The sequence below is a fragment of the Symsagittifera roscoffensis genome, chromosome 2 (assembly GCF_963678635.1).
Source record: "Symsagittifera roscoffensis chromosome 2, txSymRosc1.1, whole genome shotgun sequence".
In the NCBI taxonomy this organism is placed as follows: Eukaryota; Metazoa; Xenacoelomorpha; order Acoela; family Convolutidae; genus Symsagittifera; species Symsagittifera roscoffensis.
The window spans coordinates 62,624,521-62,696,609 of record NC_087063.1 but is presented as its reverse complement, the minus strand read 5'-3'; the positions used below and the strand labels follow the sequence as shown (position 1 = coordinate 62,696,609).

The 72,089-nt window shown below is 36.5% G+C and overlaps 3 protein-coding genes across 11 annotated transcripts; 1 reads left to right on the top strand and 2 right to left on the bottom strand.

Moving 5' to 3' along the window:
• Nucleotides 1-28,762: 28,762 nt before the first annotated feature.
• Nucleotides 28,763-30,458, top strand: LOC134840245 (uncharacterized). Its single transcript, XM_063855991.1, has 3 exons — nucleotides 28,763-28,914; nucleotides 29,208-29,501; nucleotides 29,986-30,458. The coding sequence occupies exons 2-3, from the start codon at nucleotides 29,300-29,302 to the stop codon at nucleotides 30,210-30,212; spliced, it is 429 nt and encodes a 142-aa protein (XP_063712061.1). The 5' UTR covers nucleotides 28,763-28,914; nucleotides 29,208-29,299; the 3' UTR covers nucleotides 30,213-30,458.
• Nucleotides 30,459-34,437: 3,979 nt separating this feature from the next.
• Nucleotides 34,438-56,245, bottom strand: LOC134840243 (NPC intracellular cholesterol transporter 2-like). Of its 9 annotated transcripts, none has more exons than XM_063855986.1 (6): nucleotides 56,080-56,245; nucleotides 55,222-55,365; nucleotides 36,290-36,387; nucleotides 36,028-36,147; nucleotides 35,141-35,322; nucleotides 34,438-34,661 (listed from the first exon to the last, which is right to left on the bottom strand). In XM_063855986.1, exons 2-6 carry the CDS (start codon nucleotides 55,254-55,256, stop codon nucleotides 34,572-34,574), a joined length of 525 nt encoding a protein of 174 aa, XP_063712056.1. In that variant the 5' UTR covers nucleotides 55,257-55,365; nucleotides 56,080-56,245; the 3' UTR covers nucleotides 34,438-34,571. The 9 variants fall into 9 exon arrangements, with proteins under 9 accessions (XP_063712056.1, XP_063712059.1, XP_063712057.1 ...); XM_063855989.1 differs by having other exon boundaries at nucleotides 55,222-55,333; XM_063855987.1 differs by having other exon boundaries at nucleotides 55,222-55,391; nucleotides 56,090-56,245.
• A 1,978-nt stretch (nucleotides 56,246-58,223) lies between these two features.
• LOC134839422 (uncharacterized) lies at nucleotides 58,224-62,530 on the bottom strand. Its single transcript, XM_063854962.1, has 2 exons — nucleotides 60,120-62,530; nucleotides 58,224-59,911 (listed from the first exon to the last, which is right to left on the bottom strand). The coding sequence occupies exons 1-2, from the start codon at nucleotides 62,365-62,367 to the stop codon at nucleotides 58,353-58,355; spliced, it is 3,807 nt and encodes a 1,268-aa protein (XP_063711032.1). The 5' UTR covers nucleotides 62,368-62,530; the 3' UTR covers nucleotides 58,224-58,352.
• Between the last annotated feature and the right edge of the window lie 9,559 nt (nucleotides 62,531-72,089).

The following is a 72,089-nucleotide window of genomic DNA, read 5'->3' as shown; positions in this document are numbered from 1 at the left end:
TCAGAGTTCAAAGAGAGGAATCACTCAAGCTGTTTTTCAAGAGAGGACATAATGAGGTATCAAAGTAACTTTTTGTATGAAGTTCAATGAGATGAAAAAACTATCGGATCTGAAATCGGTCACAATTACATTGAATTGGATCAAAGTTCGAGCAAACAGTCCCATGTGATGATCTCATTGAATGGGTAGAGACTTCAAAAAAATGATCCAATGAGGTTTTAATCATTGATTTTTTTCTTGTTTTCAAAAGGAGAGCATCCAACAAAATTTTCAAGAGGTACAATTTGAGATATCAAACCAACTTTTATACAAGTTTCAGTGTAAAGAGACAATCACGGGAACTGAATTCGAAAGAAGTTTAAAAAGGCCGAAGTGGCTTTAGGCTTAATACAGATTCTTAAGTGATGGAAGCAGTGCTTGGTAAAAAACTTCAAATATAGATGAAAAGAGAGCTTTATTTCAAGAGAGGACATCATGAGGTATCAAGGTACCTTTTCTATGATGTTCAATAAGATGAAAGAACCAGCGGATCTGAAATCGATGATAATTTTATTGAATTGAATCAAAATTCGAGCATACAGTCCAAAGTTATGATATCATTGGTTGGGTACAACCTTCAAATAATGTGATGAAATGAGATTTTAATCTTTGATTTTTTTCAAGTTTTTGAAAAAAACATTCAAGAAATTTTTCAATAGTGGACAAACTGAATAATCAGACAAATTTTTATACAAGTTTCAATGTAAGGAGACAATCACCGGAACTAAATTCGAAAGAAGTTTAAAAGGCCGAAGTGGCTTTAGGCTTAATACAGACTCGTAAGTGATGAAATCATTGCTTGGTAAAAGACTCCAAATTTGTAGATGAAAAGAGAATCTAATTCATGGAATTGTTTCAGAGTTCAGAGAAAGGAACCACTCAAGCTGTTTTTCAAGAGAGGACATAATGAGGTATGAAAGTACCTTTTCTATGAAGTTCAAGGAGATGAAAGAACTATCGGATCTGAAATCGATCATAATTTTTTTGAATTGAATCTAAATTCGAGCAAACAGTCCCATATGATGATCTCATTGAATGGGTAGAGACTTCAAAAAAATGATCGAATGAGGTTTTAATCATTGATTTTTTTCAAGATTTTAAAGGAGAGCATTCGAGAAAAATTTCAAGAGGTAGAATTTGAGATATCAAACTAACTTTTACAATTTTCAATGTAAAGAGACAATCACCGGAACTGAATTCGAAAGAAGTTTAAAAGCCCGAAGTGGCTTTACGCTTAATACAGACTCGTAAGTTTTGAAAGCATTGCTTGGTAAAAGACTCCAACTTTGTTGATGAGAGATCCAAGAAAGGGATCCTTCAAGCTGTTTTTCAAGAGAGGACATAATGAGGTATCAAAGTACCTTTTGTATATAGTTCAATGAGATGAGAGAGGGATCGGATCTAAAATCGATTATAATTTATTTGAGTTTGATATATTTTTGAGCATACAGTCCCAAGTGATGAAATCGATCACAATTACATTGAATTGAATCAAAATTCGAGCAAACAGTCCCATGTGATGATCTCATTGAATGGGTAGAGACATCAAATAAAGTGATCAAATGAGATTTTAATCATTGATTTTTTTTCAAGATTGTAAAAGGAGAGCATTCAAGAGGTACAATTTGAGATATCAAACTAACTTTTATACAATTTTAAATGTATAGAGACAATCACTGGAACTGAATTCGAAAGAAGTTTAAAAGGCCGAAGTGGCTTTAGGCTTAATACAGACTCGTAAGGTTGGAAGCATTGTTTGGTAAAAGACTCCAAATTTGTAGATGAGAAGAGATCTAATTCTTTGAATTATTTCAGAGTTCAAAGAGAGGAATCGCGCAAGCTGTTTTTCAAGAGAGGACATAATGAGGTATCAAAGTACGTTTTTGTATTAAGTCCAATGAAATGAAAAAACTATCGGATCTGAAATCGATCACAATTACATTGAATTGAATCAAAATTCGAGCAAACAGTCCCATGCGATGATCTCATTGAATGGGTATAAACTTCAAATAAAGTGATCAAATGAGGTTTTATTCATTGATTTTTATCAAGATTTTAAAAGAAGAGCTTTCAAGAAAATTTTCGAGAGGTACAGTTTGAGATATCAAACCAAATTTTATACAGGTTTCAATGTAATGAGACAACCGCCGGAACTGAATTCGAAAGAATTTTAAAAAGGCCGAAGTGGCTTTAGGCTTAATACAGATTCGTAAGTGATGAAAGTATGGCTTGGTAAAAGACTCCAAATTTGTAGATGAAAAGAGATCTAATTCTTTGAATTATTTCAGAGTTCGAAGAGAGGAATCACTCAAGCTGTTTTTCAAGAGAGGACACAATGAGGTTTCAAATTACCTTTTTGTATTATGTTCAATGAGATGAAAAAACTATCGGATTGAAATCGATCACAATTACATTGAATTGAATCAAAATTTGAGCAAACAGTCCCATGTGACGATCTCATTGAATGGGTCGAGACTTCAAATAAAGTGATCAAATGAGGTTTTAATCATTGAATTTTTTCAAAATTTTAAAAGGAGAGCATTCGACAAAATTTCCAAGAGGTACAATTTGAGATATCAAACCAACTTTTATACAGGTTTCAGTGTAAAGAGACAATCACCAGAACTGTATTCGAGAGAAGTTTAAAAAGGCCGAAGTGGCTTTAAGCTTAATACAGATTCGTAAGTGATGGAAGCCTTGCTTGGTAAAAGACTCCAAATTTGTAGATGAAAAGAGATGTAATTCTTTGAATTATTTCAGAGTTCAAAGAGAGGAATTACTCAAGCTGTTTTTCAAGAGAGGTCATAATGAGGTATCAAAGTACCTTTTTGTATTAAGTTCAATGAGATGAAAAAACTATCGGATCTGAAATCGATCACAATTACATTGAATTGAATCAAAATTCGAGCAAACAGTCCCATGTGATGATCTCATTGAATGGGTATAAACTTCAAATAAAGTGATCAAATGAGGTTTTAATCATTGATTTTTTTAAAGATTTTAATTGAAGAGCATAAAAGAAGAGCATTCAAGAAAATTTTCAAGAGGTACAGTTTGAGATATCAAACCAACTTTTATACAGGTTTCAATGTAATGAGTCAACCGCCGGAACTGAATTCGAAAGAAGTTTAAAAAGGCAGAAGTGGCTTTAATCTTAATACAGATTCGTTAGTGATGGGACCATTGCTTGGTAATAGACTCCAAATTTGTAGATGAAAATATATCTAATTCTTTGAATTATTTCAGAGTTCAAAGAGAGGAATCACTCAAGCTGTCTTTCAAGAGAGGACATAATGAGGGTAACAATGTACCTTTTTGTATTATGTTCAATGAGATGAAAAAACTATCGGATCTGAAATCGATCACAATTACATTGAATTGAATCAAAATTCGAGCAAACAGTCCCATGTGATGATCTCATTGAATGGGTATAAACTTCAAATAAAGTGATCAAATGAGGTTTTAATCATTGAATTTTTTCAAAATTTTAAAAGGAGAGCATTCGACAAAATTTCCAAGAGGTACAATTTGAGATATCAAACCAACTTTTATACAGGTTTCAGTGTAAAGAGACAATCACCAGAACTGTATTCGAGAGAAGTTTAAAAAGGCCGAAGTGGCTTTAAGCTTAATACAGATTCGTAAGTGATGGAAGCCTTGCTTGGTAAAAGACTCCAAATTTGTAGATGAAAAGAGATGTAATTCTTTGAATTATTTCAGAGTTCAAAGAGAGGAATTACTCAAGCTGTTTTTCAAGAGAGGTCATAATGAGGTATCAAAGTACCTTTTTGTATTAAGTTCAATGAGATGAAAAAACTATCGGATCTGAAATCGATCACAATTACATTGAATTGAATCAAAATTCGAGCAAACAGTCCCATGTGATGATCTCATTGAATGGGTATAAACTTCAAATAAAGTGATCAAATGAGGTTTTAATCATTGATTTTTTTAAAGATTTTAATTGAAGAGCATAAAAGAAGAGCATTCAAGAAAATTTTCAAGAGGTACAGTTTGAGATATCAAACCAACTTTTATACAGGTTTCAATGTAATGAGTCAACCGCCGGAACTGAATTCGAAAGAAGTTTAAAAAGGCCGAAGTGGCTTTAATCTTAATACAGATTCGTTAGTGATGGGACCATTGCTTGGTAATAGACTCCAAATTTGTAGATGAAAATAGATCTAATTCTTTGAATTATTTCAGAGTTCAAAGAGAGGAATCACTCAAGCTGTCTTTCAAGAGAGGACATAATGAGGGTAACAATGTACCTTTTTGTATTATGTTCAATGAGATGAAAAAACTATCGGATCTGAAATCGATCACAATTACATTGAATTGAATCAAAATTCGAGCAAACAGTTGCATGTGATGATCTCATTGAATGGGTAGAGACTTCAAAATAAAGTGATCAAATGACGTTTTAATCATTAATTTTTTTCAAGATTTTAAAACGAGAGCATTCAACAAAATTTTCAAGAGGTACAACTTGAGACATCAAACCAACTTTTATACAGGTTTCAATGTAAAGAGACAATCACCAGAATTGAATTCGAGAGAAGTTTAAAAAGGCCGAAGTGGCTTTAAGCTTAATACAGATTCGTAAGTGATGGGATCATTGCTTGGTAAATGACTCCAAATTTGTAGATGAAAAGAGATGTAATTCTTTGAATTATTTCAGAGTTCAAAGAGAGGAATTACTCAAGCTGTTTTTCAAGAGAGGTCATAATGAGGTATCAAAGTACCTTTTTGTATTAAGTTCAATGAGATGAAAAAACTCTCGGATCTGAAATCGATCACAATTACATTGAATTGAATCAAAATTCGAGCAAACAGTCCCATGTGATGATCTCATTGAATGGGTATGAACTTCAAATAAAGTGATCAAATGAGGTTTTAATCATTGATTTTTTTAAAGATTTTAAAAGAAAAGCATAAAAGAGCATTCAAGAAAATTTTCAAGAGGTACAGTTTCAGATATCACACCAACTTTTATACAGGTTTCAATGTAATGAGTCAACCGCCGGAACTGAGTTCGAAAGAAGTTTAAAAAGGCCGAAGTGGCTTTAAGCTTAATACAGATTCGTTAGTGATAGGAGCATTGCTTGGTAATAGACTCCAAATTTGTAGATGAAAAGAGATGTAATTCTTTGAATTATATCAGAGTTCAAAGAGAGGAATTACTCAAGCTATTTTTCAAGAGAGGTCATAATGAGGTATCAAAGTACCTTTTTGTATTAAGTTCAATGAGATGAAAAAACCATCGGATCTGAAATCGATCTCAATTACATTGAATTGAATCAAAATTCGAGCAAACAGTCCCATGTGATGATCTCATTGAATGGGTATAAACTTCAAATAAAGTGATCAAATGAGGTTTTAATCATTGATTTTTTTAAAGATTTTAAAAGAAGAGCATAAAAAAAGAGCATTCAAGAAAATTTTCAAGAGGTATAGTTTCAGATATCAAACCAACTTTTATACAGGTTTCAATGTAATGAGTCAACCGCCGGAACTGAGTTCGAAAGAAGTTTAAAAAGGCCGAAGTGGCTATAAGCTTAATACAGATTCGTTAGTGATTGGAGCCTTGCTTGGTAATAGACTCCAAATTTGTAGATGAAAATAGATCTAATTCTTTGAATTATTTCAGAGTTCAAAGAGAGGAATCACTCAAGCTGTTTTTCAAGAGAGGACATAATGAGGTAACAAAGTACCTTTTTGTATTATGTTCAATGAGATGAGAAAACTATCGGATCTGAAATCGATCACAATTACATTGAATTGAATTAAAATTCGAGCAAACAGTTGCATGTGATGATCTCATTGAATGGGTAGAGACTTCAAAATAAAGTGATCAAATGACGTTTTAATCATTGATTTTTTTCAAGATTTTAAAACGAGAGCATTCAACAAAATTTTCAAGAGGTACAACTTGAGATATCAAACTAATTTTTATACAGGTTTCAGTGTAAAGAGACAATCAACGGAACTGAATTCGAGAGAAATTTAAAAAGGCCGAAGTGAGTTTAAGCTTATTACAGATTCGTAAGTGATGGCAGCATTGCTTGGTAGAAGACTCCAAATTTGTAGATGAAAAGAGATGTAATTCTTTGAATTATTTCAGAGTTCAAAGAGAGGAATCACTCAAGTTGTTTTTCAAGAGAGGACACAATGAGGTATCAAAGTACCTTTTTGTATTATGTTCAAAGAGATGAAAAAACTATCGGACCTGAAATCGATCACAACTACATTGAATTGAATCAAAATTGGAGCAAACAGTCCCATGTGATGATCTCATTGAATGGGTAGAGATATCAAATAAAGTGATCAAATGAGATTTTAATCATTGATTTTTTCAAGATTTTAAAAGGAGAGCATTCAAGAAAAGTTTCAAGAGGTACAATTTGAGATATCAAACTAACTTTTATACAATTTTCAGGTATAGAGACAATCACTGGAACTGAATTCGAAAGAAGTTTAAAAGGCCGAAGTGGCTTTAGGCTTAATAGAGACTCGTAAGTGATGGAAGCATTGTTTGATAAAAGACTCCAAATTTGTAGATGAAGAGATCTAATTCGTTGAATTATTTCAGAGTTCAAAGAGAGGAATCACTCAAGCTGTTTTTCAAGAGAGGACATAATGAGGTATCAAAGTACCTTTTTGTATTATGTTCAATGAGATGAAAAAACTATCGGATCTGAAATCGATCACAATTACATTGAATTGAATCAAATTTCGAGCAAACAGTCACATTTGATGATCTCATTGAATGGGAAGAGACTTCAAATAAAGTGATCAAATGAGGTTTTAATCATTGATTTTTTTCAAGATTTTAAAAGGAGAGCATTCAACAAAATTTTCAAGAGGTACAATTTGAGATATCAAACCAACTTTTATACAGGTTTCAGTGTAAAGAGACAATCACCAGAACTGAATTCGAGAGAAGTTTAAAAAGGCCGAAGTGGCTTTAAGCTTAATACAGATTGGTAAGTGATGGGAACATTGATTGGTAAAAGACTCCAAATTTGTAGATGAAAAGAGATGTAATTCTTTGAATTATTTCAGAGTTCAAAGAGAGGAATCACTCAAGCTGTTTTTCAAGAGAGGACATAAGGATGAATCAACTCCTTTTTGTATTAAGTTTAATGAGATGAAAAAACTATCGGATCTGAAATCGATCACAATTACATTGAATTGAATCAAATTTCGAGCAAACAGTCACATTTGATGATCTCATTGAATGGGTAGAGACTTCAAATAAAGTGATCAAATGAGGTTTTAATCATTGATTTTTTTCAAGATTTTAAAAGGAGAGCATTCAACAAAATTTTCAAGAGGCACAATTTGAGATATCAAACCAACTTTTATACAACAGGTTTCAGTGTAAAGAGACGATCACCAGAACTGAATTCGAGAGAAGTTTGAAAAGGCCGAAGTGGCTTTAAGCTTAATACAGATTCGTAAGTGATGGAAGCATTGCTTGGTAAAAGACTCCAAATTTGTAGATGAAAAGAGATGTAATTCTTGGAATTATTTCAGAGTTCAAAGAGAGGAATCACTCAAGCTGTTTTTCAAGAGAGGACATAATGAGGTATCAAAGTACCTTTTTGTATTAAGTTCAGTGAGATGAAAAAACTATCGGATCTGAAATCGATCACAATTACATTGAATTGAATCAAAATTCGAGCAAACAGTCCCATGTGATGATCTTATTGAATGGGTATAAACTTCAAATAAAGTGATCAAATGAGGTTTTAATCATTGATTTTTTTAAAGATTTTAAAAGAAGAGGATTCAAGAAAATTTTCAAGAGGTACAGTTTTGAGATATCAAACCAACTTTTCTACAGGTTTCAATGTAATGAGTCAACTGCCGGAACTGAATTCGAAAGAAGTTCAAAAAGGCCGAAGTGGCTTTGAGCTTATGCAGATTCGTTAGTGATGGGAGCATTGCTTGGTAATAGACTCCAACTTTGTAGATGAAAAAAGATCTAATTCTTTGAATTATTTCAGAGTTCAAAGAGAGGAATCACTCAAGCTGTTTTTCAAGAGAGGACACAATGAGGTATCAAAGTAACTTTTTGTATTATGTTCAATGAGATGAAAAAACTATCGGATCTGAAATCGATCACAATTACATTGAATTGAATCAAAAATCGAGCAAACAGTCCCATGTGATGATCTCATTGAATGTGTAGAGACTTCAAATAAAGTGATCAAATGAGGTTTTAATCATTGATTTTTTTCAAGATTTTAAAAGGAGAGCATTCAACAAAATTTTCAAGAGGTACAATTTGAGATATCAAACCAACTTTTATACAGGTTTCAGTGTAAAGAGACAATCACCAGAACTGAATTCGAGAGAAGTTTAAAAAGGCCGAAGTGGCTTTAAGCTTAATACAGATTCGTAAGTGATGGGAGCCTTGCTTGGTAAAAGACTCCAAATTTGTAGATAAAAAGAGATGTAATTCTTTGAATTATTTCAGAGTTCAAAGAGAGGAATTACTCAAGCTGTTTTTCAAGAGAGGTCATAATGAGGTATCAAAGTAACTTTTTGTATTATGTTCAATGAGATGAAAAAACTATCGGATCTGAAATCGATCACAATTACATTGAATTGAATCAAAATTCGAGCAAACAGTCCCATGTGATGATCTCATTGAATGTGTAGAGACTTCAAATAAAGTGATCAAATGAGGTTTTAATCATTGATTTTTTTCAAGATTTTAAAAGGAGAGCATTCAACAAAATTTTCAAGAGGTACAATTTGAGATATCAAACCAACTTTTATACAGGTTTCAGTGTAAAGAAACCATCACCAGAACTGAATTCAAGAGAAGTTTAAAAAGGCCGAAGTGGCTTTAAGCTTAATACAGATTCGTAAGTGATGAAAGCATTGCTTGGTAAAAGACTCCAAATTTGTAGATGAAAAGAGATGGCTTGAATGATAGTTAAGATAGTTATTAGAGTGAAAAAAGTTTAGTGACACGAAAGACTAGAAAGTTCGGAAAAGAAAAAGAGATGATCAAAAAAATTACTAAGAAGATAAAAAAAAGATCAGAAGATACCTTAGGAAGATAGATAAGACAGACAAAACAAAAAAACTCTAGTAACATGATAGAAAGAGACTAAACAGGACTAAAAGATAAATTGAAAAGTTAATTAAAAAGAGAAATTAAAAAATTAGATGCCAAAAATTAGATTAAAAAGATGAACGGAAAAGATAGATTGAAACGATTAATTGAAAAAAAATGATGAAAAATTTAAGTGAAATTTAAATTGAAAATTGACAGACAAAAAGATAAATTATTTCAATTAAAAAAATTGTTGAAAAGAAATAAAATAAAAGATGTTTTAAAAATTAGACTATAAAGATGTTTTGAAAATTAGATTATAGATTGTTCAAAATCAGGCAAAAAATTACTTAATACGATAAACTCATGAGATTGAAAAAAATATAGCTAGAAACTTGAAAAAAACGTAAAAAAGATTATTTGAAATCTTTTAAAAAGATAGATTGGAGACAGATGAAAATATAGTTTAAAAAATAGATGAAAAGAATAGATCATAAAAAATTAGTTGAAAAAATTCAAGATACATAGAAAGACAAACAAAGAGTTAGGTAAAATAGGGAGACCCATAAATTAGATAAAAAAGACCGAAGAAAAATTAGTTAAAAGGAGAGATAGATAGTTAATGAGATAGAGTAGATGAACACATGTATAGATTTAAATGCTGCAAAAATCGATTCTTCTAGCTATCTCTTCGTTCCTAAGCTTACAATTTTCTTTCGAACATCTTTGAGAAAAGAAAAACAATTCCATGAAAATACCAAGTTGAATTAAAATATAAAAGTTTTAGACAACTTGATGATCTTAAGTTAAATTACATAGAAACAGAAAGATTAGCGACTCAAAGATTAAAGACTAATCCGATATCTCCTTCTCCTCTCTATCATCTTTCGTGGACTTTTTAGCTTTTTTGGACTTCTTGGGCTGAGATCTTGTTGATATAGTGACCTTGTGCTTTTTAGTCCTTTCTTTTTCGACACTTCGACTACTGATGGACACTTCGACTACTGATGGTTTCGTCTCGGCGTCCATCCCTCTGACTTGAATTGGTGTGCTCGATAAAGCCTTTTGCGCCACTGGATTCATAGTAACTGCCTCCAGCTCTTTGTGTTTTACCTGTGGAGTCACTGTCACCGCCTCTAGCTCTTTGTCTTCGAGTGGTGCGCTCGAAGAAGACTGTGCCTCTGGATTTTTTGTCGCTGCCTCTGGGTCTGCTACTTTAAAGGGTGCGCTCAAGGAAGCCTGTTGTGCCACTGTCACTGCCTCACGCGTTGATGTTACTTGCAGCATTCTTGGTGCAATGGACCCTTCCTCAGAGGAATCATCTTCTTTCAACACCAGCTTCACCGAATTAACAGGTTTCTTCTTACTTTTACTACTGTTCTCTAGAAAAAGAATAGTACTATTCGAACCCGTAATATTGAAAAATCCAAGCAGGGATATGATTGATTAAACTTACTCGATGTCCCAGCAAAAGCTCCACTTGATGAGGCGCGGGGATGACTTCTGTTGTGTCTCCGTGGCATGAGACGTCCAGAAGGCAAATCGTCATCGGACTCCTCGAGGTCCACCAGGCATTGCAATCCCAAACAGTCCATGTGATGATCTCACTGAATGGGTAGAGACTTCAAATAAAGTGATCAAATGAGGTTTTAATCATTGATTTTTTTCAAGTTTTTAAAAGGAGAGCATTCAACAAAATTTTCAAGAGGTACAATTTGAGATATCAAACCACTTTTTATACAGGTTTCAGTGTAAAGAGACAATCACCAAAACTGAATTCGAGAGAAGTTTAAAAAGGCCGAAGTGGCTTAAAGCTTAATACAGATTCGTAAGTGATGGGAGCATTGCTTGGTAAAAGACTCCAAATTTGTAGATGAAAAGAGATGTAATTCTTTGAATTATTTCAGAGTTCAAAGAGAGGAATCACTCAAGCTGTTTTTCAAGAGAGGACATAATGAGGTATAAAAGTACCTTTTTGTATTAAGTTCAATGAGATGAAAAAATTATCGGATCTGAATTCGATCACAATTACATTGAATTGAATCAAAATTCGAGCAAACAGTCCCATGTGATGATCTCATTGAATGTGTAGAGAATTCAAATAAAATGATCAAATGAGGTTTTAATCATTGATTTTTTTCAAGATTTTAAAAGGAGAGCATTCAACAAAATTTTCAAGAGGTACAATTTGAGATATCAAACCAACTTTTATACAGGTTTCAGTGTAAAGAGACCATCACCAGAACTGAATTCAAGAGAAGTTTAAAAAGGCCGAAGCGGCTTTAAGCTTAAAACAGATTCGTAAGTGATGAAAGCATTGCTTGGTAAAAGACTCCAAATTTGTAGATGAAAAGAGATGGCTTGAATGATAGTTAAGATGGTTATTGGAGTGAAAAAAGTTTGGTGAAACGAAAGACTAAAAAGTTCGAAAAAGATAGAGGAGATCAAAAAATTTTTAAGAAGATAAAAGGAGATCAAAAAGATACCTTAAGAAGATAGATAAGACAGACAAAACAAAAAAAAAACTCTAGTAACATGATAGAAAGAGACTAAACAGGACTAAAAGATAAATTGCAAAGTTAATTAAAAAGAGAAATTTAAAAATAAGATGCCAAAAATAAGATTGAAAAGATGAACGGAAAAGATAGATTGAAACGATTAATTGAAAAAAAAAAGATGAAAAAGTTAGGTGAAATTTAAATTGAAAATTGACAGAGAAAAAGATCAATTAATTCAATTAAAAAATTGTTGAAAAGAAATAAAATAAAAGATGTTTTAAAAATTAGACTATAAAGATGTTTTGAAAATTAGATTATAGATTGTTCAAAATCAGGCAAAAAATTACGTTAGATGATAAACTTCAGATTGAAAAAAAATATAGCAAGAAACGTAAAAAAAAGACTATTTGAAATCTTTTAAAAAGATAGATTGGAGACAGATGAAAACATAGCTAAAAATAGATGAAAAGAATAGATCATAAAAAATTAGTTGAAAAATTCAAGATACATAGAAAGACAAACAAAGAGTTAGGTAAAATAGGGAGACCCATAAATTAGATAAAAAAGACCGAAGAAAAACTAGTTAAAAGGAGAGATAGATAGTTAATGAGATAGAGTAGATGAACACATGTATAGATTAAAATGCTGCAAAAATCGTTTCTTTTAGCTATCTCTTCGTTCCTAAGCTTACAATTTTCTTTCAAACATCTTTGAGAAAAGAAAAACAATTCCATGAAAACACCAAGTTGAATTAAAATATAAAAGTTTTTGACAACTTGATGATCTTAAGTTAAATTACATAGAAACAGAAAGATTAGCGACTCAAAGATTAAAGACTAATCCGATATCTCTCCCTCCTCTCTATATCTTTCGTGGACTTTTTCGCCTTTTTGGACTTCTTGGGCTGAGATCTTGTTGATATAGTGACCTTGTGCTTTTTAGCCCTTTCTTTTTCGACACTTCGAATACTGATGGACACTTCGACTACTGATGGTTTCGTCTCGGCGTCCATCCCTCTGACTTGAATTGGTGTGCTCGATAAAGCCTTTTGCGCCACTGGATTCATAGTAACTGCCTCCAGCTCTTTGTGTTTTACCTGTGGAGTCACTGTCACCGCCTCTAGCTCTTTGTCTTCGAGTGGTGCGCTCGAAGAAGACTGTGCCTCTGGTTTTTCTGTCGCTGCCTCTGGGTCTGCTTCTTTAAAGGGTGCGCTCGAGGAAGCCTGTTGTGCCACTGTCACTGACTCACGCTTTGATGTTACTTGCAGCATTCTTGGTGCAATGGACCCTTCCTCAGAGGAATCCGCTTCTTTCAACACCAGCTTCACCGATTTAACAGGTTTCTTCTTACTTTTACTACTGTTCTCTAGAAAAAGAATAGTACTATTCGAACCCGTAATATTGAAAAATCCAAGCAGGGATATAATTGATTAAACTTACTCGATGTCCCAGCAAAAGCTCCACTTGATGAGGCGCGGGGATGACTTCTGTTGTGTCTCCGTGGCATGAGACGTCCAGAAGGCAAATCGTCATCGGACTCCTCGAGGTCCACCAGGCATTGCAATCCCGGGTTACTCGGGTTGATGTTATAAATGATGAGATTTAATGCAGCAGAATTGAATTTTAGAAGTGGTCTTTTCACCCTGTTTAAAGTTTTTTAACTGTTTTTTTATGTCTTGCATAGAGGAATTTTTCCTCACTTTACGTGAGAGCCGGGCAAACTTTTCGGCATCTGAGATGTCCGGATCGTTTTTGAGGGAGTCTATACTGTCCTGGAGAGAGGTATCCAGGCGATTTATTGCGTAATTTAAATCATTATTTGCGCCAACAAAAATGTTTTTAAAACTGTCTTAGAGGCCACTTACGGTGCCTACAACTGATGACATTTTCTAGAGAATCACAAATTGAAGAGACTTAACGCTGGACAAAAGTTCGAGACGAATGATCAGGATCAAAGGTCAGGGACGGGTGGGTTTAGTCTGATAGTTTGCTTAAATTGGTAGTCAAGGTTTTTTCGAATTCGCGTTATTATCAGCATTAACTGAAGACAACAGGTCACACTCAGGGTCAGCAACAGAAACCTCCAATTGAAAATATCACATATTTACCAATGACCTCGTTTGAATTGATTTGCTCAACCATCCTTCCCTCCCTTGGTCTACCCAACCATACCCTACCCTAGCATACCTTAACCTACCCCACCGTATCCCCTAGGGTAGGGTAGGGTAAGGTCGGGTCGGGTCGGGTCGGGTAGGGTAGGGTAGGGTAAGGTAGGGTAGGGTAGGGTAGGGTAGGGTAGGTTAGGGTTGGGGAGAAAAACAGCGCTATACACAAAAATCAGAATCAATATTGAATGCCGCAGAAACAACGCGCACAAAACTATTTACGTTGAAAAAGCATTCTGGGTCCAAAACACAAACAGTTGACCTTCACTTAATGAAAAAGCTGTCTGCACTGAAAAACAGAAATGACCAGTGACCTCGCTCTCCAGTAAAAAAAAAACGGAGCTGTGCGTGGGTGGGTCAGGGTCGGGTGCGCTAGGATAGGGTAGTGTGTGTACATTAGTCAGCCAACTAACCAGTTTTCAACTAATTAATAGGCACTCAGACAGACAAACCGATTAAAATTAAGCCAAAAAATCATTAATCTCCGATAACCTTGAGGGCATGGCCTCGGTAATAATTAAGTTCAAAAAGTATGAAAAAAGAAAAAAAAACATGCCTAGGCTACCTTGCCCTCCCCTCCTCTAAAGAAGCGCAGGGCAGCGTTGGTTAGGGTGCCATAACGTGCTTCTAGTTGAGCGGAGGGGGGGGGGGGGCAGTTCATGAGTCGTGGCAAAATCAAATGGGGCAGTGGGAGAAATTAGGGACTGGCCGCGGCAGGCTGTTCTTGCATTATAGCTATATTCTTGAAATAAAAAATGCAATTGCGTTTGCAGTGTTTTTGCTCTCTACTTACTGCAGTAAGTGGTCTTTTTCGCTCCGAGTGTAGATTTTGAAGCCTTGAACTAATTCCAGAGAATGATGCCTTGAAGCCTTAAACTAATTCCAGAGAATGATGCCGTGAAGCCTTGAACTAATTCTAGAGAATGATATCAAATTTGAATGCTTATAGAAGCTATGTTTGGGTCAGGGTTAGGGGGGGGGGGGGGGAGGGGGAGGGGTAATATAATGCGTGTGTGGGGGGGTGGGGGTTGTGTTATTATGTAAGGAGAATCGCCCCCTTGACCCCTAATTGCAATTCACAAATAACAAAATAACATAGCGATTATTCAAGTGTAGCTATAATGCGCTGCCTATAAAGAAAAGAACCAATATGCAATAGCGCAGTAAAATTACGCACACAAAACAATACGTTGAATATTTATCAGCGAGATTTGGAATGATTTTTGTAAAAGATTCATTTGGCCTAAATTTGAATTTGTTCATTTTGCATAATTTGGAAAATCTAAAAATTTTCTTAAGCATTGCAACATACGATATGGCTTGAACATGCAAAAATAATACGTTGAAAACGCTTAAACATGGCGAGATAGTGAAGCCCGCATTTAAATATATAATAGATTAAAAAGTTCGAAATTACCAACCCTATAATTGGGTGCAGTCAGAGTACACTAAAAGTTTGCAGATGTTGTTTCCAATATATGCGGTTTTTCATGAGCTGTCGAAATTTTTCGATGCACCGGAGGTGCGTTAAACGCTAGTTTCTTTTTAATTGCTTGTAATCGATCTTTTATTTAATTGGCGTTTCATGTGACACATGTTTAAGAAGTCCCTATGTTGACATGTATAAGAGAACTCTATGTTTGCATGTTTAAACTTTTTTAACGTATTATTTTTTGCATATTCAACGAAAGTGTTTTTGCACGTTTTAGCTGTATCGTATATTAAAACGCTGAAGAAATTTCATTTGGCACATGTTTAAGAAGTCTCATGTTGGTCTGTTAAAAGCCCAAAGTTTTGCAAGAGCTGAAAAGCTTACTCAAGTCAGCGGTTCAAAATTTGTTGGAGCTGGAATGCTGTAACTCTTACATTTTTTCTTTATTCGCAATGTAATACTATCAAAGTTTTTGTTTCACAATTTACTTAATAAATATTGAATTTGTCAACCCTATAGTGGGGTGCTATCAGCGTACACTCAAGGGCTGCAAATTTAGCGTCCAAGTATAAAGGCTGAAATTATTTTGGTATTCGAGATGTGGCATTTTTAAATCATTTTTTCATTTTTTGCAAAAAAAAATTTGATTTAAAAAAACTTATCGAACTTGAGTTTCTCAACTTGAGGAAAACTTATTTAGGTTTTGGTAGATCTAGCTCTTTTGATAATTTTAATATCATTTTCTCAATTTAGTGCTTTCGTCTCATTGTATGCATATTAGCTTGCCATGTTATTTCTGTAATTTATGGTAATTGATAGAAAGCTCGCCTTCGACTTAAACCAAGAAATGTGTTGGTTTTGAAAAATAATAAACTGAGAGTAATATTTGGTTTCAGATACAAATTCTGCCCGCTTAGTTACTGGTTGGTTTGTTAAGTGTACAGCTATTTTATTTTGATGCTTTCGTATTGTAGCCTGAGTGAATTTAGTTAGCCATCGTTTTGCTTTTTGTTCCGATCATTGAAAATGGGGAGGAACTTTGTATTCGGGTGTGTTTTTTTTCACGCAAAATCAGGTACCACTAATAATCATCGGACTGGGTTAAGTGATATATCATATCAAAGGCTTCACAGTTGTGATTCGAACCACATTAAAAAATTTCTCACCGTGTCGCGAAAAACCGATTTGAAATTTTTGATTTTTCGTCTTATTTCGAGCGAATAAAGCGAGGGAGCAGTCAAGCTTTAACTGCTCAAAAGCTTACAGTAGCTCAATTTAAAACGTTATAACGTTTATTTATATGAATATTTTTGTAACTCGAGTAACCTTAGTTTAGTTTGAGTATTTCGCGCCTTTTTGGAATTAAAATTTTCAAAGTTTCAAAAAACTGCATAACATATTTACTAAGACTATCGAATATACCTAATCTCAAGTTTTTTTTGTTCAGCTCTTTTTATCACACCACGCCGAAAACAAAACGACAGTTTTTTGGAAAAAAAACGTATTTTTAAGGCTATGGTCGGAACATTCTGTGCCACTTGCCGGCTATCCTTGTTTTGCTTTTTGTTAAACACATAAAAAGTTTACAAAAATGTTCATTATGCTTGTCAGAGTAAGTGTCTCGTAGTCGTGAACTGTTTTCCGGTAAAAAAAACTTTTCTTACAGATCTGTTAGAAATTGAAGTTGCTTTATTACTGAACCTTCTCAGCTTAGACACTCTTTATTACTTAGTCTAGAGGTAACGCTGTAGCCTTTGCAGCCCGAGGTCTGAAGTTCAAGTACCGGCTGGCTACCGTTTTTCAGTATCTATGAAATTGATTTTAAAAATTTCATCGTAATGCAAGTGTTTTTGGTTTACTCCTGTGATTTTCTAGCCCTAACTTTGTATATTTTCCTTTTTTGTTTGTTTTTCGCCTAAAAAACAACGGCCTTAATAGTTTAAGCTTATACACAAAAATCAGAATTAATATTGAATGCCGCAGAAACAACGCGCACAAAACTATTTACTTTGAAAAAGCATTCTGGGTCCAAAACACAAACAGTTGACCTTCACTTAATGAAAAAGCTGTCCGCACTCAAAAACAGAAATGACCAGTGACCTCGCTCTCCAGTAAAAAAACGGAGCTGTGGGTGGGTGGGTCAGGGTCGGGTGCGCTAGGATAGGGTAGTGTGTGTACATTAGTCAGCCAACTAACCAGTTTTCAACTAATTAATAGGCTTCAGACAGACAAACCGATAAAAATTAAGCCAAAAAATCGTTAATCTCCGATAACCTTGAGGGCATGGCCTCGGTAATAATTAAGTTCAAAAAGTATGAAAAAAGAAAAAAAACATGCCTAGGCTACCTTGCCCTCCCCTCCTCTAAAGAAGGGCAGGGCAGCGTTGGTTAGGGTGCCATAACGTGCTTCTAGTTGAGCGGAGGGGGGGGGGCAGTTCTTGAGTCGTGGCAAAATCAAATGGGGCAGTGGGAGAAATTAGGGACTGGCCTCGGCAGGCATTTCTTGCATTATAGCTATATTCTTGAAATAAAAAATTCAGTTGCGTTTGCAGTGTTATTGCTCTCTACTTATTGCAGTAAGTGGTCTTATTCGCTCCGAGTGTAGATTTTGAAGCCTTGAACTAATTCCAGAGAATGATGCCTTGAAGCCTTGAACTAATTCCAGAGAATGATGCCTTGAAGCCTTGAACTAATTCCAGAGAATGATGTCAAATTTGAATGCTTAATAGAAGTTATGTTTGGGCTAGGGGGAGGGGGAGGGGTAATATAATGCGTGTGTGTGTGTGGGGGGGGGGGGGGGTTGGAGGGGGTGGGGGTTGTGTTAATATATAAGGAGAATCGCCCCCTTGACCCCCTAACTTCAATTCACAAATAACAAAATAACATAGCGATTATTCAAGTGTAGCTATAATGCGCTGCACAAAGAAAAGAACCAATATGCAATAGCGCAGTAAAACTGCGCACACAAAACAATACGTTGAATATTTATCAGCGAGATTTGGAATGATTTTTGGAAAAGATTCATTTGGCCTAAATTTGAATTTGTTCATTTTGCATAATTTGGAAAATCTAAAAATTTTCTTAAGCATTGCAACATACGATATGGCTTAAACATGCAAAAATAATACGTTGAAAACGCTTAAACATGGCGAGATAGTGAAGCCCGCATTTAAATATATAATAGATTAAAAAGTTCGAAATTACCAACCCTATAATTGGGTGCAGTCAGAGTACACTAAAAGTTTGCAGATGTTGTTTCCAATATATGCGGTTTTTCATGAGCTGTCGAAATTTTTCGAAGCACCGGAGGTGCATTAAACGCTAGTTTCTTTTTAATTGCTTGTAATCGATCTTTTATTTAATTGGCGTTTCATGTGACACATGTTTAAGAAGTCCCTATGTTGACATGTATAAGAGAACTCTATGTTTGCATGTTTGAACTTTTTCAACGTATTATTTTTTGCATATTCAACGAAAGTGTTTTTGCACGTTTTAGCTGTATCGTATATTAAAACGCTGAAGAAGTTTCATTTGGCACATGTTTAAGAAGTCTCATGTTGGTCTGTTAAAAGGCCAAAGTTTTGCAAGAGCTGAAAAGCTTACTCAAGTCAGCGGTTCAAAATTTGTTGGAGCTGGAATGCTGTAACTCTTACATTTTTCCTTTATTCGCAATGTAATACTATCAAAGTTTTTGTTTCACAATTTACTTAATAAATATTGAATTTGTCAACCCTATAGTGGGGTGCTATCAGCGTACACTCAAGGGCTGCAAATTTAGCGTCCAAGTATAAAGGCTCAAATTATTTTGGTATTCGAGATGTGGCATTTTTAAATCATTTTTTCATTTTTTGCAAAAAAAAAATTTGATTTAAAAAAACTTATCGAACTTGAGTTTCTCAACTTGAGGAAAACTTATTTAGGTTTTGGTAGATCTAGCTCTTTTGATAATTTTAATATCATTTTCTCAATTTAGTGCTTTCGTCTCATTGTATGCATATTAGCTTGCCATGTTATTTCTGTAATTTATGGTAATTGATAGAAAGCTCGCCTTCGACTTAAACCAAGAAATGTGTTGGTTTTCGAAAAAAAATAAACTGAGAGTAATATTTGGTTTCAGATACAAATTCTGACCGCTTAGTTACTGGTTGGTTTGTTAAGTGTACAGCTATTTTATTTTGATGCTTTCGTATTGTAGCCTGAGTGAATTTAGTTAGCCATCGTTTTGCTTTTTGTTCCGATCATTGAAAATGGGGAGGAACTTTGTATTCGGGTGTGTTTTTTTTCACGCAAAATCAGGTACCACTAATAATCATCGGACTGGGTTAAGTGATATATCATATCAAAGGCTTCACAGTTGTGATTCGAACCACATTAAAAAATTTCTCACCGTGTCGCGAAAAACCGATTTGAAATTTTTGATTTTTCGTCTTATTTCGAGCGAATAAAGCGAGGGAGCAGTCAAGCTTTAACTGCTCAAAAGCTTACAGTAGCTCAATTTAAAACGTTATAACGTTTATTTATATGAATATTTTTGTAACTCGAGTAACCTTAGTTTAGTTTGAGTATTTCGCGCCTTTTTGGAATTAAAATTTTCAAAGTTTCAAAAAACTGCGTAACATATTTACTAAGACTATCGAATATACCTAATCTCAAGTTTTTTTGGTTCAGCTCCTTTTATCACACCACGCCGAAAACAAAACGACAGTATTTTGGAAAAAAAACGTATTTTTTAAGGCTATGGTCGGAACATTCTGTGCCACTTGCCGGCTATCCTTGTTTTGCTTTTTGTTAAACACAAAAAACCATATATACCATAAAAAGTTTACAAAAATGTTCATTATGCGTGTCAGAGTAAGTGTCTCGTAATCGTGAACTCTTTTCCGGTAAAAAACTTTTCTTACAGATCTGTTAGAAATTGAAGTTGCTTTATTACTGAACCTTCTCAGCTTAGACACTCTTTATTACTTAGTCTAGAGGTAACGCTGTAATCTTTACAGCCTGAGGTCTGAAGTTCAAGTACCGGCTGGCTATTGTTTTTCAGTATCTATGAAATTGATTTTAAAAATTTCATCGTAATGCAAGTGTTTTTCTGTTTACTCCTGTGATTTTAATATTTTCTAGCCCTAACTTTGTATATTTTCCTTTTTTGTTTGTTTTTCGCCTAAAAAACAACGGCCTAAATAGTTTAAGCTTATGTTATATCGGCTTAGATACGTTTTCTAGGGTCGCATGAAAGCAAAAATGATTGTTGTTGTTTTTTAAAAATTGCAGGTCGGTTGTTGCAAAAGTTCGCAGTTTTGAAATTTTATGTCAACACTTTCTTCGGGCTTTTTTTCGTTTTCTGCCTTATGGGCTTTTATTTGCGGGGTTTCGGCTTGTAATGGCATCTCAGTAAAAATTATTTGACTCTCAGTAAAAAATTTCAACGCTCCTTGTTTCGTTTGTTGACTGTTTTCTTAATTAAACCTTTTTCAAAAGAATTATAAATTTTCTTTTCGATTTAGTTATTTTGGCCCCCGTTTCTATTCGTTAGCTTGCAATTATGCGCTTGTTTTGTATCGCAACTATGCAAAGATCCGCTTCGCCTCTGTGTTGTACTTATTGCTGCTCTCGATTCCAAAGTTTTTCTAAACAATTTCAAAAATACTTCTTTTTTTTATTCTGTGTTTTCCAGCGTCATTTCAAATTTGGAAATAAGTGTCTGGCTTAAACACTAATTGTAATACTAATTGTAATAGGAACAATCAACTTTTTGGCAAACCTATAATACTTAAACTGGAATTTCTCAACAAAATTGCCGAAGATAAAAAACTGGTTGTTCAATTTCTGTTATTTCCCTTGCTTCGTTCAACGTAGTTCTGACTCTTATATAGGTTGTGATGACTTTTTCTTTTTTTTAAAAGAAGCTCAAAAGTTTTTTAGGCTCAAATTTAGTTTTATTCACGGTTTGATTTAGGATTTTTTTTTCAAGTTCAGTTAATTTCCGTTGTTAAAAGGAAGGCAAACTCCACTATCGAATAGCGAAACTGTAAAGGTCACGAAAAATTTGATTTCTATCTAGTGTCTTAAATGGAATTTAATTTTCAGATTTCCCAGCGAAATGAAAAAAAATTACCTGTTGATCCAGTTTTCATAAATTGGGTTAATTTTATCAAAAATGTGTTATTCATAAATTGTTCTCGAAATTTGAAGAGCTTTAAGACCATCTATTTTTTTGTCGAAACTCCAAAAGAGAGATTTAAAAAAAATTAGATTTTTTTGTTTACTTGCTTTCATTGACTCTTTTACAACTGTCTGTTGGCCATGTTCGTAGATTGTGTCTGAATACTGGATTTTGATAAGCGCAGTGCATTTTGTTTTGGAAGTTTCATTCAGCAAGTTTTTCAATTTTTGAAGTTATATGAATTCTTTCTAAAAATTATAATCAAAATGTTGAGTTGTTTCGATTGTCATATTAATATTTTATATTTAAATTTTATTCAGTCTTCTCTTTTCTTCTCTGCTTGCAATTGATTTCGCCTCTGATAAATTGTTGAATCCGCTCGCGTTGGGCTTTCTAGAGTTTTAACTGTCGATTATCGTACTATCCGAATTGACTTTTCTAGAAACATTTTGATTTTATCATTTTCATCGGAGTTATTTATCGCAATTGGTGCAATCTCCTATTCGCATCTGAGTTAATAATGCATATAATTGCAAATTTTTTCGCCATCAAGATGATCAACTTCTGACCTAAAATCAATATTAATTTTAGGCCAACAAATCCTATAATTTTTCTAAAAGCGTCTTATGCGCCAATGTATACTTATTGCGAGAGTGGGTGCCCACCAAAACCTTCAAAAGGATTTAAGCGGACACTCAGCGATAAAAACTTAGATTCGCCCTATGAGTAACAATAAAAGTGATTTTTTTTATTGGTACTTTAGAGCGCAAAATCTTTCGAATCTTTAAGAGATAAACAAAAAAAGTTAAGGTAATAAGCTTTTTTCCGCCCTATTAAAGTATTTAAAAACTAAATTGTCGGAAAACGTGGGAAAGGTTTCAATTCCTTCAAGCGCAGGCAAGTTGAACTAAACTATATTATCTTAAAGAAATCGCAGCATACGAATTTACCGCGGATATTTCTAAGTGCCAATGTTTTCACGTATGATTTTGAATAGAACATATAAGTGAGATTAAAGAAGTATTCGAAATATTCAAATAATTTTGCCCAGATGGTTGAACTGACATATCAAAAAAGCCTTCTCATCAGTATCTTTTGAAAATGAAAAGTGTCTTCGGTTGTCAAAAACTGTTGAAAATTATTGTTATTTTAAAGCAAAATGAAGAATCGAAAATATTGGCTTATGATGGTTAAAGTTTAAAAAATTGTTATGAACCAATTTTTGCTACTTTTTCACATAGGAAAATATGTTTTGTTAAGAGTTTTCTGTGCTCTGAGTTTTCTGTGCTCTGAGCAGCAAGTAGCAATTCTTGCAGTATAAGTTTTTGAATCTTCCCTTTTAAACCACTGTAGTTTTGTGATAAAAATTTTTTTGCATAGTAATGAGGACATCAAATAATTTGGTTTGAAAAATTCAAGGTTTGTTCAAAACCAGCTTGTTGTCATACATTTTTTTGGCTTCAAATTAGTATTTCTGTGTGTTTGGAGAGAAATCAATTTGCTATTAAGAAAATCAAACCAACACTTGATTGTTTCAAATTTTTCTTGTTTTAAAATGAAGCTTCAATAATTTTGATGAAGTTCGATTTAGTGTTTCAGGACACAAGTTTTTCCTTTCCTTTATATTCAAACTGCGCTTTTAGGAAAGACATTAATCGATCAACAGGTCTGGTTGTATTTGCTGATTATTAAAGTTATTGTTTTCACAAATTTTAAGTTTGAATAGTTCATTTTTTTTTTACAATAGTTCGATCTAAACTGTTTTTTCTTTTCAAAAAGAATCAACGTTATTAATCAAATGCGAGAACTGTGATTTCAATTTGTTTTACCCAAAGGAACGCTTGTGTTTTACTATGAATTGGTTTTGTCTGCCTGACTTGCACAAATTTAAGTTCAGTTTTGGTATCTGTGTACAGCCTACTCTTGTGATAATGAAGGGTGTTGCAACCGGATAGACTTTTTTCCTATTTAAAACGTTGAAAGGGTTCAGCACGTGAGATGTTTGTTACGTGCTGACATGCCCAATTTCATGAAAATCTATCTATCTATCTGTTATATATTTAAATGCGGGCTTCACTATCTCGCCATGTTTAAGCTTTTTCAACATATTTTTTTTGAATGTTAAACAAAAGTATTTTGGCACGTTTAAGCTATATCGTATATTGCAATGGTCAAGGTTTTTTTTCGATGTTCCCGTTTAAATTCAGTGTTTATTTCATCAAGTTTAAAAATAGCAAACCAATAGTGGGATGATGTCAGGGTTTTCCCAGGTTTTGCAATTCTGGCCTCCATATATGAATAACTAAATCCTTTTAGTTAACGAGGTTCGGTAATTTTCGAGATTTTTCAAAATATTCTAGAGAATTTAAGTTCAAAAAATTTCTCAATTTTTGAAATTCTCACCAATTAGTTAAATGCTGTCAGGGTACTCTCAGGAGTGGCGAATCTTGCCTCTGAATATGACTGCTCAAATCTTTGTAGTTTTCGAGATATGACGTTTTTAGGATTTTTTCCGAGAACTTAGATATAGAAAATTTTTTCCGAGAACTAAGATAAAAAAAAATTTCACAAAATTTGAAGTTTACATCTCTCTAGTGAGGCTCTCTCAGGGCACTCTAAGGAGTTGCGATTTTGCCTCCCAATATGACAGCTCAAAACGTTTTAGTTTTCCAGATATGACGTTTTTTGTCATTTATTCAAAAAAAAAATACCGAAAACTTAAATTAAACCTCTTTATTCAAGATCTGAAATTCCTAACCTGTAGTTGGGGGCTGTCAGAGTAATCTCAGGAGTAGCAAATTTGGCTTCCAATTAAGAATGTCCAACTTTTTCACTCTACGAGATACGACGATTTTTGTGATTTTTTCAGAAATTTTCAGAAAACTCAAATTACAAAATATTCACAAAATTGAAATTCCCAAGCATGTAGTTGAGTGCTGTCAGAGTACTATCAAGTATTGCTTATATTGCCTTCAAATAAGACTGCTCAAATCGTGGTAGTTTTTGAGGTGTGACATTTTTTCTGGTTTTCAAAAAATATTTTAGTTAAGTTTGAAGTTTCTTAAAATTTGAATTTCCCAACATTGTAGTTGGGTACTGTAAGAGTACTCTCAGGAGATGCAAATCTTGGGTCTAAATGCGACTTCTCAATTGTTTTCAATTTCTAAGATGTGACGTTTCTTAGATAATTTTGAATTTTTGCAAGGAACATATATAAAACTTCACAAATTTTTATAGTTTTTCAAAATTTGCATTAAAAAATTTGAATAAGAAACTTTGGAAAATTTGTAATTACGAACCCTGTATTTTGGTGCTGTTAGAGTACACTCAAAGGATGCAGATCTTGTTTCCAATATGTACGGTTTTTGTGAGTTTTTAAAAAATTCGAAGCACCGGAGGTATGTTACACGCTAGTTTAAATTAAGTTACCAGCTGTTCTTGCTGACATGCTCAGTTTCACCCAAATTCCGACTGTTAGTCGCTTGCGATCGTTTAATTTCTTCTAGTTTTTTGCTTAATTATTTTGATTTATGTTAAATCGATTTAGTGACACCAGATTGCGGCGTATTAAGAAAAATTAAGTTTATTTGGTTTTGTGTTTCAGGAAGAGTATGAAAACCTGTTAAACTTTTATGACAACATTTTTTTTGACTCAGCTGGCGTGTACCTATTTTAAAATTTTATGAATGCTTATTTAACGGTTTCAATGGTTTTCGTCGATATGCTTTTCTCCAAATGAACGTCATTCGAGACTAACGTAAAGTTTTCGTAGAGGTAATTTTTTTCGATTTTTAATACTTACGTTTTTTGTCATATTTTTTCGACTATCTGCCATGCTAGTTTTGTTGTGATGCAATCAGGGGCGGATTTTTTGAGGGGTCTGACGCCCCCTCTCCCCTTAGGGATTCGACCCCCTGCCGACCCAAAGGGTACACTTTTGTACTATTTTGAGATATCCATATTTGGTGACGGACCCTAAATAGTTTCTAAAGGCGCCTTGGGCGCCAATATACGCTATTTTTGAGGAGGGAACGCGCGCCGAAAAAGCGCAATTTTTTGGTCAAAATTTTCCAAGAAGTGTCTAAAAATGCCTTTTTCGCCTGTTTTTTTTTTTCATTTTGTCTGCTGCGCAGAAAATTTGACAAAAACGGTCTTAATGCTTTGGGAGAGCTCGGAAAATTGATTTGATCGACCTAAATAAAGGTCGACAAAATGTTTTGGAGTTTTTTCAACAGTTTTGGAGTTTTTTGGAAGACAGGAAAGTGTTTTTCGTTACATTGAAATAGCTTGTTTTTGTGAGATATTGTTGGTCGCTCTATATTGAAGGTCGCAACTTCAGTTAAGACTAATAACGTCAATTTTGAAAGACATCAATCCCAATATTGATTCCCCCCCCACCTCCCTCGAGAAAATCATTTTAACTTGCGAAGCGCAGCCTTGTGTCTGTTGATTTTTTGTCCCATTTTTAAAATTGAAATAGAATGCTGATTTATTTTAATAGCAAAGACAATAAAACTCGTAAAATTGTTTGGAAGACAGGAAAGTGTTTTTCGTTTACATTGAAATAGCTTGTTTTTGTGAGATATTGTTGGTCGCTCTATATTGAAGGTCGCAACTTCAGTTAAGACTAATAACGTCAATTTTGAAAGACATCAATCCCAATATTGATGGCGCCCTCCGCGCAAGAATGTATCCGATTTTCTTGAAGTTGGCGGGGGCAGCGCCGAAAAAGTTTTCTAGGTAAATATAATTTTTTAATGAACGGAGGAAATTTTTGATTATTAAGAGTAATGAATTTAGTGAGTACTCTTATATAGGTCTTGCTGATTTTTGTCTAGTTTTTTTTCAGGAAAAAATCTCAAAGTTTGTTCACGCTCAGTTTTGTATTTTCGCGGTTTGACTCGTGATTTCTTTTTAAGTTCAGTGCTTTTCCATTGTTAAAAGCGTAATAATAACCAGCAATTTTTTGGCAAACTTTATATGTTAAAATGGATTTTTTAAACAAAATTACTGAAGATAAAAAACTGTTTGTCCATTTTCTGATTTTCTGTTATTTCCCTTGCTTCGTTGAACGTAGTTCAGACTCTTATATAGGTTGTGATTATTTTTTCCTTTTTTTTAAAGAAGCTTGAAAGTTTTTTTAAAGAAGCTTGAAACTTGATCAATTTCTGATTTCGAAAAGGGAAGTTAATTATCAATTTTCCCAGCGAAAAAAAAGTTTAACGTATTGATCCAGGTTTCTTAAGTTGGGTTAATTTAAACAAAAAAAGTGTCCATCATAAAATGTTCTACCAATTCAAAGAGCTTTAAGGCCAATTTTTTCTTCGCAATTCAAAAGTTGAAGGCTCTTGAAAAATCAAGTCAGTTTTCAGTTTCCTTGCTTTCATTGCTCTTTTTCAACTGTTAGTTGGCTATGTTTTGGTTCGTGTGGATTTCTTTCATTGTGTTTTTTACATGGAATTTGATTTCGTTGGAATTTTTTCATATGAGCCTCAAATGAATTTTGTCAAATATAGGTCAGTTACAATACCCAGCTAAAAATTGTTACTCTTGAAAATTTGTTGAGATCAAAGGAGCTTTAATTTGTAATTTACTCTATGAAACTCTGAAGTTGATAAAAAACAGAATTTAGGCAGATTATTAAGAAAATGTATTTTTGTGTTTTTATTAGTCTCTCATTGGTTTGGGTTGAAGTCATCTGGGAAATAACTGTCGTCTCATCAGTTGTGTTGTCTGCCGAACACCTTCAGAGATATATAATCATAACTTTGGATAATTTTTAGACATTGTGAAACTGTTTTTGATTTTGCTCCAATTCAAAAATAGGTATGCTGTATAAACTATTTATGCAGATGACTACGCTGTGTGCCACATTTTTTAGTATCATCTTAATACATGTAATTTCATCATTTGAACGCAAAAGTGTGACAAATTTTTTCGTACCACTTCAGAAATGTTCAAAATAAGTCAGTAAGAAACGACTATGCAACGATGAGAATAGACTTCTAACATATTCAGAAAGATGGGAGTTCATGTGGTCTACGGCTTCAAAAACTCGTTCTTCCAGTTCTTGCTTGTTTTTCGATGGCGGACCATCATAAACCCTTGAACTCAACATGCTCCAAACGTTTTCTATAATTTTGAGGTCCGGGCTCCTGCTGGGCCAAGGTAGAAGCTCAATTTCTGTCACCTCAAAAAAGTCAAAAAATTTTTTTGAAACATGAATACTGCCATTGTCTTGTTGCAGATCGAAACCATCGGCGAGAATGTCTCTCATTAAAGGGATGGCAGTGTCTTTCATAAGCTTGATGTAGGTGTCTGAATTTATTCGACCAGATACCGTTTTGACAAAAATGTGACCGGTCGAAAAGTCATAAACCAGACCTCTAAGGAACCACTCCAACATCGACGTTTGATGAGGTAATCTTGATGATTTTCCTCCATCCAGGAACACCAGTTATCGGGTCCGTCTAGATTAAATTTTTTTCATCCGTAAAGACGACTTCATCCCAGTTTTTTTGGTTTAATCAACCTTTCAGTGCAGGGGCCTACTCGGTTTTTTGGTCAAAATTATCGTGAACTTTGCCTTTTTATACCTATACCTCATTCTTGATAAAGCTCGATGAACCGTTTCTCTGATGATTTTGAGGGCTATCTCCCTCAGGACTTTTGAGGCTGTTACCCTTTCTTTGCGTTTTTTCAGTAAAGCAATGCATCGTTTTATACACAATTTTTTGTAGCCAACGGCCACATGCTTGGGTCTCCTCTTTGCTTTCACTCTTGAGTAGTCATTCTTGACCATATACTGCACTGCTGATCTTGGCAACTTCAGTTCTTGGCTGATTCGGCGATATGAAAAACCATTTGGATGTTTTTCTTTCGCTAACTCGATAATCTTGCGTGAGTGTATGTCAAACACTGACTGTCAACCAAGTTAGGACAGGTACCTGCTATATCAATCGTAAACAGAATTATTTGCGCGCAGTTCTCGACATTTTTCAAGAAAAACCAAGGGGTAGGAAAAAATTTGGCCAGTTTTTGTCTTTCAACAATTGTTTACCACGTATTAAGATGGTACGAAAAATGATGACGCGGAGTGTATTTGACGAAGGTGGTTTTAGTCAGCAAATCTATGTTATTCAAAAACAAAGGTTCATATTAGGTGAAATTCCAAAAAGAGTACTTAAATTCGAGGAACTTGAGCTCAATTTAATGCCTCTTGCTAAATACACGAAAAAATGCTTAGATAAATTTAATGGTAGTAAAAAAATCAATTTGAAAAGAAAAATCTATATTTGCCGCAGACACTTAAAATAAGCCGCATTTTAAAAATTATATCAACTCTGACTCTAATATTTACTCTGCTCTGCATTTTCGTCTAACATGGTTTTCGTCTAATATATCAGCCTCGCACTACTCGACTTTTCAGAGATCAATGAAAAATTTGAGGATACTTGCTAAACAGCAGCGAAATCAAGAGGACTGGATCTTAGAAAGTCCGACAAGCTTATAAAGTTCAAGAGGCCACGTGACGAAAAGTTTTAAGGTAAGCGAAAATGAAAGCTCATTTCATCAAAAAGGAACAGAGCATTTTGCTACTGATTGATTGAGCCAAAAAATGTTTGAAACCTACCTTAGTTTTTTCTAAAGAAGTTCTTTAGTACATCTAAAAGTGAAATAGTACAGTAAAAGCGTATATAATAAAGGTCACTTGAAAGTGGTAAAGCAGTTTTGAGTCTTAAATTTAACAGAAAGCTTGTATCATGGTCCTTTTGCCTTAAAAATAATGTCTTGAAATGATAGAAAACGTCAACTATTGGCTCTGATTTTCTGTTTTAGGTGGCAGATATTACAATACTCAGATCGTTTCCAATGGGAACACAATCTGTTCGGAAATATAAAAATAGTATTTAATTTACACTATCTTCGTAATGGACCCTGAGAAAGCAGAGAAGCTGAAGAAGGGGTTCTTCCAATTGACTCATAACATGTTGTGTGCAGATAAGGCGGCACAGTATCTGTACGCGAACAAACAGTTGAGTGTGCAACTTAGAGATCAGATCAGAGAGCAGGAAAATAATACGGAAAAGAACAGATTGCTCCTCAACAATGTTCTCTGCAGAGATACTAAAGGTCAGTTAGTGAATATAACATGTAGGGCAGCACAATATCCTCGGATTCAAAAACGAGCTAAAAAAACTCCGATTTTGGTCTGAGCTGCAAAATAACACTCGTAAAGTTTGAGGATGACAGAACCATGTAAATAAAAATCGCAAAAACACTCAATAGCTCTCCAAGCAAGAGAAGCACCGTGTTATGATAATTTTTTATCTGGTAGTTTCAGCTTACAACATGTTTTCAGCAAGTGTAATAATCCACAAAGTCCCTCTTCTATGGTATCTACATAAGAATCTATTCCCCTATAAATTAGTAAATTAGCACTAGGGCTTTCTATTGAGAATCTAATTTTGTAACAATCTGATTGGTTGAAAAATTGACTAACTTAATCTTCTTATCAATCCCTTTTTCTTGAATTAGAGGGGGTATTGTTAAGTAGATCAGATCCGCAAAGTCTTGTGAAAAAATTGATAGTGGTTTGAATGAAATTGTTCTGCAGCTTACGACCTTCTTTATGAATCTCTTCTCATCAACAAAGAAGAACACCTGTGTCAGTTACTGTGGATACCCTCTTTCGGTCCCTACCCGCAATCCAGAGAAAGGGCTCCAGTGGTGTCAGTGGCTGGGTTCAACGAGGAACTGGAACGACGAGGCCTCGACTACAGATACAGACATGGCGAAGATCCCAATCCAGGCGGCGACGTCATTGATTTACAGACATTCTAGAACATTCCTGCATGTTCATGCTGCGTTAAGTGGTACACCATCGGCAATAATAAATATGCATATGGTTCGCCCAAAAATTTGGAAGAAATTGCCGGAATTGAAAAGCATGAAATTTATTTTAATCAATCGTTTGCGGATCACTTTTGAATTCGATTTGGGCCAAATTGTACCACTTAATGACTTAATTATGAATTACTCTTTTTTTATATGCATTTTTAGTGACTTGTTACGGTACCGATATTTATTGCGAAGATTTAGATTTCATAGCAGCTGTTTTTTACTATAAGAAATAGAACTGTAAGAGGGTGAGAAAGCTGAAATTATGTGAAGCCAGGTTTGTTAATTTTGAGTTTAAATGAAAGTATGGCCAAGTGGGCAGTCTTCTCGCATAAGGTTTGAATATGAATTACAGAGAACAAAAAATCCCTAGTTCAACTGACCAAACGAGAGGAAAATCAGCTGATGTTTGATTCTATTCTGCTTTTTGATGGCAATAGTTACCATTGCTCAGATTGGCCCTCCAAACATGCAATATATTCCTAACCAAAATTTATTTTTTAGTGGATCCGGATTTTTTATACCGATTGTATCACGACTATTATGACTTCAATTATTTCCTACCTAACTCTACGTAGAAAAATCACCGGAAGCATTCATTCTACCCAAATTTGGTAGCAGATAAATTTAGCATGTTCTTGCCCAGTTGAGTGGTCAGGCACGGTTAAGAAATATAAAATTATTTCACAAAAGGTTTCCCGCATTATTTCTAAGTGTAAAAGAGCGAAGTGATTGTCACTTATTAAGGTCTTGATGAGTTTGTCCTAAAAATTGGCAAAATCCTATAAATTGCTCGCGCTCACCATCAATTTTTTTTTGTGGTTTTACTTGAAATTTTTGCAAGTTTACTTCATTCCCTTTGTTTACACTAGCCACTTTGTGCATTAATACGAACCTTCTTTCTTATAACGTAAGTCGCAAATAAAAATGTTCATTAAATATAGATTCAAATAAACTGATATAGATTTAATTCAACTACTAATTTTTCAATCTGCGCTTTTTCAATCTGATTAGTGTCAAAATTGAACAAGAAGTGAAATAAATTTTGAGAAGCATTCGACAAATCAGTCGTTTTTCCAAGTTTTTGTTTTGCATTAATACACCAACATTCCAAATCAAATTTTAAAATTTTTTGACGCTGCTAAAAGATCAATTTTTTCTGTCAGTGTTTTCGGGGCAAGCGTATTTTAAATTCAGAAAAAATATAGGTAAAGTTTTCAAAGTATCAGCTTCCGAAACATTTTATTTGAAAAACTTTTACATGAACCACTTCTTGCGAGTTGAATTTTTTAATTTGCTTGTTTTGAATGTCTTCTAACAGCCACAAGTTTATTATTCCTTTCGGCGGGTTCAAACATCCTGCTAGAGTGTCAATATCAACAACTTTCCTATAGATTCACGTTAGATATGGGACTGGTGCTGCTCCTGACACCCTGGTGGTGAAGGCGCTCTGGCTCAAACCACGCCAGTGAGCTAAGGTGAAAATCCTTTCCCGGACTTTTGTCCCTGGGTCTGCAGAGTGGGAGTTGCTCACTGAGCAACTTAGCGACGTAGTCACCCTCGGGTGTTGGATTGGAAACAGGGCGTCCAATCTGCTGGGGCTAATGGACAGCCCAGCTATCCCAATTTATTTCCACCTCTTTTTCTACAGAAGAGGTGTTTTTTTACCAAATTTTATTCTGATACTTTTTAGCCCCTTTATTTTTATCCCCTTTGAAATTTTTATCCAGCCTTCTTGTTCAACAACTTTCGGGTAAATTTATACGTTTTATAGACAAAAATCCACAATTATTACACTTGCGAAGTGTAACAGTACGATTTTTTTTTCAACCTAAGTTGCAAACTTTGTTGCGGCTAAATCGCAAATATTGTTGCGACTTAAAGCAACAAAGTTTGCTGCATCGAACTGTTAAAACAAAATGGTTGGCACTTTGTTGCATCTTCACAGCGTATTGATAACATGTGATTTGACATTCGAATTGTTATAAGTTCACAGAATTGATGCTTTTTTAATTCATCAAGTGAACCCAAGAACGCTATTTGTTTCAAACAACGTAACAATCGTAAAATATCGATTTCAGAAATTTTCTTACTCAAAGTATCCCGCTATTTTTTGAAATGCTTAAATTTTACATAACGTGGCTTTATGATTTGCAATTTTGTATATGCAATGTTGTATCTTTTTGTATTTTGTGCTACTTTTGCTGCATCGATATGGTTATTTATGAGCATATGTGGCACCGTTATAGGTGACTAGTTTATGGGGATTTTAAGCATCCGTGGCTGAATGGTTAGTGCGTGAGACTCAAACTTGCTAGGTCGTAGCTTTTTGCTAATTCAAGTTTTTGCTAAGCCTCGAGTTTTTGCAAATTCGAGGCTTATTCCTACTTTTGCCTATATCACTTGAGAGAGCTGCTTTTTGGTCGCATTCTCGCAAGTTTTTGCGAAGCGCAGCTTCGCATCTGTGTATGAAAATTTCACTGTAGCATTGGAATTTGCATAGCACTTATTCTCTGCTTTTATTGTGGCTTGTGTTTATAAAGCGTCCGTGGCTGAATTGTTAGTGTGTGACTCTCATAATTTTTTTAGGTCCAGTAGGTCGTATGGTCAAATCCGAGACAAAGCCGATTTTTTGTGGTTCGAAGCTTATTTCTTGTTTTATTTAATGCACTGTAAAGGACAGTGTTTTAAAGAACTGCCTTCACAAAAAGAACTGCCTTCGCAAAAGAACTGCATTCGCAAGAACTGCCTTCGCAAGAACTGCCTTCGCAAATTACACAGGTTGCAAATTTTGTGTATTGGGAAAATCTAGAGACCTTGATTTTAATATGATTATATTTAATTTTTCAAGGTTAGAAAAGCACTTTGTATAATCCTTTGCCAGCAAAAGACCTCATATATTTTTCACCAATTTCTTTGGACATAAACTCTTCGTCTAACACTTGTAGTCTCTATCTATGAGGCTGAAAGCGTAAGACGAATTTTTATGCCGCACTAATTATGCCGCACCCAAAAATCTTTCGAGTTGAAATCAGGCGAGCTGATAGGCATTCTACTTTTATCAGACTCGTAATACTGATACTTACAGTAAAAAAATTATAAAATATCAAAACAATGTTTATCAAAACGTTTTCGAGAACAATTAAGGAGTAGTCGGACTATTTACGGTTTTGCATTGACATACGAGCGGTCTTGTTTTCCACGCAGTTGAATGCTATGCTCATGATAATAAGTTATTGTTCCGACTATTGATATGAGAAGGAATTTTGTCTTCGGGTTTTTGCTCTTTTTTTGCGCTTAGTTCATGATTGGAAGGAATCGGGTGATTTATCTTATGGAAGCTCTTTAAGGCGTACACAATTAAAGGTTTGAATGAATCGGGTGATTCATCATATTGACTCCCTTTTAGTTTTGATTCGAACAATTTTGAAAAATTTTCGAAAAAAAATTATTTCAGCGTCAGGAAAAACAGGTTTGAAATTTTCGAATTTTGGTCTAATTTCGAGCTAATTAGGTGAAAGTGTAGATTTACAATAGCTTATTTTAAACCGTTGAAACTTAGTTATACCCAAATAAACTTAGCTTTTGGAGTTTTTAGCGCCATCTTGTTGCTCAACAACTAAAAAACTCAAAAGATTTCTGCAAAAAAAAGGGAAAAGTTTGAGCACTTTTATAAAAAAAAATTTCTACGATTTTTTTTTGTTCTTTAGCCATTTATCTCCAAAAACTGTTTCCCAATCGACCTATTTTACTATGACTATCAAACATGTCTAAGTTCTGTTTTTATTCAGATCTTCTGGTCACACCACGCTGAAAAAAAATGACACTCATTAAAAAAAACACTGAAAAAGATGTCGTTGTTTTTAGAGCCATCTTGAAAATAAATGAAATTTCTAAACAATTTCTGAAATAATTTGTAGTCATTTTTTGACAAAAAAAAATTGTTGCCCAATTAACCTTATTCACTATGACTTTGGAGTATGCCTAGTTTCTAGTCTTTTTTTCAGATCCTACTATCACACCGCACACAAAAATGTCATTAGTTTGAAAAAAAAAATTTTTAAAGAAATTAGACTATGGTCGGAACGGAACATTCTGTGCTATTTGCACAGTAACTGACTATCTTTGAACGTTGTATAGTTATATTGACATCTCGTGGAATGAAATATGAGATGACATGGTTCCTTAACGATATCTTTAATATAATTAAACTCAGCTTATAATCAATAATTATCAATTGGCATGACTCCGTTTACAGATAAAAGTACATACAAACTAATAATTTATGAAACAGTAGTCTGTCTAAACGATTCGCAGAGCAAGTGCGAAGCACATCAACTCATCGTCTGATCCCTCTTCCTTGTACATCTTGAACTCAACTGGTAGAGTCAGCTAAACAGTTTTTTTTTTCAAAATACACCAATGTTTGAAACGAAAAGTAAAATTTTTCAATTGCACCTAAAAGAATTCATCAACCAGCCCAGAAAAATAACCAAAAAAATTGCATGTAGTTCTTAAAGAGGTCACAACAGCGGTTCGCCGTGATGAGCTCTACAGCTCTTGTGTTGGTCCTTTCCCCGTGGGTAAATGTTCGTAGCAGTTTTTGTCATCTATATAATTTTCTTAGGTTTGTCTCATAAGAAAATGCCTTTCACTTCGTGATTTGTTGATGCTCTCAAAGTTATTGTGTATCGAGCATCAGTCTAAGCTTTTGAGCTTTAGAGCGTTCAATTAAACGTTACCTCATTTTTAACCAGTTATTCCCCAGCCTATAAATGACAAGTTGAGATAAGCACGCATTTGAAGTTCAACGAGCTGCATTTGCAGCGTGAAAAGTTTCTTTGAATTGTCCTATTTAGCTATTGTTTTACCGATGGGTACTCCTCGAGTACAGGCACTTCAACGTAGTACTGGTATTTCTCGCCCGTCTTCAGGGGACAGGTGACCCCCTCCCCAATGTGGCTGCACACCTTGGCATAGTCTCCGATAGAGTAGGGAACCCACACACCCACTCTGCCATACACGTAAGTGTATGGAGCATCCAGATCTTCGGCTGAAAATGAAGTAACAAAATGTACCTGGGACAGTTTTTGTCAGATTCGAAGACCGTTTTTCCACGGCAGTCAAAACTAAATTGCGTTGTGAATCTGAATTCAGGGCTTACAAGTGGAAATATGTTTTTTTCAAAATTTAAACGAGAAAACAATTTATGGCTCAGAGTCTTAATTGTACGAGGTTCGAAATGCTGTTATTACTTAAATTGTTCTTATTTTTCCAACCGCACTCTCGAGGAGTGAGAAACTATGGCTTAGGGTTAGGCTCGGTTTTTTCCCACCATTTTTGACTACCTCAGGGATACTTATGATAATTTCGTGTTTTTGGAAAAGCAGTAGAATGACTAATGCTGAAGAAACGCTTACAAATTTTTTGTTATCATCGGCTTGAGTACTTCTTTTTGTTATATTCCACTACTAAATGAGAGTGACCATACTTTTGAAGAAGCACCCGAGAAGCGTTCCATATCAATCGGTCATTAAAAGAAATGGACGTTTGGTTGGCTTTACCCAGTTAGAAAAACTTACTTTTGGTCTTATACAAATTTATTTGCATGGAAGCATCTGGACATATCATGGTGCGAGTTCGCTTAAACGAGCTTTTCACCCAACTTTTGTACACCAATCGGAAGCTTCTTCTGCCAGCAAAAACATTTTTCAATTGAAAGTCCTCATTTTGAATTAAAAAGTATCTATGGCTTTACTGGCAGTGAAGTTGACGTATATCTTGGCCGTGTCTCCCTTGTTAACAGCACAGGGTCCCTGTGGCGCCAGAGGACAAGGCGACATGTAGACTGCATCCGCCTTCATCGATCCCTCCGGCCCTAAATCGTCCAGTTTTCAAAAATCTACAGTGAGATTGCTACACCCAATAAACTCCCAGCTACTTTACAGTTAAGTTACTGCATGTCCGGAGATAATGGGCAATACAGATATTGCATGTAAGGGATTAGCCGGCCTACTTACCGCAGTTACCGACGTATATTTGATCAGCGGGCCCTCCAGGGACGAGAACTGCACCTGACCAGCTGCCGGAGTTTCGAAAGATCAAATCAGCTCCAGCGCTGAAATAAAGCCATTTTTAATGAACTAATTGTTAATAAACTAGTCGATGGAAAGTCGATCATCCATAAATGTTGTGCTGAAAAAAAAATCATGTTCAAAGGCGCTTTAAAACCACCTCCAAGCTGAGCTCTAAGAAGTTGATGCACTGAAAGTAAAAAAGGTTATGTCAACATCAATATAAGTTTGAGAACATTCACTAGGCAAACGCGCGAACAAAATTGAAACGATGCAGCCCAGAAACGTTTTTTGATTTTATAAAAGATAACAGTGAGCCGGATTTAAAATGGTAGGGCCTGCTTCAAAGACAAGCGTCTAGTTTCTATTTTTCTATACAAACAAAAATACGTTAATTTGTTCTTTCGGCCAGCCCAATGATATACCCAATAATGTTTCTCAGGCCTTTTAAAATGAGAGAAAAAACAAAAGCTGAAGCAGAACAAAACGTCAGCAAATACAAAATCAGATCATCTTGTTGAGGACATTTGAAATTAAAAACAAGCAAAAATATTTTAAAGTATTTGCTGAGAAAAAACTCTGGAGAAAACAAAGATTTAGTCCATTGTAGCTTTTGATAGTACTTTTTTTGCGCAGAAAAAAAGTCAGTTCAATTTGCCCAGTCCCGAAACTCTCTCATTGCTTTGAAAAACAAATGAATTTTTTCAATTCCTTTTCCCGCAGAATCTTACTTCTTAGATTAGACGATATGTTGGGTTGTGTCCCTTTAACATTCCATTACTTTCGATCTTTTAAAAAATGTTTTTCAATTGACTTACTTTTTATGCTGCTCTGAGTACCTGTGCTTACCTATGTTTTAAATTTCTCGCCTAAAAGCAAAATAAGTGAAGATACAATATTTACTATTCTGATCATTACTTAATTATGACAATTGCATGTCTAGAACTCTTTCTGTCATTTCTCAAAAAAGATTCTATCAAAAAATACTATTCCGTTTTTAAGGCCTTTTTTTATCTGGTAGGGTGTTCATTAATTTAGTTTTAAAGCAAGGATTTTGTCCATTTTAAAAAAGTTTTTAATTTAAATGAAAATTCACTAATTTGTTAGTGTACCATGTCTAATTACAATAGTGTGGCACCTCTCAAAGTATTGTAGACCTTTGCGGTGCGATCCGCAGTAATCTGACCTACCCCGGTGTATCATGGGAGTTTGATCTGAGCTTTTGGGCTGTTGTGCTGGTATTTGTACTTCCTTTTGCTAGCATGATATCGTCGTCGTTTTACTGGGACGGCTGCGATATCAGCAATAGTCCATCAAATGAGGCCATTTCTGCTAACATCACACGCCGCATTGCCCAGTCCTCAAAGACGTAAGTGCGAACCTTGGAGAGCCTTGATTCGGCAAATGTAAACCTTGGGGGTCACTTGAAATTTTTCAAATTGCCTTTGCCCTGTCTGGATACGGCCCTGAAAGCCACCAAACTAAGTGCCATTAGTAGTCTCGCAGGTCCTCGGACAGAGACGACTATTGGTACAACATTCTGTGTTAGAGGAGACCAGAAACGGGGGACTGTTCTACAGAATACCTTGGTGATTGTTAAAGCTATTTGTGGAAAATGAGCTTTCCCGAAGTTTCCTTGAATGGTAACCGCCACAATGCTTTTAGCACTGTAAACCCTATGATCTGATCTTAGTAGGGATTCTTACCCGGTGGTTTTAGGAAGCTCGGAGCCGTAAAGTGGGTAGCTAGGCAGCTTGCTACCCTTAAAGAATAGTGCTTCTTGGTGAAACTAACTCTCAGTGATAGTCTTTTATGACAATGAAAAAACTGAGGACTTATAAAGCAAGGATTTGAATCCTTTTAAAAAATCATTTCAAAAAAGAATATTCAAACAGTTTCAGTAAATGCTACATCAAATTGGACAGCTTATTTTGCTAAATATCGAAGGGAAAATTGATTGTTTTGCAATTTTGTGTTTTATCTTGGTTGAGTCTTATAAACAATTTAATTTTATGAAGTTTTCATGGCAACAGTTCTGTTTTCGGCTTAACAGGTTTCGACCCAAAGTTCGTTGCTTTCGTTGCCGCTCTCGTTTTTGATTCTTAAGAATTGTTTATTAACTTTATCCAATACACATATGAAGTTTTTGTAGCGTTAATTTTTCAAGTTTTGTCAAGTTATTTGTGCAAGTAGTTTTTTCCATAATTTTTCAATTTTTCAAAAAATTTGTTGATATCTGTCTTTTGTTTTCAGTCACTATTTTGTAGCGAAATGTGTTCTTGCATCCCAAGTGTTAAAAAGCTCCGCTCGCCTTTGTGTAAATTTTCTATATCATGATTTAGTTCAAGTCTTTTCAAGATTGAGAAACATCTTTTATGATCAATTAAAAATTGGTGATTATGTCAATTTTCAACACATATTATAAAGGTAAAAACAGTTTATTCGAAAATGATCGATTGATATTCAATCTGTTTTTGATACAGTAATTTTTGTTTTTTTCCATGAAGATTTCAATCTTAATTACTTTTTTTGTTCTGAATTATAATGCATTTTATTTGATTATACTTGTTTTTTGTTCTATTGAACATAATTATTTGTGTTTGCCCGATTTGTCAACAATCTTGCATCTAACTTGTTCATGAAATTTGCTTTTCATAGATGTTGGTCTTTGTAAAAGTTTTGTGAAACCACTTTGGCAGTTTTTGAATCAATTCAGTTCTAAAATAAATTTTTTTCCTATTTTTTGGCTACTGTTAACGATCCAAATTTTTTTAAGTTTTTTACAAATTAAAATGTGAGCATAATGTTTCAGTTTGATGATTAGTTTAATTCTATTCGGTGAATGAACTCAAATTACTAGGGTTAGAAAGAGCCAAACAATTTTTTGAATTTCACTTGTATGGAAATCACAATTTATCAAAATTTAATCAGCGCTCCAAAGATCAAGAACTAGCCTAAGCAAGCTCACAAGGCGGATTGACCGATAAATTTGCTTTAATTTCGATATCGAACTTTTGATGGAAATACAGATGAGACTAAACCCTCATGAGTATGATGAAGAAATTGTTGTGGCGTCAATCAACACGTTTTTCCCATCTTGAGAAGATTGACAAACTCCTGCTGAAGAGCTTAGCCAATCAGAAGCTCACATCATATCAGCTAATCAAAAAACTTTCAGAAAAAAAGGTTGCTAACACGCCAATTGAATTCTCAAATGCCTTTCAAACAATCCGGATAATTCGAAAAGGGTCAATCAGATCAAACATAACCCCAGAAACGAGTCGACAGTGAAAACAATAATAGAAATTTAATCCAGTTCGTGAGCTTGATCAAAATCAACAAACTATGAGACAACACAACAAAGTGAGTCCAAAGATTTCAAAGGTGAATTTATCACCGACAGCTTAAGAACAAGGGGAGAAAACCGTAGTCAGCAATAAAAAAAAGAACCAAACTGCAGTTAGAGAAAAAAAAATTTAAGATGCCCAGACCGTGAGGAAAGTTTGTCTGACCCGCAGTAGCACAGACGGAACAACAACCGCTGCGTGTGAGCGATGGACATCATCGAACACAAGAATGTCAAAAAGGAGCTTCAACCACAAAGTCAAAACAATGTCAAAAATATGAGGACGCAAGGCAGCTATTAAGTCAAGTTTCAAGAAAAAAGCGGCTTTCCCCAAGATAGATTTCTCGGATGACACGATACAGGCGAGGCAATAAAAATCCAAATGAGGATTTGATAGTACTCAACATACATTTTTCGAAAACTTTTGGTAAATTTCCTCATTATGAATATTTGATAAAAAATGTAAATTTCTGAGCAGGAGGTGATTTTAAAAACTCTATGGAGCTACCTGGAGAACAGTACTCAACTCGCAAAAATCGACAATTTTGCCTCAACGTCAAAACAAGTTACAAGTGGTGTTCCTCAAGGGGTTTTGTTGGGACCATTGTTGTTTTGTACATTTATTAATGACTTTCGGACGTACTTCTGTTCAGTACACCGTTCATATATGCGTACACTAGTAGTATTGAAATCCGCCGTGTGTCCTTAGGGGGAGTCTTTTCGACGGTAGGGGTCTTTGGGGTCCTACCAAAAGTAGGGCCCAAAAGGACCCATCTTTTTTAAAGACCCCAAAGTACCCTGCCCGAAATAAAAAGACCCCTCTCTTAGGACCCCCGACAGACAAAATACTTTGGTATTTATTTTCGCGCGGTGGTTAAATTTAATCCCTTCCAAACTTTCCAACCACTAAATAAGTATGGGTATACCCGGCTGCGGTTTTCTCGCTTATTTTTATCTAAAAGCTAAACCTTTTCGTTCATATAAATATGAGTTTACATAAAGTACCATTCATATTTCCTTTTAAACATTTTTGGTAATTATTGTTTGTTTCTCTTTCTTATTTTATTTTCAAACTTATATCCAAGTCTCCCTTATTTTCGACTTGCACCATTTTGATTCTTTTAGCCTTACTATTAGCTCACTTTGGGAAACTAAATACGCAATCCTTCGCTCCTGCTTCAAGGGTAAGTTGCAATTACCAGTCTTTTTGCGCCGGTCAATTTAACTTAAAACAATGTTTGTTGAATGTTTTATATTTACAAATGTACAGCCGTAATTCCAAGTGACAAGGCAATTTAGCCGACATTTTCAAGTGAAAAATTTTATTGATCGGTTTTATCAAGTTTTTCTCCTCTTTTTCAGACTAGAACGAACAGACGCTTCTGTTAGAATGAATGGGTTATTGATAGGCGGAGGGTCTCTTGAACTGCTAGCTGCGCTTTCTTCTTGAAGCTCTTCCTCCGTATAGCTTTCTTGAAGAAAGCCCCAATCTGGGACCCGAAATTCCGGTGATTGCCAGCTTTCGCTGTTTTCGCTGCCATAAATCGGGGTATTTGTCAACTGTGAGTTTGCCCACTCGCTTTCTTCCGCAATGGCCTCGAAGAACACATTTTCTTCTGTAGACCTGTGTCCGAAGGGCAATGTAGCTATCCCGTCGAATAGTAAGAACCGCTTACTATCGAAGGGTGAAGGGGCAATTCGGTTCTGCGCTATGGTTATGTTGGTATTGGCTTTCGATTTTATTGAGTAGTTGTATATACGAAGGGTTTTTCCACTCAGTAATGTTTCCCTGAACCTCTGGTGTGTAAGTTGCTGCTGGGAGTGTTGCACTACTCCTTTTGCACTCCTCTTGCTAGTTGAATCTAAATGAAGAACAAAGATTAGCCCATAAACATATTTTAGCTTTGTAAGCCCATAAAAATTCGCAAGCCCAGTTCTAGTATTAATAACGAAAACGGTTCCCGAATCTGAATATTTTGAAGACTCAATATCTAATAACATTACAATTTTTTCAATTCCAAAAAGTTTAAATATCCTAATTCATTCCAAATCATAAAAATTCCAAATCGTGTCATTATCAAAAAATCATTCAATGTCAAAATTTTAAATTTGTTCACGTCAAAAGTTACAAAAGTGCCTTTGTGGTAAGTATTTGTTTAAAAACATTTTAATTGATGAATGGTTCTTCATTTTAAATTTTTAAATGAAGAATCAGAGCCTTTCAGGGCTAGTTATGTCTAATTAAATTGACAGAGATCAACAAAAGTTATTAGTTTGGTCCCAACAAGATCCAAAACTCCAATGGAGGGAACCCTTAATGTAAAGAAATGGAGGGGACTTGGAGAGGTGCTTTTTTTTCAATACTAACCTGTATATTTCAACGAGTAGAGCTTTGGTTTCATCGCGATGAATTCTACAATGATTTGTCCCGCCGCCTCGTCCTTAAATTTCAATACAACCTTCTTATTCACATTGCTGAATAAGAAGTGATCGCTTGGGTAGTTGGAAAAATCGAAACTATCGGTCAGTTTTTGCAGATCTGCGTATACGTCTTCGGTTTTTATCGCATAAATAAACGTATCTGTGTCACTGTATAGCAGTTCAAGGTTCATGCTTGCTTTCATTTGCCGATAATGAAAGTAAAACATGAATCTTTTCGACAAATCCAAAATACTTGCACCAATTATCATGGGTTTGTCCCACAAAATACTCGTTACAGCAAAACAAACAGACGCAACTTCCTCGTCGATTATCTGGAAGCTTTTCATCGTGCTCAGGGGGTCAACGGGAGGGATAGTCGAAAAAACTAAATATCCCCGGTTTGAACTAATTAAAGCAATTCGTCACAAAATTTTTTAGCCAATAATCCTTCAATTTTCGCAAACCAGTAGCCGCAATAATTGCAAATAAATTAAAAAGATTTGATTGGTGGATACTATTAATCTCATTGAATAAATTAACAACAAATGTGCGACTACTTTTTAACGCATGATTTTTTGCAAATTTTGATTGAAACATAAAAATCTTTAAATTTGAGCAAACCAGTAGCCACAATAATTGCTAATAAATTAAAAAGATTTGATTGTTTGATACTATTAATCTCCTTGAATAAATTAACAACAAATATGCGACTACTTTTTAACGCATGATTTTTGTCTAATTTTATTCGTTAAGCATTTATTTGAAGTGATGCAAGTAAATTGGAACAAAGTGAAGTTGAAACAGACAAAACTGCTCGCATGAGGGCAAAGCCCTGATTGTTCCGACTGCTATTTGAGGTTTCTGGAGCAGTAATAACATTCAAAAATTAAATGAAATAAAACAAAATGAAAACTTTTTTTTTCTAAAATTTGAATTTTTTAAATGAAAATCATCCCCCCACACAGCATATAAAGTATAAAGCGATATATTTTGCTCCTTGCAACAAATCAGTTATGGCAAATAAGCTTTTTTCAACTAAATTGGAACGATTTCTAAGACGGATTAAATCTCCGCTGACCCAAATGCCCAGCCCCCCCCCCCCCCCCCCCCCTTTGTACTATTTCGAGATATACATTTTTGGCTGACTGACCTCATGACAACAAAACACTTTGGGTGATATATTTTTTTTGGAAAAATGGCTAGTTAAAAAGTCAAAATTTTTCTGGAGAAAAAAAACCTACCCCGAGCGCAAATACTTTTGAATGAAATTTTATTTTGTTTTATTTAGTTGAAAGTTTTGGCTAACAATTAGTTTTATGTTGACAGGAAACAGAGAAAAGTATCCACACGCCCCGCTACCAACGACTCCCTGCTTGCAATTAAAGAAAGATGCATCTACCCACTACAGTCAATTTTCAACAAAAAACTTCACCGATGTCAGAAAAAATCTGGAAAAAAAACTAAAAATTTGAAGTAAAGTGTCACATCAAGCTGAGTTTATGATGTTGTTACAATTTAACCATTTCTTTAATTATCTTATAATACTGAAGATACCGATTTGAGCATATTCGGTTCAGGCATGGTCATGTATCCTGCAGATGTGAGCATGTTTAGTTCAGGTATGATAATGTATCCTGCAGGTGTGAGCATATTCAGTTCAGGCATGATCATGTATCCTGCAGGTGTGAGCATATTCAGTTCAGGCATGATCATGTATCCTGCAGGTGTGACCATATTCGGTTCAGGCATGATCATGTATCCTGCAGATGTGAGCATGTTTAGTTCAGGTATGATCATGTATCCTGCAGGTGTGAGCATATCTTCAGTTAGCACACCTGATGCATGTCTGATGCAGGTATGTGCATGTCGAATATAGACATGCTGCACATCTGTTACAGACATGAATTTTGCATGATTTTACAATGATCAGATATGATTATGGCCAAACAGTTCGGTACGGGCTATCAGAACTAGAAAATTCCAGAAAAGAGCGTTAAATAGCGACAAATAGTGATGAAAGCGACTATTTAAATCTGATGAAGAAAAAAAATAACCTGTCTCTAATTATGTTCATACAAGTTTGCAACCTTCTGAATTTGTCGAGCTTTATTTAAAGCCAAGACGATTCGCAAATACGGCGAAGAACAAGTACACGAACTAATGACGGATCGACCTTAACATCAAAAAATCCGCACAGAAAAAGCTCGCGCTGAGTTTTTTTCAGGCAAAAGCGGGTGGCAAATCAATTGCCTCTCTGTGGGGATCAAAAGCAGATTTCTGTTTTCCATGTGGTCTAATTAAATGGCGAGTTCAACGAGGCAAACCCAAGCACATATCTGCTGTTTTGTGATTGTCGAAACTGTAGGGATGTATGGAAGACATTCAAAGAAGGTGCAAAATGGTAGTTTTCCCATCAGGTTTTTTTTTCAGAAAATTAACTACAACAGCAACAGCAGCGCAAGCAACAGCAACACAACCAACAGCAAAAACAGGAGACAAAAGACTAAAAGGGACAAATCTTGTGAAGCCACACTCAAACACAATTATTAACGAATTCTTAACAAGAGTCTGCCGCACAAACGAAAAAGGTAACACAGTCAAACCAGGAAATCGACACACAGACAGAATCAACGATAAAGGTGCTCGAAATCTGTGAAGTTTTGGTGAGTACAGTGGACGCAGCATAAAATAGCTAAGAAGATGTGACAACAAAGATGGAGCCACAATTAATGACTGCAAGGACAGTAAACAGCCAAGTCCAAAAGCAAATTGAAGAAAGCCATGAAAAGCATAGGATTCAAAGTGTCTCAGGATATGAGTACGAAGGCAGAAAAGCACACACCCTTTTACAGAAGAAATCTTAAAAAACTGGGTCTAAAGTCCAGCGTAGCTGTAGCTCTGCGGAACCTGATTATGAAATCTATCGGGAAGTTCACGAGGAAACAGACAATACTAGTTCAACAATCAAAAGCAACTACACTTAGGAGACGACTGTTTGCTGATTGACGAAAAAAGAGCTGCCCACGCAGTTGCGCCAGACGGTACTTGAAAGCATCTATCTGCTGATACACCCCGGATTTCCTGCAACGCGTAAAAATAACGCAAAAAAATCCACTTATACATTGGTCAACCGTCAAAATGACGCAGAATTGCCGCCGATGCACCGAACAAGGTAAAAACCTAAAACCAGTAATGGAAGATCACTATAATTATAAAAAGAACCGGTGGTTGAGCTCAACGAAGAGTTTCAGCTAGACGTTGCAGGGTCCCTCGCTGATGAGCTGTACCGAGATGCAAATATCCTAGTGAAATAGATAATTGGTCGACAATTTACATCAAAAAAAATTATCTAATGCCACAACAGAGGTCGCGATAAAATTAAGCAACCATATTTATCAAACTTCGGAGTTAGGAGGAATTGAAGATGTGATCAAGCACAAACTTTTGGAGCAAAAAGTTTTCAATTTTTAGCAGCAGAAAGCATATAATGTTTTTATTAGATTCGGCAGATGGCCACAGGTCCATAGGTGGTGTAGAACGACTGATACAAACAAAGAACCGTAGGTTAGGCGTTATACGAAATTACTTTATTTACAAAATTTCATTTAAAAAAGAATTGGATGTCGCCGCAATTACAGAACACTCAAAATAATGGAATAAAAAAAGTTTCACTCTTTGAGCTCACATGGGACAAAAAACAATTACACCATGAATTATAAAACATGGTAACTACGCGTTCACCAAACAACTTGTTGTGATTGGATCTTATTTTGCATTTATTGCAAACCTTATTTAGCTTAATTAGATTAGATAACAGGTCACTCTTATATGACCTTCACTGGCCATTCTCTCCGGCGGAGAGAACGATCTCTCATTGTTTTAAGGTTTTAACTTACCGACTAATTCACTTTAATTCTTTATTCTTTTTAATAGTTTTAACTTAGAATTAGCTACAACAAAGTAACATTTTATCATGGCGCAGTCAAATAACGAAACTAACGTGAGAGGAATACCTTCATTTTGGCAAAACCATACTTTAGATCCCCCCATTCCCTGGGAAGATTGGAGCGATCTGTTTCACTTAGCTATAATTGCTAAAGAGAATATAGACATAGAAAACTTACTAAATCCTTCGGAGAGACATCACCCTCAACCTCTAAATTTGGAAAATCCGATGGACGGTGAAACAGATAACCAAAGACAAATGAGAATGGAGAGAAACATCCAAGAACAAAAACGATAGATACGACGAAGAGGAATCAGCCTCCATTAAATCTGAAACCAAGAAATTCAATGAAATGCGACTAGAAGAACCAGATAAAAAGTTACGATCAGTTCTATACCTAGCATTGGGAAACGAATGAAAAAGGTTTTTTGGACAAAAATTTATCAAGGAGAAAATCTTACAAATCTCTTTTAAAGAATATTGGGACTCCCTAGCGATCGCTTTCGTAAGAAAAACAAACGTCACATTTGAACGACATAAACTGCTAAACCGAAAACAACGGGATAGAGAATCGCTGGAACAATTTTCGGGTGCCTTAGCAGAAATGGCGAAAAAGTGCGACATAACCGCAGGAGAAGAAGAGTGGATACGAGACATTTTCATAAACAACATGAAAAACTACGACATCCAAAGAAAACTGCTAAAAGAAACTCTTTCCCCACGAGAAGCACTAAACATAGCACTCATAGATGAAAAGGGAATTTTAAATTACCTAAAACTAACAAACAATTTTAAATCCAACGGATCATCCGTACACAAATCACACAGCCACTTTAACGTTAAAAGAGAGCCAAAGAATAGCCAAATTGTAGATAATACAGACTTTAATCCGTCGGATATTCCGGATGCAAATACAGACCATGTAAATAGAGAATGTTGTGGCGTCATAAACGCATGGTCGGAATCTGGACAAAGCGAAAACTACGATTATTCTGTATTAAACGTAACTACGATTTTCGATGAAGAAGGAAAAGAATTGAAGAAATTATTGAATATTGGCCTCGGAAAAGAAAATCAAGTAATTTTAAATATACAAGTGGATTCAGCTAGCCCGGTCACCTTCCTCAAGAAAAACGTGTTACACGAATTGAAACTACGAGACCCTTACTTGAAAATCTATCCGGTGGATAAGGCAACCAAGGACCTTTACTGTGGATTCACGGATAACGCCATAAACATTTCTGGAAAGATGAAACTTCCAATCTTCTCAAACGGTTGGTCAGACAACGACTGTCATTTCTTTTTGACCGAGGGGCACGAGAGAAATATCTTAGGAAATGACAATCTACCGAAAGTGGGGATAGAAGTCTCACAGAAGTACTTACCGCATTTCCAGACTAACAAGCAGTGTAAGTCAATAAATTCCATCTCTCAAACAGACAAAGATAGGGAATTTCTAAACATATCAAAAACGTTTAAAAGTTTATTCCTTCGGATTGGAAAAATTAAAAACCAAATGAAAATCACCCATTTTCATGAACCCCTAAAACCAATCCAACTAAAAGGAAGACGAGTCCCCCTACACCTACTGGATTCTGTTAAGACAGAACTCAACAGATTAAAAGACGAGGGAAATTTTAAAAAACTAGAAAACTGTGACGAAGATCGTTTTATCAGTCCAATAGTCATTACTTGCAAAAAAGACAAATCCATCAAGTTAGCTTTGGATTCAAAGTTTATAAATAAACAAATCTACAAGAACAAATACCAAATGCTGAACATCCATGAACTGGTAGACAACGTCGCGGCGCAAATTGTTAATGATTCCGTTGGAGAAGTGTGGTTTACTAATTTAGACCTAAAAATGCATACAGTCAACTTGCATTAGATAAATTTACTAGCGATCAATGCAATTTTAGTATCGTGGGCGGTGATATTACGGGTACTTACCAATTTTTAAAGGGCTTTTACGGACTAGGTGATATGCCTAACGAATTTTAAAGAGTAATGGATTCTACGTTAGGTTCTATCCCTTTTACCAACTGTTACTTAGACGACATTTTAATCGCTTCCAAAGGAATAGTTTTAGATCACAAGAACATTGTGTTAAAAATTTTATCGACACTGGACGAAAAGAACTTCGCGGTCAAATGGTCAAAAAAGCAAATTGTTTCAAAAAGAAATAGAATGGTTGGGATTCAAAATCTCAAAAACAGGAATTATACCTTTATTTGATATATCGAAAGCAATAAAGGACTTACCTGTTCCAATGAACTTGAAAGAACTAAGATCATTTTTCGGATCTATAAATCAGTACATCAAGTTTGTCCCAAATTTAGCCTCTCTAGGAAACCCACTTCGACCGCTTCTCAATAATAAATCGATCTTCCAATGCAACAACGACCGTACGAAAGCGTCTGAGAAAATTAAACATGAAATTGTAAATCTAACAGAGAATACCCATTTTGATGTAAAACGCAACACTAGAGTAAAAACGGACGCGTCTCACAATGGCTTGGGATCTTCCCTCGAACAATTCCATGGGAATGACTGGAAAACAATTTCTTTTGCCTCTCGTTTTTTAAACCCACACGAGTCAAAATATTCTACGAACGAGCTCGAATTGTTAGGGGTCGTATGGGCCGTCGAACACTACAAAAACTACCTTTACGGATCGGAATTTGAAGTATTTACTCACCACAAAGCTTTAATTTCCACCCTCTCACCAAATCATGGAAATAAAACATAAAATAGTAGATTTACAAGATGGATGGACAGATAGTTACCTTTTAATTGTACAATCAAACATCTAGCAGGAAAAGATATGGGCTTCACTGACCTTATTTCTAGGATTCCATCTGGAAAAGACCTCCCAATATCTCATTACGACAAAGAATTTGTAGTGGCAAATATTAATAAGATTAACAAATCAATTAATCCGTCGGAGAAACAAAGAATTACCTGCTCAGCCATTGGTTCAATGGCTGAGAATTCCGAATTACGCTAAATTACGTAATTACCTAATAGCGTCAGTACTAAAACTAATAAACTCGACTTTCCCAATTTGTTCATCTAATCACAATAGAACGGAATTTTGTACTTCAAATTGTATTCCAACAGATTATTCAAACACGAACCCAATAATTATTTCTATTTCTAATCCCGCATTTTTTTATTTCTTAATTCTTAATTATAGATTGATGAAATCGCCTGTAGATAAAAAAAATTGTAGATACTGTTAATATGAATTATAAGAATATTGTAATTAGTCCCTCTACTTCCGGTATTTCAGTAGATTTAGATCTCCCGCTATTACCTGACCACGCTAATCTCGTTAAAAAATACCGCGAAAACTTGAAGTTGCCGGATCGACCCTTGGACTTAAACATCCATTTTAACGCCAAGCTGGTAGCACTTTTGACAGAAGAAGACCCCATGTTGAACCCGTTAGTCAAAGTACTACAAAAGAAAGTGGAGAAGATTAATGCAAATTCTCCTTACTTTAATTACATCACCAGAGATTTACACGAATCCGACGGATTGTTATACATGGACGGTAAACTAGTTATACCTTTTACCCTGAGAAACGCGATGATGAAGACACTTCATGAAACTCATCCAGGTCAATTTGGAATGAAGTATTTGGCCCAATACATCTGGTGACCTCATATTAACAGGCAAATTTACTTTCATGGCATAAACTGCTCAAAATGCACATAGGCGGGTAAGAATTTGAAAACTGTTATCCCAAATTCACAAACTAGTGAACTTCCTCCATTATTGGAACCAAACGGGGAACCTAACTTAGACTTCGCCGGACCCTTGGATTCCTATTGGGGGTCAAACAAATTTATTTTACTTTGCATTGATAGATTTTCCAAATTTCCGGCGGCAAAAATTACGTCTTCTACTTCGGCAAAAACAGCTATCGAATTTTTACAGGACTATATATTTTTACATGGCATACCGTATTCAATAAGGGTAGACCACGCGACTTGCTTTACAAGCCAAGATTTTAAATTATTCTGTGATTCGAACAAAATTAAAATAATATTTTGTACAGTAGGTGACCATCGTTCCAACGGATTAGTCGAAAAATTGGTACACACTGTAAAAATTAAACTACTTGCTATTTCACAAGAACACCAAAAATGTACACTTCAAAACGCCGTTTCAAAAACTATCTGGAATTTACGTTCATCTTACCAATCCAAAATCAAATGTTCTCCATTTGAAATTCATTATAACAGAAAACCAAATACAATTTGGAAACAATTTGCTTCTGGTAACCTTCCTTGAAATTTTAGACAAAGGGAAATCTATATTATCTAAAGAACGGGCAAATGACTGGAACTCGGACGATAGACTCGAGGATGGATACAAGGACGACTTGGTAGCGAAAAAGAACCAAACGCCAATCGAAAAGGGATATGACAATGACTACGCCTCATCCTCGAAAATCAAGTCCGATAGAATACCCCTCCAAAGCCCCTTTAAAGGTAAAATCATTCGGAAAACAAACGGTAACATCAATCGGGACTGTTTCTATAAGGAACTAAACAAAAGAATCATAAATTCGTCTCTTTCGACAGTAGAATTATCCGACGGAAAAAAAATACAAAAGTCGGACATTGCGATTCCTAAATCTGCCTCGAATAAAATTAGACCTTTTAAAGGAAATATTTCATTCCCTTATTTCCCTAATCCTTATGTTGAAGTAGGTCAGAAGCAGGAGGGTTTGAGACGAAAACCAAAACCGAGAAAATGGATTCCTAGGACTCGCAAACAAGTTGAACTGGCCCCATCCGATAATCTGACAAACCAGTCCGAAGACAAACTCGCTGCTCGAAGAAGTCGTCAACTCCTCCAGGTTACCTAGCTTCAGATGAATCCATGCTAATTCCTTCGGATGTTTCGGATACTAGTGAATGGGATTGGATAGCGGGCGGTTTCCCTTGTAGAGATGTAGCCAGAGAGCGTTTTATTTCCGACTCACGCTCGACTCATATTCCAAATGGAATTGGCCCCAATTTTAGTGTAACCAATAATGACATAAAATCTGAGGTTTTAGAAGACAATACGGCCCAATACGGAGCACAATTTGGGGACCAGACTTCTGAATGCCCAATAAGCATTATCCCCGCTAACCGAACCTCTAGTGCACTGGAACAGAATACTTCACAACAGGTGGCGGAAGAAACCATCATCAAGCCACGGGAACTTCAGGACGATCGTAATCCAACGGACTCGGGCACAGTAACAGACTTCTCGGTTTACGAAATAATAGATTCCACTGACGATTGCACCTCGTCTCACGACTCTACCAACAAACCTGGTAAAGTTCCTCCCACCATCCGACGCTCTAGTAAGAATGTTGGACCACCAAAATTTTACGGTCAAAGGTATTTTATAGATGCCGTAGATAGATCCCAAGAAACCTCTGGTTCGGCAGCTAACCCCATCGTGATAGAAAAAGACGATAACACCACTCACGAGGCAGACAGTGCTGTGGCTCCGGTGGAGTTGATTCAAATTGACTCGGATTCTCCATCTCCCGAACAAACCTCCACCTTTTCAACTGATGAATCATTAAGGATGGCAGTAGATAATTTTGGAGAACATTCAGAACTCGGTAGTGAACTGTTTAATGCCGAAGTTGAAAACTTTTTAAATGCGTATAGAAGTTGTAAACGATAATCTTAATACCTATTCCCTTCTCGAGTACTTTCCACTTCACACACCGGTGCTAAACTGTATTTTTCACAAATTTGAGTTGGAAGACTTAGTGTGCATAACTGTTCGTAACTCATCAATCCTTCGGAGTGATCATCGATATTTTGCTCGTCGCATTCTGCCTTTATAAATTTCATCTCAGGCAATTATTTCACTTCCGTGACCTCACACCTCTTCACTCATTAACCTGCGGTGATAATTTCGTTTTTGGATTTCTACCCCTTACCTATCTTTTTAGATCCTTTCCGTTGGATACCGGATAACCTCAACCTCAATTATTTGTGCATTACTTAGTGCTAGTGTTGGTGCTTTAGCTAATTCCAGTTACTTACTCAGTTGTGCAATAAAAATTTTTTCTCTGTCCCTAAAAGGGGTAGAAAGGACTCAGACTCAGTTATTTCGTATTTTACTTATCGGGCACTAATTAAAATTTTTCCTACTTAGAGGAATGTTGTGATTGGATCTTATTTTGCATTTATTGCAAACCTTATTTAGCTTAATTAGATTAGATAACAGGTCACTCTTATATGACCTTCACTGGCCATTATCTCCGGCGGAGAGAATGATCTCTCATTGTTTTTAATGTTTTAACTTACCGACTAATTCACTTTAATTCTTTATTCTTTTTAATAGTTTTAACTTAGAATTAGCTACAACAAAGTAACATTTTATCACAACTGATATTAGCAAAATGCAAAATACAGCACGCAAAACTTATTTAGATCGGAAAAAATGATGCACCACCACTACCTGTAGGGGTAATGCACGACCTTAACGTTAATCAGAAAATAAAGTTGTGTTCAAAAGAATGCGATAAGCACGAATGCCGGAGCCGATTCACAATGTCGGAAACCCAACAGCAAACATATCTGAGAACAATACAGGCATTAGCTAAAGAACGGGAATCATCAATTTTACGATACAACAGGGTACAAGAACAGGTAAAGGAAAACATCAAAATCACATCGAAAATTTAGCAAGGAAACAAAGTGCTTCGCCACAAAATTAAAAGACCCAACAATATTCGAGCACAATACATAACGACATAAAGCAAAGTTTTTTTATACACACACAGCTTGGATGTAAGTTTAAGTAAACAACTTCGCCTACTCAGAAGCAGCGGGTTTGCATTTTTTTCTAACCCAAATTTTGACGGACCATGAAGAGCATCACAATAATTTGATTATATTGCATATAAATCCGCGAGGAGAACGGTTCCATGTTTGAAATAGAAAAAAATTGTTTAGCCAAACGCGCCACGACATCCGATGTTCGAAAAAGACGAAAGGTTAGGGTTACTGAAAGAGCTCACTAGAAAGGAACAGCAGGAGCTGCAGGAAAGGTCAAAGAAAAGGATCTCGAAGGCATCAACAGGCAATAGGACAGGAGAAAAACCCGCGCACAAGACACCAGCGAGGGGATGACATTTCCACGTGGAAACATCAGCCGCGCAAAGCAGTGGAAAAACGACATTAGAAAAGCCCGAATCAGAACCATCAGCTTCATCAAGCGATCACTGGTTCACAACTTCGGAGAATACGGTGCCATCCCCGAAAGGGACAGACAAGAAAAAGTCGCATCCCCAACTTCCAAGGATATCAATCGAAGCAACTAGAAAACCCCTAAGTAAACGACAATTGGCATTGGCCCTCGAGGAATTTAGGCATTCCAGTACCAAAAACTGCAATTGAACAATCAAAGAAAAAAAATTGTCGTCGATTCGCTCGAAAAACAACCGGAGGGAAATAACTCAAATATCAAATCTTGTTTTACGAGATGGGTTTTAAGGAAAAATCGATTGAGTTCCAGGCTTTTGTCAAGTATCGGGAGGCGATTAAACCCAAACGCAGCATTAGAAAAATTGACTTTATCTGTTTAGTATCCCCAACAATCAGCCATGGCCGAGAGAGCTCAAACCCGAGAGAATTCTTACTAGTTGAACACGGATAGGGAGAAAGAAACCGTCATGGTGGAAAAAGAGCATAACATTGAAGAAGCCAACACAACCAAAGAACACGAAAAGAACCAAGAAGACGATCATAATGCGAAACAAAATGATGATCATAGGACAAATACAGATCAAAACTTCCTGAGGAAGAAAAATTTCAAAGCATAACGACCGTCGCACGTGGACTATAAAACTCAAGCCCCAGTCTCAAAAAGTTTTTAAAAATCATAGATTCATGTTTTGTCTGAGGGGGGAATGACATCACGCCGGATCATTGCCAACCTCTAACAAACATTTACAGGTTTTATTATTATTTATTCTGGTCGTATCAATTTGATTCTTGATGTTGAGTATGCATAGTTGGAAACAACAATTTTATCATTTCATTCATCTTTGTTTACGGTACGGTACGTTTATCAGGTTGCCAATCCGTTCAAGTATCGATTTCTCACACGTTACTAAGAAACACGCTTCTGTTTCAAAAAAAAATCTGTACACGTTGACTTAGATTTTCGCCCTCATCGAAAAATCATCAAAAATGAAAAAAGAGAAAAAAGAAACAGCTGAAACCATTGTATTTCGATGGAAGGCAAGAAACTATCAGGTTGTTCGTTTGTTCACTTTACCAAGTTGCATTGGAGTACGGCAACGCTATGTTAGTTTTCAAAATAGAAAGTTAACGAAAATAGTATTTTTTAAAAAGCCATGAAATTGAATCGTCAAGGACTTCTAACAAGATTTTTGACGCTCGATATAGCTGCCAAGGACGGAAGGCTGCGTGAAAAAAGTGGTCGATGGGATAACTTTTCTAAAATAAATTTGAAACAATCCGAAAAAGAACAATCAGCCAAACTTAAAAGAAAATAACTTTGAAAACTGCCACCATTTTGCCCTAACGCAAGGCAAAATTGGGTCTGTTTCATGAAAAAAGTTTAACCGGATATCAAAAAAGACTGCCCGAAAAATTAATTTTTCCATGTACTTCTCTTAGTCTCTCAAACTTTGAATAATTCTTCGGTATAATAAAAATTGTTAAATTTTGTTCAATAAATTTTGAGCTGAGGTACTGCAATTTTGACCCAACGTAGAAAATAGACGTTTTAAGAGATTAAAAGTCTTCACAAGCTGTCGCGCGATTCAAGACTTAAAAATGAATGTCATTATCCTACGCTCTTTGAGCGTGTAAATTTTCAGTACCTCAGCATAAAAACATTTGAAAGTTTATTTGAAACACCCTATTTAAAATCAAATAAGGTGGTAGCCTGTACGAGCCTAAAACTCACCTCAAGAAAAAATTACTAATCTCTTTAGCAAACTCTAAAAAGTAAAAACTATGTACAAAGACCGCTCTTTTTTATTCATTCCCTTAGCGGTTAAAAGGCCTTAATAGCATTAAAAACTATACCAGTTTTTTTTCGACACTGAGAAAACTGCTCAGTATTTTTGTTTGAAAAATGTAACTTTAGATTTTGAGTTAAACTAACCTGGCGAGAAGAATAAGACTCAAGAAATATAACATGTTGTTTTGTAAGAGTAAGCAAATGATTTTTTTTTCAGTATAATTAAAAGGAATAAAACAAATCTTAGTCGTCAAGGCTGATGTTCGTGTAAATTTGAATCAACCTTTTCTAAAAAAATATCTAATTTTCTGGAGCTTGAAACATGACAAAAATTTATATTATATGCAAATAAACATTTGTTTCGTTTCTTGACAAATTTGAGCTGTTTTTTAAAATTTCTATTTCAAAATTAATTCTTTATCTGCAATGTTTTCTGGATGAATTCTAAATATATGAAATTGAAACGTTGAAACTGACAACTTCAGATCTGAGTTTAAATCTAAGCTATAAACTCCACATAATTTTTTAATAGAATTGTTTCTGAGTCAAAATTAAAAGTTTTCAGTAAAATTTTTCTTAGCCTTGTTTCATTTAAATTGATTGAAAGTTAGATTAATTTTTGAACTAACAAATTTTTTGCTTAATTAGACGTCACTGGTCGTCTTATTCGTCTTGGTTTAATCGGAATTTTGTAAAGTGTTTGGTCTTTTGGATCTTTTGGGTCTTTCGGGTCTTTTGGGTCGGCAGGGGTTCGAATCCCTGAGGAGGGCGATTACAACCCCCCTAAATCCGCCCCTGATTACAAGGATTGATTATAGTTTGGAATTTATAGTTTGGGAACTATTTTTTTTGGCTTTCCCCGATTCTGCTCATTGTAAATTTCGCTGTTTTTTAGACTACGTTGGACCATTTAATGCTTCAAATCAGACACTTATACTTCATAATACAAATATTGAATTTCATTTTTTTATGTTATTAATGATAAAAAACAAAAGTGACGACAGGTGCGTACGATTATTCAAAACTGACTATGGTACGCTTTAGTATTTTAGGGTGCGAGTATACAATTTTGTAGTCAATGATTTTCTACTCGATAAACTGCTAATATGGTTCTGAACCTGACATATGTGTGTTTATTCAATTGATAAAGTCTGTCACGAGATTTTGACCCAATTTCTAGCTATAGTAGTTATCAATGCGGTTTATAACAAGGTTAGTTTGAACGTAAGAAAAGCACAACAGTACTGGCATGTAAGTTTAAAAAAGACTGCTCATCAGGGCAAAGCCCTGAATGTTCCGACTGCCCTTTAGTTGATCTCGAATCGTTTTTGGTAAATATTGACAACTAACTGAATTTTAAGTTAATAATATCATAATTTAAATGTTACAATTTGACTCGTATATGGAATAATATAAAACCAATTAGCTGTCTAAATTCAATTTCAAGCGATTTTGCAGTACGGAATAATTTGACGCATGTAAAGTATAAAACGAGCAATTTAGACAGATTCGTGGCAGATTTTTTTGTGGTGTGTACACCCGGCTGGGCCCATGCAGATGTAGAGATCAATCCCCCGAGTGACCAAATATTTGCAAAATCGATTTGAAAAAAAATACACCCCGAGCATATATATATACCTCATTTTCTACAAAATTCGGAAAAATTGACGTTTTCTAAAATCAAATTTTGGTATCTTTATATTGTTGTTAAAGAACGCTTTTTTATATGAAAATCTGTCAGTTAAATTGTTGATGTTGGAAAATATGAAGAATATGACTTTGCGTTGTTGAAAGGAGACAGTTCTCACAGTGGCAAATAAGGAACTTGCATGAAAAAATAATAAATTTGAGATATATATCATTGAAACTACTAGGATGTACAAAAAATTGCGAGAAAACTCTACAATAAGCATTTATTTATACTTAAAAATTATATGACAAGCGTCTTTCCTTAAACCCAAAATTCATTATTTTTCAAGTTTTGCTGAAAGTTTTTGAGTTTTGTCGAAAACACAATAGCCAAGTCTTTTTAGCACAAGCAATCATATTGTTTGATGGGAATAAATCTCACAGATACCCGCCTTTGCGTAGTTATTGTCTGAGATAATATTTCTAATATTTCATACTTCACTCTGATCTATGAAATAAAACCTTAAACTTTTGTGTTTGGCTAGCAAGTTTCCAGTCAAAATTTTACTTTTAAAAAATTGTGGCATGATTTTTTTGACAAATTGAAGTTTTTTTACAAAACAAAAACATTAAACGTTTCGTGTTTGAGTTGCACAAAACTTTTTAGTGAATTTAGTCAATTTTGTTTGAAAAACTTCGCCTAGACTATGTTTTAGAGAAACTTTTTTTTCTACTTATAAAAAAAATAACTAACTTTAGCATGCAATTTTTTTTGAAAAAAAAAATGTTTTTAGTAGCAAGAAAATGATGTTGCGGCTAAAATTAACAACAAAATTTTTTTTCCTAAAATACGTATTTTTCACATTGCAGTAAAGTAAGAATTGCAAAGTAAAAATTGCCTATCTTACAGTTTTCATATATGGAAATTGTATGACCGGAATTTTTTTGCAATATAGTAGAAATTGCTTCTCATAAAGTTGTCATATATTTTTATAGTAAATGGCATGACCCTTGTCTTTTTGTTTCAACTTTCGAAGAATAGATGGAATATTAGTGCGAGATGTGTCTTGTTTTCTCTTAAACCAGCCAATTTTTAACCAAGTTTTTTAATACCACCTGAATGGTATCGAGGCCCTAAGCCTAAATTAAAGGCATAAATGTTACATGTGGTTACTTCTTATGAAGTTATGGAGACTTCAAATCGCTAACTCGGACAATGAACGCAAGATGTATTTCCTGCTTAGCAACTCAATTAGCTTGACTCAGCAATTTTTGTAGGCAATCAATTAGCTCGTACTATTACAATAATAGCAGCTGAAAACATCCTATTGTATTTAACAGTGCTGATTTAAATTATCCGGACACAGGGAAAACAACTTGAAAATAGGGCATGAAACTCGCAAAACCAATTGCACCCTATTACTTTTGCAAAATTTCTAAGCCATTTTTGTCTTCATCATTTTTTAACTGAGCAACTCAATTTGAGAAAACCGCGTTCTTATTTTCGATTTTGCGTTTTTTCCAAAAAATTTAAATCAGCACTATACAAAGCATGGAACAAGGAGTTTTTCTATGCTTTTGAATGCCAAATACAAATATTTTTTAACATATTAAGATTAACTGTTTTTTATCCTACTTCAGATAACCTATACTAACTTTGATAGTACGGCAGTTATTTTCTCATTTCCTATTAGCTTGGAAAACTCTAAAGCAGTTTTTCCATCATAATCATTAGCACAGTCGTCTAGATAACATTTCCTTGCTACTGCATTTTCAAGCAAAGCTTCGACTGTCTCTAGATTCCCAAACCAGATTGCGTAATACAAGCAATTGTGTTTGTATTTTAAATTAAATCTGGTGAATCCATTTTCAAGCAGCAATTTCACGCATGAAGTGCTGGAGTTATTTTTGCATATCATCGCCAATATTGTAAAAGCTTGACTGGTTTTTGAATTATGTGGACTTTTTTCGACTTCTGAAAAATATAATTCATTGATACGGTCTTCCCAGAGGTCAAATTTTTTCAGAAGATCGCCTACAAATTTAAACGTTGTGAGGTCTCCGCTGAACGCGCCGTGATATAGTAAGTTGGTGGATATTTCTAGCAAGATCTTAAGTGAATCTTCGGAAAGAAGGCCGAAAAGCATTTCAAGGACTTTCACACATCGTTTCCTCAGGAATTCATAGACAGATTTCACGACGTTGCAGTTTGCTATTAAATCGTTATAAGTCGCGCTTCGATTGGTTATGTTCATTTCAGCGTGGATCGAATTTGTCAACATCGGTTTGATAAGTTCACCAAAAAGCTCCGCAAACTTTCCTAGAAACTGCGTCGACATGTCAGCGTGAAGAATTGAAATTATTCGTGCTATCTCGGAATAATCGAGATTCTTAATGAACTTGTTGTTCATTCGTTTCAGTACTTGGATGTTTTGGGAAATCACGGCAGCTCTTGCAACCTCAGAGGAGATTCTTGTTCTTTCGGTTATCTGAGAAATATCAACCTCCGATTCTCCGTTTCTGGCCTCGATCAAAGTATCCTCAAACTCACAGCTGACAATAGACAGAACTGCCTTGAAAAAGTCAAGATGTTTGTCATTGACGTAAAAACGGAAATTGAAACGCGCGCGAGTGAATCCTTCGGCAAGTACTTTCAAAACTGCACACATATAATCTTCGTTTTGCAGAACTTCTGTTTCGGAGAGAAAGTGGATGACGAAAAACAAGACAGAAACTTCAGCGCCTCCGAAGCTGAAATCGAAGTTCGCGTCGGGTCCTAGCTGATCACGGTTCACTACAATCACTCTATCTCCATGCTGGTCGGCTAACGACTCGAATTCTTCATTTCGATCGGCCAAAATAATTATGAGGTAACTTGGGTCGGCAGATTTTAGTTCAAGGTCGTCCACTTTTTTATAGGGCAAAGGTTGCTCGAAAATGTCTTTCGACTGGTTGGTCAAAAAACACTGAGTAAGTCTCGCGCTCACGTGATCAAAGGGACGTCGGGCGTGAAAGAACTTCGATGAAAGAGCGCCAATATGAGCAGCGCTTCTGAAGAGTATGTTTAGTGTAACTAGATGGAATCCTTCTAGGCCGATGAACTTCCCTTGGCCTTGAATTTGATTGAGGTCAATCGGTGCCATATTGCTGATCCACACTTTGCCAAAGTGAGGGAAGAGCTCTTCAAATGTTGGCTGAAGTTCAACTAAAATGTGGAGTCTCAATAACTCATCAAACGTGGTTTTCAAAATCAAAAAACTTCAAATATCGTAAACTATTTGATTTACCAAACCCCCCTTTCCCCCGCAATCACATGAGCGCCACAATAATCTTTGAAAATTATTCCAGATTTTGCATTTATTACATAAAAACAACTTAATTTTTTTGACACTTGAATGAAAACATCAGCTTACTCATTTGCGGGGACTCAAATCTGACTTCATCAACTAGTAGTACACTTCTATGCAAATGTCTCCAAGTAACCGTCGACCATTTGTCTTCTCTGCATGATTTTTCCAGATCAATCAGCTCAAATTTTTGAGCAAAGAAGTCACAATCAGATTTTTGAACGAACTCTTTTAATTGTCTTCTCAGCCAATATTTGGACTCTGGAACAGCAAAATAGACTTTGTCGATGTTGCTTTTCATCGCTTCCTGAATAGCCACAATTTGCAAAAGCGTCGTTTTTCCCGTGCCTGGCTCCCCATAAATGTGAACGAATCTCAGGTCTCTCTCTAGTAATCTGTACTGCTGGATACTTGGAAGAATATCCAGTTTCATCCACTGTTTGAGGAGGTTTTCATCTAAGTTTCCAGCAGCCTTCTGGTACTTTTCTGGATTTATTCTCTGTGAAATTGACAAGAATGCGCTTTCAGACTGCTCTTGAAAATTCCCAATAATCATCATTGCGGAAATGTACCTCAAAACTTGAATGGTTTCATTTACACAGTCTTCACCGCTAGTTTTGGCCGTTTCCAAAAATGGTCCATGCTCAGCGCTACCATAACTTGAGCTGGAATTTTCCTCCTCCGATGGAAATAGAGCATCGATAGAAAGCTCAGCATTACCAAGTGAAAGAAAGTTTTCTTTCTTCGAAATTCCGTACAGCCGCAATTCTTCGCTTTTCAAAGACTTTTCTTTCAACAAAAAGCAAACTTGAGGTAGAAATTCATAGGAAATCTCTTCTTTCTTAGGCACAAAACCGGCTAAAAAGTTGTCAACTGCGACTTTATTTGTGTTGGTGATATAAATTACAAATTTAACATAACGTCTGATAAAATGGTATCCTTTTTGCAAAAATTCTTCGCTGATTTCAAGACCGGGTGTTCTAGATTTGTGAAAATGGATCCACAAACTCAAAACAATTAGGTGAAGTTTGGGAGCGGTTGTCAAAGTAATTTGTTTGAGTTTGTTGGCAATGGCACTTTTGGGTTCTTGCGGGGATGACGTTAATCCAAGTTCAAATGAAATAAATCCCTTGGCTGTGCACCACAACCAATCACATTCGAAAGAGTCATTTTTGTTCACCCTCGTGAAAATTTTCCCAATTGTTTTCTGATCAACTGTATATAGCAAAACTCCGTGCGAAAGCTGGTAGCTACGCAAAAACTTCATCCAAAAATCGCGCAGCTCTGCGAGAAATTTTCGGGTACCATCATCATTGCTCTGCAAAACACTACCTGGATTTTCCTTGTCCAGTAAGCTAATGGGCGCCACATCTAAACTGGGTAAGGTCTCCAACTTCTCGCCAAATTCTGGGAAATATAGGCCAAAAATGGATGTAATAACTTCGTCCACATTTGCGGGTGAAAATGAAGTGCCGTTAACCGATGGAATTGAGGTCGGATTTACAAAGAACCGGTAAATTTTCGGACATGTCAAAATCATGCATGCAACAATTTTATCAAAATCGATTTTGATTTTGACAGGGTCTCGGCTGTCCGAAAATTTGTCTTCTTTTGAAAATAAAACCGTGAGACCGAATGGTTTGTTTTTATTCGGTTTGTAGGCAAATGAGAAACAGATTTGATTTTCGGTCCATTTGCTCAACCCATTAGTAACATGAACTTTTATTCTTTCAGTCGCTTCTTCGGCAGTTTTCTCCGATGCTCCTGGTTTGCTGAACTCAACGAGGAGTCTAACTTCGACAAAACTATGAATTATTTTACTCAGATCGAAAAGTTTTTCTATCAACTCCAACTGGGATATCACTTTTTCGGCAATGGTTTGTTCCGAATTAGGTGTTCCTGATTTCATTTTATCTCTGATTTGAGCAGTAACGAAAAGTATTAGTTTGCAACTATGTACGTCAACATACACACAATTTATCGAGCTTTGTGGACTTTTTTCAAAATTTTCTTCTAAGTTGACAAAACCAGAAGCGTAAGCTGCGTGATAGTCGTACAAAATGCAGCCTCCTCGAATAGATGTGTCTTTTTCAATGTAGTTTGTGATATCTTTTTTCAATTCCGGGCTAAATTTAGGCATTTTGGGCAATTTGAGTGGCGGGGAAACATTTTCAGTATTGAAAATTCCGGGATAGTGTTTGAAAACTGTTCCAACTGCGTCATCAATAGTTATCAGGTTGAGATGACCAATTGAAGAAGCCGCATTAGAAAAATCAGGATGCAAAGTCACGACTGGTCTCAATTCTCCGGCCATTTTGTGCCCTTTTTAGATCGGAGCCTAGTAGAAAAATAGACTAGAATTGCAACACTCGACTATAAGCTATCGGCAGATCCGTTTGTTGAACTATTTGACAAAATCAGGAACGAAATAACGAATATTGGCAGTACAAGAGTTCAACCAGATTAACATTAACAGAATAAATGTACAATTATGTCGCCATAAATAGAATACAGGAATACTAATCATGCTTTCCATTCAGATGTTTGCTGTTAGCCTTCAGACTTATTCATAGATTTTACATTAAATCCAAAATGTTGCAACTGAAAGGTCAACTTTGATGTCGTCATTATCTTCCGAACATAATGTTCCAATTTTTGAAATCACGGTTGAAACCCATTAAATAGTTTCAATTCAATTTCATTTTGGCAGAAATTTACATGAACCAATCGAAGAATAGACGAAATTCGCAGTCTCTCAATGTAAACTTCGCTAATTTACTGAATACTGTGACACGGTAAAACACAGACAGCCGAGATACAATAACTTGGAGCCATTGGCAAATCTTAATGTTAATCAAAAAATGAAAAAAAAAACTCGAGCAGTCCCTCGTATAGCGTGCGCAAAAGCTTTTCCAGTAAGTGGTTTTCCAAAAAAAATTCCGGATAATTTGTCGACCTTATTTTACTTATACCATATTGATTTTCCGAGGTTTCCCCATAACACTTTAAAGACTCTATTTAGCCAAAATGTTTTGCGCCAAAACTCTCTGCGATGTCGTTGGGCCCTTTTTTGGAATGATTTTGACCAAACAATTGTTGAGGACAGACGAGCTCAATGCCAGACTAGTGAAATACCAGACCAAACTCAAGGTCAGACTTGAGCAATAGAAACCTAATTAAAGGTCAACTGGTATAAAACTCAATGCACTCAGACAAGGTCAACTGGTCTGCTGGTATTTGATAAACTAATTAATTAACTGGTAATTAATTAACTGGTACTATTTGATGCTCAGTTTGTCGTGTCATTTTATAAACACAATCTCAATTCATTCTTCAACAATCAGTATCTCTTCTCTCTCCTCAGTTGAAACCTCAGATAACTCTCAAACCTCTATCCCCTAGTCCTACTTGCTCTAACTCTGAATCTTAACAGGTTATGGGCCCAGATTTCTAAACTTTTTGATTTAATAATTATTTGATTTCTGTCAGAGTTTTTTTTAGCTTTTATCTAGCCTTTAGCAAAGCAGAGATGGACTTGAAACTGGCTGGATTCAGTGGAAAGTCTGAAGATTTTCCAGCTTGGTCGACGAAGTTTGTGGCACTGATGCATACCAAAGGCCTGTTCAGGACTGTGATGGGCAATGACGATCTACCAGAAGCTGAACCTACGCTACCTGAGAATCCGAATGCTGACCAGATGACGGCGTACAACACCAAGATGCAGGAGCGAGCTGTGCTGATCCAGCAGAAGAAAGACAACCGAAACACAGTGTGGTCACATCTAGCTCTGGTCCTGAACAACACCACACTGATGTACATCAAGAACGACTGCGTGGCTGCGGATGGCTATGGCGATGGGACGAAGGCCTGGAGACTGCTGCAAGAGAAGTTTTGCAGTGTGGAGAGGCCTACAGTGGTCAGTCTAGTAGGCCAGCTTGCGAAGCTGCGCCTAGGATCAGAGGAGGATCTCGATGACTACTTCGTTCGAAGTCAAGAGCTGATGACGCGGCTGAGTGAAGCTGGGGAAGCAATTACGGACACACTCTTCAATGCGCTCGTGATCAACGGACTGCCTGACAGCTTTGAGCATTTCGTGGTGCAGGAGAGCTTCCAGCCGGCCAAGACTTTTACAGAGCTGAGAACGAGGTTGAGGAACTATGATGACTCGAGACGAGCTCGATGTGGAGAGAAGACTGGGAATGGACACATAGCTATGCAAGCTGTGAGGAAGAAGAAAGGAGCGTCGGGTGGTGGCTGTTTTGTGTGCGGTCAGAAGGGTCATTTGGCAAGAGATTGCAGATCCAGAAGTGACAGTGGTCAATCTGGTGCTCGAGGCAGTGGCTCGAATGAAGCAAGTGGTCCAACTTCAAGGAAGCAAGGGTGCTTCAAGTGTGGACAACAAGGACACTTTGCAAGGGACTGCAAGCAGGCAAAGACAGGGTTCTTCAGTTGTTGTGCAACAACCTCAATGAAGGGAGATGATCTCATTGTGGATACGGGATGCACCGATCATGTAGTGCGCGACAAGGCTGTCTTCTCAAGCTTTGAGAAATGGGATGAGGGGACAACAGTTGAGAATCCGAACGGTACAATATCAAAGATTGAGGGCATAGGCTCGGTGGAAGTGGACATACGAGACTGTCAAGATGTGACGAGGAGCTACACTTTCCACAATGTGCTGTTTGTGCCGAGCTACAACGTGAATCTGATGAGTGTGAGCTCAGCAATAGCTAGAGGGTCTAGTTTCAGCTTTACATCAGACTCTTCTCATCTTGTGGCACCGGATGGTCGACGGCTACCAGTGAAGCAGCGCGGCAAGCTTTTCTTCCTGGAGTGCAAGTTCAAGAGGAACGCGATGACTCTAGCTACGAAAGCGAAGATGGAGACAAGTAGTGCAATGCTGTGGCACCGAAGGCTGGGGCATCTCAACAAGCATGATCTAATATCAGTTGTTGATGTCGGCGAGCTAGGGTTCTGCGAAGTGTGCACAGCTTCGAAGATGCACGAAGTAGCAATGCCAAAGAAGACAGAGAACAGGGCAACTGCAGTGGGGCAGCGGGTCTTCAGCGACATCCAGGGACCATTTGAAGTTGCGAGCATGCATGGAGCGCGCTATGCCGTGAGCTTCATTGATGACTTCAGCCGTCTGGCAGTGGTCAAGTACCTGGTTAAGAAGAGCGATACTCTTTCGAAGTTCAAAGACTTTGTAGCTGAGCACGGAACACCGAAGTGCTTGAGAACTGACAACGGAGGTGAGTATTCGTCGAATGCTTTTCGGATGTTCTGTAGAGAAATGCAGGTGAAACAGGAGTTTACAGTACCTAATACTCCGCAACAGAATGGCGTGGCAGAGAGGTACAACAGGGTGATAACTGAGATGACTCGATGTCTACTGGCCGATGCAAAGCTCTCAAAGATGTTCTGGGTACGAGCAATGTCAACGGCAGTCAGGGTTCGCAACTTGTGTCCTACATCCAGCAATGAGCATCGCATTTCATCAATGGAGATGCATTATGGGAAGCCATCGAAAGTCAACTACCTGCGAGTGTTCGGATGCCTGGCGTACTACCTGGACAGAGGAAACCGGCGGAAACTGGATCCGAAAGGCAAGAAGAGCAAGTTCATTGGTTATGACGAGGAGAGCAAAGCCTACTTGCTGATGGACCTGGAGACAAAGCGAGTGGTACGAGCAAGAAGCGTGACGTTCAATGAAGACATCATTCCAGACGACTTTCTGGTAGACAGTGAGCAGTCACAAACACTGGGTCTATCAATCGAGGGATGCCTTGATGTAGAGGAAACTAGCACGAAGACCATCACTGAGTCTACCAATAAAGCGAATGATAGTGGAGCAGCAGCTTCAGTGGGGGTTACGGAAGATGACCCAGTCGAGACTGAAGAATTGGAACCACCTTCCACAGAGCCTCCAGAGCAGAGGCCAACAGAGATTCCAGAGCAGCGGTCAACTAGAACGCGGAACCCTCCCATCCGATACGGACTGGCTTACACTCATGCTTCAGTGATAGCACAAGAGCCAAGAAGCTACTTGGAAGCAGTATCTGGACCAGAAAGGGAGCAGTGGCTAGCAGCTATGGCTTTGGAGGTGCAGTCACTGAAGGCAATGGGCACCTGGACACTTGTTGATAGACCAAATTCTCGCAAGGTCATTCCTGGACGCTGGGTGCTTGCTGTGAAGAGAGATGCAATGGGACAAGTGGAGCGGTTTAAAGCCAGATACGTGGTGAAGGGTTTTATGCAAGTGGAAGGACTGGACTTCAATGAGACCTTTGCGCCAACCTGTAAACCAGAAACAAAGAGAATACTACTGGCGTTGGGAGCGCAAGATGATCTTGTACTTCATCAGATGGACGTGAAGTCAGCCTTCCTCAACTCGCCGTTAACAGAAACTGTGTATATGGAACAGCCCGAGGGGTTCAGCAGCGGGGACAACCAAGTGTGTTTGCTACAACGCAGTATCTATGGGCTGAAGCAGGCAGGAAGGGACTGGTACCAGACGCTGAGCACGTTTCTTCTGGAGACTGGTTTCACTCGAAGCACCAATGACTTCTGTTTGTTCACGATGAGGGGAATGGATGATGCTATGATCTATGTTCTAGTATGGGTGGATGATATCATCATTGGCTGCAAACTGCAAGCAGAAGTTGACAGGGTGAGGGACCGATTCACTGACCGATTCAAGATGGATGACCGCGGTCCATTAGCCTGGTTTTTGAAAATGCAGGTCAAACGGGCACCTGGTTCTGTCACTGTGAATCAGTCTCGCTACATTGAAGACTGCTTGGAGCGCTTTGGGTTGGCTGACTGCAAACCAGTAGGGACACCAGCTGATATCAGCACTCAGTTGACGAAGAAGGACTGCCCTGGAGCGGGCTCAGAAGAAGCAGTGGCAATGCAGCGTGAGGACTACAGAGGCATAGTGGGCTCGTTATTGTACATAGCCAAGCAAACGAGGCCAGACATCCTAGCTACTGTGACTCAACTTTCACGGTTTCTGGAGAATCCTGGGAGAACACACTGGGTGGCTGCTAAGAGAGTACTGCGATACCTGAAAGGAACCAAAGATCTGGAGCTGTGCTACATCAAAGATCCTGATGGGTTCAACCTTTATGGTTCAGCAGATGCTGACTGGGCTGGTGACGTTGATGACAGAAGGTCAACAACAGGCTACAGTTTTCATGTGCAGCGGTCAGGAGCAGCAATCAGCTGGAGTACCAAGAAGCAACCTACTGCAGCAATATCTACCAGCGAAGCTGAGTATCAAGCAATGGCAGCGGCTGTTCAGGAAGGCCTCTACTTACGATCCCTACTCAATGAGATGGATATGACGTGTGATGGTCCAACTGTGATCAACGAGGACAACCAGAGCTGCATCAAGATGTGCAAAAATCCCGTAATGCAGAAGCGTACAAAGCACATTGATGTCAAGTATCACTTTGTCCGAGAGCGGGTCGAGGATGGAACATTTGCGCTCGAGTACTGTCCAACCGAAAACATGGAGGCTGACTTGTTGACGAAATCCCTGAGCAAGGCAAAGGTGGATCAACATCGTCGAACGCTGATGGGTTGCAGCCTGACATTGGACAAAGCCAATTCAGCCTGAGTGGGGGTGTTGAGGACAGACGAGCTCAATGCCAGACTAGTGAAATACCAGACCAAACTCAAGGTCAGACTTGAGCAATAGAAACCTAATTAAAGGTCAACTGGTATAAAACTCAATGCACTCAGACAAGGTCAACTGGTCTGCTGGTATTTGATAAACTAATTAATTAACTGGTAATTAATTAACTGGTACTATTTGATGCTCAGTTTGTCGTGTCATTTTATAAACACAATCTCAATTCATTCTTCAACAATCAGTATCTCTTCTCTCTCCTCAGTTGAAACCTCAGATAACTCTCAAACCTCTATCCCCTAGTCCTACTTGCTCTAACTCTGAATCTTAACAACAATTGGGTCGCAGCTGTTACCGCATAAAACAAACACCAGATACCTGCATAATACATGAAAATATATTGTTTCCAGGCTGATAAATCAATCATGATTGTTATAAAACAGCATTTCCTGAGAGACAGTCATGAGATCTTCTGGTCCGTTTTCAGACTTCTCTGATTTCAAACTTCTCTGACATACCTACATCAAACACCACTGTCACTGCACATGACAGCATCATGATAGCAACATCGCACACATAGAATGTAGCAACATTGCACACAAAGAACTATGAAGTCCTACTGGACAAGGGTTTACCTGATTAACCAGACTGGAGTTAGACCCTCAGTGACACAAATGGTTTTTTTATCGGTTTGAAGTTACTATATTTTAAGTTACAGCTTAGTGGCTGACCCTAAAAGTTTTTTTCCTAGACTTTGGCGAGAAATTATTGGTTTTGGGCAGGTTTTATTTTCAATTGAAGCATGAGCGGAACAAAAAGTAGACTTTTTGGTCAAACCTGCCCAGAAAGTGCCTAAAACACCTTTTCTAGCGTGCGGCGCAAGAAAATTGGCCAAAACAAGGTCTTTTTAGTGATTTGAGAGAAAGCTCAGAAAATCAATTTGATTGACAAAATTCGACAAAAACTTGAAAATCCTAGATCTGCATCTGCGCCCATCATTTGATTTTTTTGAAGATCGTTTGTGTCTCAAATATATAGTTTACTTGAGGGAGAGTGAGTTCTGATTTGTTTAAAATTTTTTAAATTAGTCATAAAATTAAAAAAATATAATGGTCTTAAAAACTGAGATTATTTTATACTCCGCGTCATAATTTTTGAGACAAAACAATGTTTTTAAAACCATTAATTTTTCGTCAAACAATAACACTAGAAACATGAATTTTAGTACGGAGGTAGACAAACATTATATCAAAGCTACGGAAGGTTTTAATAGTCACTTGTGTCACCTCCTGAGGCTACAGAGTTCGAATCTTTTGTGCAGAGGTTTTTGGAATGGTTTTGTGTTTGTCGTCTTTAGGATTTCCACACGCGGTCTTGCGAAGCTATCCCTCTTACCGTGCTAAAGCAGGGGGCACTAAGGCTCGGTATTAACGACAATCCCGAAAGGGTTATGTTAGTGGTGAGTTGTCCTCTACTGTGTTCTATTGCTCCCCCTTGGTCAGTGATGCTCTTGCTCGCTATATCGCTTGAAGTCGCGTACAACCAATTCCTTTTTTTGCCAAAAAATTCAATATATATAAGTCTGAATACAAAGGGCCTACTAGTTCGGCCAGAGTATAATTTATTAATATACAACAGAATAGTTTGCGATCTGTACACGCCGAACAATTTCTTCTGCGTACTCGGTCAGTACACGCGTCGACTATGCTCTCTGACTTTTGCTAGCTTCTACTCTAACTAATATTCCACAAGGCACTTCACTTCGACTTGTGTTCTTACTTCACTCGCTGTGAAACAATTAACTGATGAGTTCAGATAGCGACCACAACTGGGACCTACTGAATCTTACGTTCGTTAACTCGTTCTCCCCTCAAAGTCCGCTCTCGAACCTCCACTTCTTATCTTTATTTGCGCTCCGTTTTTGTTAAAGTCACGCCACTTCATATCGGTGTTGTCATCCCCTTAAGCACGACCGCCCCCTATGGTTTTCCCTTTTACCTACTCCCCCTGTCAAAGCTGACGGGTTCCAAGTCCGGGGTTTTTATCGACTTGTTCACGTTTCGTAAATACATCCCCCTGCGGTTGGTATCGTACATCGGGTAAGTAACCGAAGTCGTATGATTCTTATCAGTTAAATCCGCCCCTACGCTACTTACTTAAATACCAACTGACTTCGGTGGCAAATCTTGACCCAAACAACAAAGTCGTACGATCCCAATAAACTAATCATAACCCGATTTTGAACCAAATTTACTAATATTTTCCCTATCATGTTAGGATAAAATACACGGTCGGGGATATGTTTTGCTTTTATACTCGGTAGTACCCCCATGACCCAATTTACCCTAGGCACATGATTCCGTGCATGTACAATCCCGTAGCAATTAGCGACCTACAGGTATAAACCGTTTTCCATTTTCTTAATCCTAGCCCGAGTTAGAGTGGGAAATGTCCGGGTAAAAGTGCATTTTTCTTCGATTTTGTTTCTACTACTTTATTTAGCTTTAAGTCCACTTTTCAATCTTTCTACTTTGTTTACCCTTAGCTAACAGCCATCCGATTAGGCTATTTAGACCTCATAACGAGAAATGAAAAACCTAAACTTCAACCAAGATAACGATACCCAAGCAGAAAATACGCTGCGAAAAAAGTCAAAAATTTGCTAGAATTACCAATTCTACAGTGTTTTTTTTTTGTTTTATCCGACCAGCAGCTGGCTGGAATTTCCGTTTTGAGTTGTTGTTTCGTTGCTGGGGCCTTTTTCTCAACCATATCTTTCATGTACTTCCAAATAGTTTCAATGCCAGACCCCTCTTCTTCCCCAGTTAGACCAAGTTAAGATCTTCATTAATTAGTTCAGTTTGTTGTTATTGTCGTTGCCTAGGTGCTCGTAGTTTGACCCTCCTTTTGTCCGCCTTTGTGGCTTCTTCCGTCTCGAGTTGTGAGAAAGCGGCTGCCTCCATTGGGTTTTCCCACAGTGCGTGGGGATGAGTGTGGTCGGGTTTGCGCTGCACCTGAATAGGTGACCCGTTGTGTGGGTTTCTGAGTTGCACTGTAGGCAAGCTTCTGAGGTTGTTTCGTCTAGTCTGTGCAGATAAATTTGTAGGAATGGGGAGTAACCGCTCCGCAACTGGGCAAGGATCCGTCTGGTAACGTTCCTCTCTTCGTGCACGTAGGAGGGATTTTGTCCGGCGGGTTTCGAAGTCCGCTGAACGGCCATTTGCTCCAACTGACAGCGTGTTGGTTCGACCACTGAAAGGCGGCCTTGACTGGAGCCATTAATTCAGGTTAAAATCTCTAAGCGCTGTATGTAGAATGCTCGATATTCTCACTGGATGAAAAACTGGTTGAACCTGATTTTGTGACAAAACAATTGCTTTAAAATGAAACCATTTTAAAGCTTTTTTAGTTGCGTTTATGTGATTGGACAATGTAGTCAATTAATTTCCGTAGTTTTGTTGATGCTAGCAACAGAAAATGCCCCCATCTCAAAAACTAAATTAGTCAAGCATTCAGATTAAATTAATATTATATAAAAACTATGGCACTTGATCAACTATACCAACAAATTACAACAACGCACTCCAAATTTCATTGCTTCCTTATATTGGTGCTATCAAAACAACTAAGGTTCTTTGTTCACACAATCATCCAATGACTTCACCGCAGTTCACAAACCAAGGGTATCACCTTAAGGTTTGGTTTTGCTTCCAATTTAATTGGTTCCTTAAATTGGTGCTATCAAAAAAAATCACGGCGCTTTGTCCACTTCATCAACCAATCACTTCACCGCAGTTCACAAACTATGGGTAATACTTTAAGGTTTGGTTTTGCTTCAAATTTAACGGGGTTCCTTAAATTGGTGTCATCAAAAATATACGGCGTTTTGTCCACTTCATCAACCAATCACTTCACCGCAATTCACAAAGCAAGGGTAATACTTTAAGGTTTGGTTTTGCTTCAAATTTAATTGGTTCCTTAAATTGGTGCTATCAAAAAAAAACACGGCGCTTTGTCCACTTCATCAATTAATCAATTCACCGCAGTTCACAAACCAAGGGTAATACTTTAAGGTTTGGTTTTGCTTCAAATTTAACGGGGTTCCTTAAATTGGTGTCATCAAAAATATACGGCCTTTTGTCCACTTCATCAACCAATCACTTCACCGCAGTTCACAAACCAAGGGTAATACTTTAAGGTTTGGTTTTGCTTCAAGTTTAACGGGGTTCCTTAAATTGGTGTCATCAAAAATATACGGCCTTTTGTCCACTTCATCAACCAATCACATCACCGCAGTTCACAAACCAAGAAAATTACTTTAAAATTTGGTTTTGCTTCAAACTTAAGTGGTTCCTTAAATTGGTGTCATCAAAAATATACGGCCTTTTGTCCACTTCATCAAC

What these genes read in the sequence shown, in the direction of transcription:
- LOC134839422 (XM_063854962.1), bottom strand. Translation starts at nt 62,367, where the DNA reads ATGGCCGGAGAATTGAGACCAGTCGTGACTTTGCATCCTGATTTTTCT. An exon ending in ATTTGAGTCCCCGCAAATGA is followed by an intron (nt 59,912 to 60,119) that starts GTAAGCTGATGT and finishes TCCACATTTTAG; the next exon opens with TTGAACTTCAGCCAACATTT.
- LOC134840243 (XM_063855986.1), bottom strand. Translation starts at nt 55,256, where the DNA reads ATGTTATATTTCTTGAGTCTTATTCTTCTCGCCAG. An exon ending in AGTCTTATTCTTCTCGCCAG is followed by an intron (nt 36,388 to 55,221) that starts GTTAGTTTAACT and finishes GCTTTATTTCAG; the next exon opens with CGCTGGAGCTGATTTGATCT. An exon ending in ATACGTCAACTTCACTGCCA is followed by an intron (nt 35,323 to 36,027) that starts GTAAAGCCATAG and finishes CTTCATTTTCAG; the next exon opens with CCGAAGATCTGGATGCTCCA.
- LOC134840245 (XM_063855991.1), top strand. Translation starts at nt 29,300, where the DNA reads ATGGACCCTGAGAAAGCAGAGAAGCTGAAGAAGGGGTTCTTCCAATTG. An exon ending in TCTCTGCAGAGATACTAAAG is followed by an intron (nt 29,502 to 29,985) that starts GTCAGTTAGTGA and finishes ATTGTTCTGCAG; the next exon opens with CTTACGACCTTCTTTATGAA.